This window comes from Clinocottus analis, unplaced genomic scaffold, assembly GCF_023055335.1.
Source record: "Clinocottus analis isolate CAN_PGR_092001 unplaced genomic scaffold, fCliAna1.0.p SCAF_15, whole genome shotgun sequence".
NCBI classification, from domain to species: Eukaryota; Metazoa; Chordata; class Actinopteri; order Perciformes; family Cottidae; genus Clinocottus; species Clinocottus analis.
In genome coordinates this window covers 6478395-6534766 of record NW_027175876.1, presented here as the reverse complement: position 1 = coordinate 6534766, position 56372 = coordinate 6478395, and the positions used below count along the sequence as shown (strand labels likewise).

At 40.0% G+C, this 56372-nt stretch overlaps 2 protein-coding genes across 9 annotated transcripts; both read left to right on the top strand.

Moving 5' to 3' along the window:
• Positions 1-1000: 1000 nt before the first annotated feature.
• On the top strand, positions 1001-14276 carry rab32a (RAB32a, member RAS oncogene family). Its single transcript, XM_068577753.1, has 3 exons — positions 1001-1345; positions 10460-10737; positions 13046-14276. The coding sequence occupies exons 1-3, from the start codon at positions 1132-1134 to the stop codon at positions 13193-13195; spliced, it is 642 nt and encodes a 213-aa protein (XP_068433854.1). The 5' UTR covers positions 1001-1131; the 3' UTR covers positions 13196-14276.
• Positions 14277-15468: 1192 nt separating this feature from the next.
• Positions 15469-54096, top strand: adgb (androglobin). Of its 8 annotated transcripts, none has more exons than XM_068577377.1 (34): positions 15469-15596; positions 16350-16503; positions 16673-16765; positions 18084-18155; positions 18395-18571; positions 21343-21482; positions 22989-23075; positions 24864-25030; positions 26729-26805; positions 28370-28544; positions 28961-29051; positions 29651-29804; positions 32325-32370; positions 33381-33492; positions 33736-33799; positions 35103-35211; positions 35751-35889; positions 37586-37700; positions 38058-38225; positions 39010-39148; positions 39328-39462; positions 41323-41416; positions 42026-42157; positions 42403-42556; positions 42910-43097; positions 43403-43569; positions 44209-44336; positions 45897-46020; positions 48236-48390; positions 49372-49527; positions 49710-49794; positions 49952-50030; positions 53267-53450; positions 53611-54096. In XM_068577377.1, exons 1-34 carry the CDS (start codon positions 15529-15531, stop codon positions 53815-53817), a joined length of 4335 nt encoding a protein of 1444 aa, XP_068433478.1. In that variant the 5' UTR covers positions 15469-15528; the 3' UTR covers positions 53818-54096. The 8 variants fall into 8 exon arrangements, with proteins under 8 accessions (XP_068433478.1, XP_068433477.1, XP_068433480.1 ...); XM_068577376.1 differs by having other exon boundaries at positions 24864-25036; positions 39331-39462; XM_068577379.1 differs by having other exon boundaries at positions 24864-25036; positions 44209-44309; positions 48239-48390.
• The last annotated feature ends 2276 nt before the right edge of the window (positions 54097-56372 follow it).

The following is a 56372-nucleotide window of genomic DNA, read 5'->3' as shown; positions in this document are numbered from 1 at the left end:
ATTTTGCTTAAATTTTGCATTATAAACTTAAGTAGTTTACTTGCGGTTAACTTTCTTAGTTCATTATCTATAAGAATGACAATTATTTCAAAGTACAAGACTATACAGTACATAGTGAAAGTGTATTGTATTTCCAAATGTTTTTAGTCTATTATAGTGTAAGTTGTTAAATGATTTTATCCAGTGTAAAATATACGAGGGTGCCACTTGTTTAACACTGTCAACTCTAGAGTGAAATAGGCCTTTATGTTTTGGGCAAGCTGAACAATGCTGTAAAATAAAACTATTTCTATTAAGAAGACTGATTACTGCCTACAACAGCCTGAAAACTAGGTTGTCATTAGGTTCAACTGCAAACAGACTTAGCTCAATATTAACCAACATATATTTTGGGGGCAATGAGGGATCCTCGAGAGGTTTTCAAAGCATTTCAAGCTAAATTAGAAAGTTCACATGTACTTAAAAATGTGTTTTACTAATTATTACTTCACCTATATGTTTAAGCTTCACTGTGAGCCTTTTACACTAAAAGGCTTTTTTTCATATTCAGCTAAAGAGGAAAACGTTTTTCTGAGTTCATCCTAAACCCTACTTTAAGATGTCGGCATATGAGCATGATTTAGTAACATAACAACTAGTTTTAAGCAAATATTTAACTTACACGTGTACGCTGGAAACTTGAACCCGTGCACATAAAATATATATTACTATCTCCCAAAAATATAAAAGATTGAAGAGAAATATATGAAACATGTATTATTCATTCCACATACACACAAAACAATACAAAACAAATATTTGGTTGTCTACTGGATGGTAAAGACACGTTACTTGACAAAGTTGAGGCTTTTTCTGTGAACATAGAAAGGATACTCAAACTTCCTCCTCGCGCAACTCAAGTTCCTTCCATTTCCGGGTCCTATGACTTATCCGGTGGTTGCTGAGCTGCAGCAGCAGGAGAAGGAGGAGGAGAATAATAATAAGGGGGGAGACACTAATATCCGTTGCATCTGGCCCTCAGCCCTCTCGCCTGCCCTAGTCCCGCTGCACATCACCACGGGAAGCATACATGAGCGAGAAAGCAGCCGCTGCCTGAGTTTCGAGAAAAGTTGTCTGCGTCAGTGTCCCAGCATGGCCGGGGGCTCGGTGTTGGAGTGCAAGGAGTACTTGTTCAAAGTGCTCGTCATCGGGGAATTAGGCGTCGGGAAAACCAGCATCATCAAACGCTACGTGCACCAGCTGTTCTCGCAGCACTACAGGGCGACGATCGGAGTCGACTTTGCACTTAAAGTCATCAACTGGGACAGCAAAACGCTGGTTCGGTTACAGCTGTGGGACATCGCAGGTAAGGAGAGCGCTCGCGCACTTCACTCGCGTTATCGGGTGGTTTCACTTTCAATGTGTGTCACGCTTCACTTTAGTGGGGGAATTGTAACGCGTTGGCCAAGAGATCAGAGAGATGTTTCACGATGAGACGGTGCGTTTTAATCACGGCCTTAGTTGTATTCAATGAACAAGATGTAACCGTGTAAATTCCCACGAACTTCAAAGTAGCACGGTAGGGATTTCCAGCAGAAAAGACCGGTTGATCACGTCTTTTCCACTTCATGATCACAGCAGCCCATAATTGCCAGTGGAATGTAGGTCACGTTGTTATTACCGACTGAGCTCCGCCCCCTCCACGAAACTCCCCACAACAATATACTCTTGTCATATTTTCTCTTGGGGATTACAATGTGCAATACGTGACTTAACTGGCACTTGCGTTTGTTCCTCTGCAGCATTCCACGTTGCAAAGTCATTGTGATGCTCTTCAAACGTCATTGTCCAGTTGTGACCCTGGTGCATTTATGAGAAGGTTTCAGTTCCATAGATTCTGCCTCACTTCCTTCACTTGGCTTCACACAGCAACCTGTGCTTTGCTCCAGCAGCTTGAGCAAGCAAGCGCAGAGAAGTCAGAGCAGTGCAAACACAAGTTTCTTACATGCAGGCAACTACTCAAACTCTCCCTGTTTGTTCATCTCCCCGCACAACATCAAAATTTCACACCGCAAACAGAGGAGTCTGAGAACAGCATGCTTGAGAGGACAGGTGAGGGAGGAAGTGAGAGGCAGACAAACCAGCAAACTCAATGACTGGCTTTTAAATGTCGACCAAGCTGACGAATGATCAGCAGGAATCTGGAGTTGTGGGTGGCTAAAGGCTGTCTGTGATGTGTCCCATTAGCCTTTCTTTCTTCATGCTAGAATGTCTTCAGAGCCCAAAATACATCTTACATTAAGGCCTGGTCATATAAACTGTAACTCATAAGGCAGATTTACACGGGATATTTTTATGTTTGGTGGTATGAGATCACATGGCTTCAGGGCTCTTTTTACTTTATATTGTGTGGGAGGGCTGTGGTTGACGGATTGTCTTTAAATAGTTGTCATGTTCGAATAATCTGCAAATTATGTTATCAATTTATTTATTAATTGTCAGATGGATTGAAATGTCAGAAAATGGTGAAAAGTGGTCTTCACAAAACAAGGTCGACATATTTAATTTCCTGGTTTTGTCTGACCCAGAGTCAAAAACCCCAAAGATTCCAATAAAATATGCAAATCTTCCCATTTGAGAACCTGGAATTAACTACTACTAAAAACTACTTAAAAACCCCAAAACAAAGTAGTAATGGATGATCAAAATGTTCTGGCTATGAAGTAACACTTTCAGAAATGTTGCAACTGTAATGCCAAAATGCCTAATAATGATTATGGCTGCTGTCGTTAAGATTGGACTTTGTGCTCACACGTTATGGTGCGTTTTCTCTTCCAGTAGAAGGATATCACAGCTTCATGTTAATTGGCCCATAGCAACCAAAAGATTTACAAGTAATCCTCTACTGTATCTGACTCCAAGTCATGGGTTTCCAGAGTTGATGCACATGCCAGAGCTGCAGATGCTTGGGTAACCAGTGTAGGGGTATTCCATTTTCCCAACGGTTGAAATTCACCATGTGCAAGTGATTTAGCATCACATGCACTGCAGAGAATAGAGACTGTTTCCTCATACATGCTGCTCAGATTGTCCTGGCCTGAAGTGGCAGGGATAGTGTCTTTCTCAGCTGTTGTGGGTCATATCTATTGTCTACATACTGTATGTACACTCTAATTAAAAGAATAAGTTCACATATTTTCAAGTCTGTCTTCACAAAAGTCGCATGCCCATACTGTATGTTCACGAGGGCGTGCAAGTATTGTGAGGAGTCCGACTTGAAAAATGTCAACATATCCTTTTTTTCCTTTTTTTGTATTTTGTTGAAAGACAAACATGATCAGCCCTGCCTCTAGATATGTTGAGTTCATCCGTATGAATGTCACCATGTTTGCGCAGGTCCTTCCTCTCCCTCAATCAAACCAGCCTCATATGCTGAGACAGATCAGGACAGATGGTCAGAGTACTGCTGTTTTTATATTTCTTACATGGCTTACAGCGGTGATAGAAAGTGGGTGGACAGTTTGTGTTTGTGTGTGTGTGTGTGTGTGTGTGTGTGTGTGTGTGTGTGTGTGTGTGTGTGTGTGTGTGTGTGTGTGTGTGTGTGTGTGTGTGTGTGTGTGGTCAGTCGGCACAGACTGATTGGCGATGTGGGCTACATTCCCCCGCTGTCACTTGGGCAACACAAGCTCTGCGTGCAGATGCGTCTGTGCTCCTCGGTCAGAGGATCTGCAAAGGTAAATAAAACACTGACGCACACACTTGACTAGATCGATATGATGAAGACAAAGGGAACACGCTTGCTTGTATTAGACTAACAGAAAACACACACACACACACTGTGACCAGAAAGAAAGTTTGTGGTTAGATGACACTGATACTAAACCCTTTTATTTACACCTACACTGAGGTCTGGCCTAAGGACACTTCCCGGATAAAATAAGTAATGGAACGTGGGTGTGAAAGAGCAAAAGCTGGAGGTATATTTGCAGAGTCATTAAGACCAGCACTTAAGCCATTTAATCGTGCAGAAAAAGAAGGAAGAAATATCCTCATGGCAACGCTAAGGGCAACTTCTGAGTTGCGTTGACTTTTACCAACCATACTGATGATTACAGTCTGGGAGGAATGACGGTAATCAGAGGCTTCTACGAGATGGTTGCACCATGAACGTCACCATGTGAAGTTTGAAGCTCTTACCACCCCTTTACACCCCAAATTGCTAGTCTCTCCTGGATTCGTCTGTGCCATTGGACAGAATGATTACCACCATGGCAAAGTGTAGAAAAAGCCTGCACCTTGTCGCAGCAACCGTTGCTGAGGGAAAACCCCAATTTCACATTGACCCCTGACACTCGCAGGAAGAACGCCCTCAACTTTCCACGATTTAATTAATTTAATTTATTTTTCGAAATTTTTCCAGTCTTTTGTCCAACATTGGCTTTTGTATATAATACTGGATGCATTTACATTTTTCAGGCTTCTGGAAATCCTGTTTAAACCAAGCCCACAACACCTGTGACAATGTAGGCATGATTTGTTTTAACCCTCTGAGAACCCGGCCAACATCACTGTCATAAGCAGTAGTCTCAGTTTTAATGCATGTTAATGGTTTAAATGGGTCTTGTGTAATACTTACACAACAAAGAGAGTGTAAATCTCGTAAAGAGATTATGTCAGTCTGGTGCACATTGATCACGATAAGCATACATGACAAAAGAACTATTCTTGTCTTTATTTCTTACACACAGATTACCATCTAATATTATAAAGTATATTTATTGCATGAATACGCTGTAATTAAATGGACAGCTTAGCTATTTACTGAATTTGATTGACTCTCATTGGGACTTACGATCACTATAAGCAAATTATTCAAGCTGTGTGTGTGTGGTGTGTGAGAGTGTGTGTGTGTGGTGTGTGAGAGTGTGTGTGTGTGTGATTCTGTCCCAAGATTTTTGATAAGCGGGTTCATTCCACTGTATTCATATTTTGAGCCTAATTCCGGCAACTTTGCGCCAAAGCTTTATGTTGATCAGCCCCCACTAGCCCTTTCGGCTGAAGGGGAAACAAAGGTCACATCATACCCCTTAAAGACAGGAATTTTCCCTCGATGCAGACTCTGTTCAGTGCTAAAAGCCGCTTTAAGCTGGAGTAAGTTCTCACATGCTACTCGGAGGAATTTGAACGTGCCAGTCATGTGTTGTTCACTCTCTCCTTTCCAGCTTGTCCTGAAGACTACCTTAATGAGTGGAGCCAGTGTTGTCTTTTTTGGAGTTGTTGGGAGGGCGTGTGGGGAAGTTTCAAAGCCAGTTGCCTCCTAACAACAGACGGAGGCTGCTGCTGTTGCTACTGCCGTGTCTGGCTTGGACAGTTTCTATGGTAACCCGCCCACAGGATAGCAATATGTACGACCGTATAGAGGAAACTGGGGTTACCACGGCTATGGATAATGATGAGACTCTTATTTCTGTTTCTCCCACACAAATGAAGATGATAAAGTGGCTGCAACTAAACAGATTATTTTTCATCGTGCAGTTCTGTAAGCACAGATTTCTTAAGATTTCACATGTTGATACCGTACGTGAGGTCATCAGTGGGGAAGTCTTTGGAACTCCCTAACAGATCACCGTCTTTCATTACGGGCAGATTCAGGCAATAGACAATAGAGAACTTTGGTTTGCAGGGACGTTGAGCGTTTGAGGCAACAGCACCCGTCTTTGTTCTCTCTGCAGTCTCATGCTCCTCTGTGGCTTTCAGTGAGTAAATACTCTGTTGTTCACACGGCCCATTCCTGTGATTTCTGCTGATTGGGTTAGCAGCATATGAAAGTCATTAATGCTTTTCATACAATTATACTTGTTCTTCAATTAAATGGAGATTGCTTCATTGAATTTCCACATTTGGGTCGCTGGTTCCAGCGACTTCAATGGGAGGATTTTATGTTTTGCTTTGTCAAACATAATAGGGTTGCGCCACTATTCAAATGTATATAAATCACAATTCCTGTTAAAGGTGAAATGTGAATTGAACTGTTAGATGTCCTGGCCAACACTTCTTATTCTACAGAAGAAAACGCAGGCAGCAAATGCGTCTTGTGAAATCTTCTGGTTGTTGTTGTTCTAGGTACATAGCGGTCTCATAGTTTTTATTCTATGTTTTCTGCCAAAAGAATACAAATGTAATTTAGCTCATCTCTGGTACAGCTAAGAAGCTGTGCACTGTCCCTGTCAAATAAATACATAAATAATACTGTTATTAAAAGTGTCACTGTTTTCTAACATAGAAACATCAGGCATTATTTCATTAATAGAGACGATATTCAGTCTATCCATAGTTTGTTTTGTTGTTGTCAACAAAGCCCATGAAATAATCGAAGCCGACAATGAACTGATCCTGCTAACATCTTCTGTGTATCAAAAGCTGGTTAAAGCGTATTCCTTTGTGCCTTAGCAGTCTATTTTTGACCAACACATATTTAAAAACGCATCTATGAGGCACAATATTGCAATGAGTGACCCGTTCAATAGATTTTGATGAACATGTAGCACTCTTGTTTATTTTAAGTAATTTACATTTTTACGGTGACACAGTTATAAATAATCAGCTTTGTTTCGAAAAATGATTTAACCTCTTGTTGACCTGTTTTTGCAGATTCATATCTTCAGTAAGAACTTGTGGGTTTGGGGCCGAGTGCCAGAGACTAAATCTAAGTCAAAGTCAAGTCTTGGAAGACATGCTAACGCAATGCTATTTTCTGTCTTTCCATGGGATTTCTTTGTCAAGCAGAATTGTTTGAATATCACCAGTGCCAACATGATGCACACTGATGCCATTCAACAAAGAGGGCTTTTGTTTCACAAAGCACTCAAGAGTAGTGCAGAATATTGTGTTGCACTTCAGCATCAGGACTGGAAATGTAGTAAATGCAACTGAACGATTATCAGGACTTGACACTTTAAAAGGTCAGGCATCATGGGATTAGCTGTCATTTTATATTAATGAGTTCTGTGTGGAAACCCAGCACCTTTTTTTTTATCAATACCCCAAATAACTCATTACAGCATGTAGCAGCGGTCAGGTGTGTACGTGTTAGCGTGTGTGTACCTACGTGCGAGCTTGTGTGTACGTGCACATGTGCAACTGCAATCACATGGGTGATATTGATTGATATAATCGCCCCATCCCGCCTTTTCTCCCCCAGGAGGAGAGAGGTTGAGTCCCCTGACTGGATGTGCTTGCACATCGACCCAGCTATAAGGACCGGACGTGTCAGAAACTCAAGTGAAGTGTTGAATGTAGACGATGTCAAACCCTAGCCTCAGTTCCTAGTGTAAATGTATGATCACTCTTACTCTCAAGATTCATTACCTTCTTTTTTTTAAATATATATAAAGTCGGAAGATACGAGTGGCATTAAGGATGTACACAACCAGCTTCTTAAGGCAAGGCTGTGTTTGCTGGCTAACTCTGCAAGTCTACACTTAATTTGTTACCTGTTGCTAGTCCAAGGTGACAAAAGCTTTTGTCAAAAGCTATTTCAGCTATTGTCCCATTGTTGGTCCATGTCTTCACCAGAGCATTATGGATGTCATGAAAGTCGGTATGTAGTAACTAGTCTGCTCACTCCTTGTTGCTCTGTTCTTGGTGATGCACCATTGTGCTGAGCGGAATAAAACATTGTAGACCTCTATTCTTTAAATTCTGGTGACTATTCAGTCCCTCCATTCTGGCTAAACATTAAGCTGGGCTGAGTCAAACCCTTCCAATAGAGAAAAATAAAAAAACGCGTACCTTGAAAACAATTAAGACATTATTTCTTTCTATATTCTGCCTTTGTCTCTACTCTGCTGAATGTATGAGTTCTACAAAGCCTGGAAATTAAAGCCTTTTTCAGTCTATCGGCTCTTTATCCCACTGTGTCGCGTCTCTGGTGAATTCACCTGGGGTTATAACAGCTAAAATTAGACTCTCAATTATGAGCAATTACCGTCAGGCCTGTAGGCCCCACAGTGTATTCACTCTCTCGCTCGCACCCGCACTGCGCCACACCATTCCAGTGGTTGGGTAAGAACCCACAGTAAAGGGAAAGTATCCTGGGAGAAGCTGTGCTCACTGTTCCTCAACCCTGTTCTTGGTTCATTTTCTGACTCTAATTCAGCTCCAGTGGTTGCAAACTGCTTAATTCACTGGACGATTAGGTTTCTTATATTGGACCAGTGTAGCGTGAATATGTGCTAAATCTGTAAAAAAGCAACCACAAGTCATTAAGAAACCTGACGTTACTGCAGAGACTGAATCTAAATTGAAGTTACCCCGGAAAAAAAATCACTTGCTTGTAATCTGACAAATTTTAGACTGCAACTGACTCTGAGTTATAAATGCTTTTGGATGCTGCTAAAGGTGTGTTCAGATCCGAAAACTAAAAGAGAGCTATGCTTTGATTAAGAATCTGAATCTTGTGCAATAGAACTGATGATGGCACACAAAAGCTCAAAAAACAGGAATCATATTTGGAACCTTTCGCAAGATCGCGTGTGTGTTTGTGTTGGAAAAACAAGTTTTTATGCAAAGAAAAAACACTGCTGTCATCAAAAAAGAGTAAAATCAACCATGACCCTCTCGCTTCTTGTCTGAAACATAGTAGACATCATTTTAACCATGAACATGAAACATTTTGCATTTCCAACGGTCTTGGTTACAGATTATGATCAAAATTATATCCTGTGCATGCTTGTATTCACTTCCTCTTTCGGTTACTAACGGACCTGTTACATCACAGTGTTTATAACAGGAGGAGTCTGGTAATGCCTTTATCAACAAATCCCATGAAAAGACCAAAACCAAGAAAGAATCAAACCCAATAATAAGTGTTGGCGGTATAGCCAAAGCGTGAGATGCTCTGTGCCGTAGACCAACATAGTTCAAAAGCTATTTAAAAATGTAACCAGTTCTCTTTCTTTGAACCTTTGCCGCGACTGCAAAAAGTCCCCAATGACTCTACTGTTTGTAAAAACTACATTGCTCAGCTGCATCTGGTCTTAGTTTAAAGTGAAAGCAAGTATTTGTGGTCCATCTTCTAAACAGCATGGAGAGAAAAAATGGAGAAGGGCCCAGCTGTTTCTCATGATTACAGATTTACATGAAGCAATCTGGGGCAGAAATCAAGGGATCTTTTTTATTAGAAAGGGATGCTTGAAAGTGAGATGTCGGCCAAGTGTTACCAGATACAGCTTTCACCAGTTGAACTGCTGATTATAGATTATCTATACCCCAATCTGGTTTTGGGCTGCACACCTCAATGCACACTGAATTTTTCATTCTCACCTCGAGCGCCTGTTTCCTCTTAAAGGTTTCGTTTTAAGTGTGCCAATTAAAACTACCCAGCAGAACTCTGACTTTTGTGGATTTTGGCCAATCTCGCTGATGGTCTTGTTTTACTTATAAAGGCTGTTTCATGACCAGTTCAAAGTACCTTGCATAACTTTTAAAGTATCAAAATGACCATAGAAAATTGTATTAATTGTGACTATAGTTATTAAACCCTTGTGTCTGTAGTCATTTCCCATAATGTGATGGCATCTAAAAGAAACTGAATGCATTTCAAATACAACATAACAATGTTAAATGCCTCTAATTGATTTTTAAATACTCGGTGGGATGTGAATACATTCAGTAGATTTAAAAATATATAAAATAAGTAGATGTGGTAGTCCAGAAGAGACTCTGATTGATAGTGACACCACATATCCTGCTGGTAACTCCCCTCTCTTTGCCTTTTGTGAAGTATCATCTCAGATTTTCTCAGAGAACGACGACAGAGAAAGGGCTTATTATTATGGCAGATTACTTCTGCCGTTCTCTGTGCAGATTAGGCCCATGGCAAATTAGGAAAAGTAGGTTGGATTTTTAGAGGAGAAAAATTGTTAAGCTCTCACAGAGTTGAGACAAAATGGAGGAAGAAATGATCAGGGAAATGAAAGATGTAAGTATCCTTTAATTAGGGTTGTGGGTATTGGATCCAGAAGACATGTCCATATGATTTAAGCAGACGTCCTCTGTTCATTTTGTAGCGGGTCTCTGGGTCCCTGTCACCTGCACAGACAGTATTGGTATATTGCAAGCTTTAGCTATTGAAAGAACATTTTAGTAGTTGCGTATATGATCAAAATATATATATAAAAAAATTATGAACGGCAAATCCAGTCTCAGTGCAGAGTCTCTCCAGGTGCCGACCTTAAACCATAAGATGGTGTTGTGTTTCCAGAGGCTAGTGATCACTTATCCATGATCAGGGAGTGATAGGGTGGGAAAATATAATGGCGTTCTAGGCAATTAAACTGATGAGATCGTCTGGTTTTTTTTTTGTGTCTCAGATGTTGCGGTAAGTCATGACATGGTGCACCCTCTTTTACTCATTTAGCTCTTAGCTGCTTTGTAAAAAATGTAAGTATTCCACTAAATTCTCCTCCTATCCACTCAGGTCAGGAACGATTTGGGAACATGACGCGAGTGTACTACAAGGAGGCCGTGGGGGCCTTCGTGGTGTTCGATGTGACGAGAGGCTCCACGTTTGAAGCGGTGTCCAAATGGAAGCATGACCTGGACAGCAAGGTGAAGCTGGCTAATGGCAACCCCATCCCCTCAGTGCTGCTCGCCAATAAATGCGACCAGAAGAAAGAGAACTCCAACAACACGGCCCTCATGGACAATTTCTGCAAAGAGACTGGCTTTCTGGGCTGGTTTGAAACCTCAGCTAAGGTGAACGATCAATACATTCAACGGAGATTCTGTAGATGTTTATTGAGGTTACATTGTGGTTACTCTACATTCAACAACATGGAATTAGCAAAGTGAGAGCTCATGAATGCTGGCTGAAATATCTTGCATACTGAGGATGCGTTTCTCCTTCAGAGCTTCTTGAGTCATGGTCCGTCTGTGACTAGTAATGTCTTCAAATCTTATTTTACTCAACGTGACTTAAGTTTGAGGCAAATCAGATGTGATAAGAGCTTGGAAATGCCCACACAGTTGAGTCAGAATAAAAGGAGCCACTGTCATTTTAATGCAATACATTTCTCCATTTACTGAATGACTTGTTCACTTCTCATGACAGGAAATCCTCAAGGCCCCTTTTGGAATGGTGTAATCATACTGGTTTCTCTGTGGCAATTGTGAAATGGTCACATGAAGTAACTCACCACTGACTTGACGTACAGTGTTAATACTGGCAGTTTGTAGATGTCTAGTATAAATATCAAATTGAGACTATAAATCTCTGAAATGTTTTTTCAGCATTGTATCAATGATACTGTATAAAATTGGTGACAGTACATTTGTAAAGAGCACTTTTTTTTCTCCTGCTGTCTTTGCCATGTATGTATGTATGTATGTATGTATGTATGTATGTATGTATGTATGTATGTATGTATGTATGTATGTATGTATGTGTATTGTTTGGATTCATCACTTGTTCTTGAGTGGTGTTGTATTAGTGGTGGTGGTGGTCTCGAAAAGAGGACATGTCCGGGAAAAAAGAGGACATCTGGTCACACAAGTGTAAACGTACCAGAAATTACATAGTACTTATAGCAAATCTACTGACTTTGTTTCCACAGCTGTTAGTCTGTGTTGTGAGGCATACTCTCACTGCAATAAAATAAAACTCATCCGCAGGTAACCTGATGGAAACACGAAAGGCTGATGCAAAAAAAGGCTGCCAGCTCATGCTCAGTGACACGCCACTTTCTTTGTGAGGTGCAGTTGTGTCTGACAAACGCTCGAATCACAGAAAAGTCAAATGTCCATCCTCTTCACGATAAGACTCCAGTGAAAAGCTTCCTCACGTGCTTCCATCCCCTGCTTTGCCTTCACATTTGTGTCTTTTTCAATGAGCCAAAAGACGCGTGCAAACACAGCCGTCTGCATTTTAAACCAAAACCGTCTTTCATACTTCCATGTTGAGGAATGCTGTGATGGGTTTTGGCAGCAGGAGTAAACTTCGTTAACTCATTCCAAATATCCTTAGGCCCTGCAGCCATGTCACGTGTTGTGTCATGTGAAGTGAGTGAGTGTGTGTGGGTGTGTGTGTGTGTGTGTGTGTGTGTGTGGTGTGTGCAAAGCCTTCCTGGCCTTCTCCTTTCTGTGAGTGCAATGAAGTGTTGTTGTTTTGAGTGCCTGTCACGTCATTTATGAACTCAACCTACATCAAAGTGTCAGTGAGGACCAAACTTTCTTTCAGTTTGAAGTGACAGAACACATTTCCTAAGGTGGCGCAAAAGAATAACTCATCATAGTCATGCTCAAATGTTGAGGTGCTGTTAATTTTCTGTGGTCCTAATCGGTCTTTGCTGTGATGTAATCAACAACTTAAGCTCCCTTATTGAGATGTTCATCTGGTTCTGATGGGCAGACGCACTTTGTTCATTGAAACATCATCAAAATGTAAAAGTGATGGAGACAATTCTCAGAATCTTTTCATTTTCACATGCACTTCCAATCAATTAACAGATTGGGTCAGTACATTTGGGCGAATACTATACCTTTTTTGATTCTTACCAGATATGAAATGATTTTCTAAATTGAAAATAAATTAGATTTGTGTTACTAATTTAATTTATTTTTTAACAAGCATCTACAAATATATTGGCTAAGGAATCTCGTACCCAAGGTTCCTTAGCCTCTTTGTAAACATGATTGTTCCTATAGAGTCTGAAGAAAGACCATTAATAATCATTAGCTCTTCCACCCATGGGATGGCTGCGTGAAGGACAAAAGCAAATGGCGTATTTACCTTGTCTCCGCTGGCCTCAGACCTTTGCTTTAACGTACTATCTTGTTTTCAATAGGTTACGTAGACTTCCGTAGCAATTCTGAAAAGATGCATGAAGGCCTGTGATTCCTCCAGTTAAATGTACTATAGCAAGCTGAGGTGACTAATGTCTGAATAGTCACTAAGGTGTAAAAGTACAACATTTATTGCAGTCACTGTTCTTTTGATATTTAAAACACAATAAATATAATGTTTAAAAAATTGTCTGATCACCACTCTGTTTTGACCTTTTCCTAGGACAACATCAACGTGGACGAGGCAGCACATTTTCTGGTAGAGAGTATCTTGGCTAATGACAAAGGGTTGCCGTATGAGGAGAGCAATGGCGACCGGATCAAACTGGACCAGGAGACTGTGGCTGCCGAGAGCAAGTCAGGCTGCTGTTGACACTCAATCTATTCAAATTAGCCACCCGCCTCCCTTTGGCGGGGTCCAACCCGAGCACCCGGCCTGTGGCTCTCAGCCTTCTACTGCAGCGTCTCTGAGGAACGTTAATTCTTGGGTCTTCAAAGCTCCTGAATCTTCTCCTCTCTCCACTGATGCCCATTCGACTTGCACATCCAAGTGTTTCATTGAAGTTCTCTCAGCTTAATTTTATCTTAAAGTTGTTTCAAATGATATCACTGCCTCCATAAAGCCATTTCCTTTTTTGTCTCACACCCCTAAACCTCAGCATCTTAATTATTGTGTTTTTCTCAGTGCCCATTTCCCTGATTGTGTATTGAACCATCAACTATAAATCCCATCCAGCTCACTACAATTGAACCCTGCGGCTCCATGTTAACCTGACGGCCTCTGCAGCCCCGGACTACACCACGCCTGAGAAGGGGTGGGAACTAAACAGAAATTGGCAAAACGCAATCTAAAATACACGAAGCCTCTTATTTTCTGTTAGTTTGGTCCATTCTCGCTTAGTATCTTTGTCATTTAGCATTAATCTTGTGAAACAAGACACTTTATTGTTCAATGTTGAAAATTTTCTTCTATTCAAATGAATGGACATTATTGACTATCAGTCTTTTACCACACACACATATTTGTGTTTCTGGCTGTTCTTTAGACAACTGTGTAAAACATAAGCAAACCTTGTAGTTAAGTATTGAAAGTCTTATCTTATCTCGTATGGTTGTCATAAATTTTTGTCGTCTTGCCATATTTTCTCTGACATTATGTGCCATAATACAGATTATGTAAATTGGACGGGAACAGTTTTTGTTATTCACTCAAATATTCTAGTAATGGTACTATATCAGACACCAGTATGAAAATGTGGATCTGCTTCACGGTTTGTGTTTTTTTTATGTGTTGGGTCATGAATTATGAAATTGGTGAGATACGGAATCAGACAGAGGACTACACTCTCTTGTACATTAGTGTTCATGTTCAAATTAAATATGAAGGATTTTTTTTTTTAAAACATTGAGTTGAGATTAAGTTTACATGTGAAAATACATTGAATATACAAGACCAAAATAGAATAAACATTTTAACAGATTTTGGTTGTCTCAGTTGAAATGTAATTTATTTGAATGCATTAATCATGTGTGAGTGTGAGAGAAGACATGTAGTAATTGGTATTTTCTTACAAGCATATAGACTTCTTGGATCAAGCTATCTGAGCTGGGATTATACTCCTGTTTACATATTTCTTAAATTATTAGCAGGTTCTTGGGACTGAGATCTCAGATGACAGTGCTTTGGCATTAAATGACTATAGAGTGACAGTATGCATTAGTCTGACTGCATTTGAAGAATGATTGAGTGGTAACATACATTTATATTTGAAAGAAGGCCTAAATATTTATCAAGCTAATGAAAAACACTGATTAATGGCCAATGATTAGGTCAATGGTAATAAGACTTCCATAAAATATAGTAGTAGGCCTAGTAGATATTACATAATCTTGCGGTAAAGGCGCAGTGTCTGATGACTATCACACATGGTTTCCTGAGTAGAATCACATGGTTCTCTCTGTCTCTCTCTCACACACACCTCATACTTTTAACACATACAACGTAATCTATTGTACTCTGTGCCACACATTTTTAAAAGGGAAACTCATCACTACTGTTTTCTCAAACATTATCTAACTCAAATAGAAATAACTGTGCCAGTGCTTGCTTTGCACAATATACAGTACTAATATATGTGCTGCCCTGGCATTGCAATACATTTATGTCATTACAGTTTTCCCAGCATACCATTCTGACAAAGTTAGACATTTGACAGCATTATGATGTATTGCTTTTCATCCTCAGTGTTGTCTCTATTTCCTTTCATGTGCTGCTACAATTTTGCAGCATGAGCACAATTTACAATGTGAGCCTTGATAGACTTGAGGCAGTGCAATGCAATCCAATACGAGAGCCTTCAGGAAAAGGCAGCCTCTGTGATGCTTTGACTGAAACGCTTTCATCAAGACGTTTCCAGAAAGCTATTGATTTCACCCTGCAGCACAATTTTGAGCTATGTTTTGCCATCTATTGCACCATTCTGTCCGTTTATCTATAAGAAAATAAGTCCTGGTGTTTAATGTATTACGTTTCGTTATAAACAATTGTGAAGGAACGAGCGACTCAACAGCTCTAGACCCCGCCCACTTTAAAGCTACATACGTTGCTGAGCAACGAGTCAACTTTTAATCACTGAGAGAATCACAAACAAACAAACGCACCTCCCGGCCGCCTTCTTGAATTAGCTTTCACTTGATATTAGAGCAATGTCCAAGGCACAACCCAAGAAAAAGGAGTCATCAAGTAAAGTCTCTTTACCCGACCGACAGACTGAGTGAGTTTGGTGAATGCCGTTTATTAGCATTTAGTAAGCTCATCACATAAACTAGCATTTAGTTAGCGGCTGATGTTAGCATTCATGTCGCGTACTAATCCTGACAACGTCATCCTCCAACTGTGGCTGGTTTCATTATGTTATGCAATATTACAATATATATATATATATATATATATATATATATATATATATATATATATATATATATATATATATATATATATATATATAATAATTTAGCTGACGCTTTTTTTCAAAACGACTTACAATTCAACCATGAGCACAAACTCAGAACAACAAGAATCAAGAAAGAACAATTTCTTCAAGAAAGCTAAACTACAAAGTGCTATATAAGTAAGTGCCATTTAGCTAGTGCTCCTTTCTTTTTTCAAGGTATAGTCGGAAAATACGTGTTTTTAGTTTGCGGCTGAAGATGTAGAGATAGAAAGACCCCCAACGTTATCCATCACTATGTTGTCGTAAGAACCAGGAGTCACTCAGAGATGTGACGTTCATAACTTTTCATCCCATATGGCATATACGTCTAAATACACAGTTTGTGATCACCATGAAAGAAACAGCTTGCCATTTTGAGTTGATATCACTTCCACTATGAAAGGGTAAACAGGAATGTGGTGGGTTTACCCGAGACTGAATCTCTGGTCCTGAGCTGGCTAATTCTGCTGCTAAATATTGACAAAAGGGAAGCCAAGGACAAAGGAAATGAAGAGATGTGTGTCATAATTTCAGAGCAGCATCCTTAGCCACGTCCTGTGAGAGCCTAGGAGATGTTTGGAAACGCAAATTTCCCATTTGGCCTGAGTGGAACGATGCAGAAGTCAACAAGGAGAAATGGGACTCGAGTAAAGGAGCTGAAGGAAAGGCGAACAAGAGTCATAATATTGTAAGTGTGGAGTATAAAATAATTGAATTTGCCGTCAGCAAGATATACTGTACAGTGTATTGGAAAATAAAAACATTGCCTCAAATCCACTTTACAACTGGCATTATGTTAGTTATTTCTTTATTGTATTTTTAAAATCATATTCACTACTGTTTGCTTTTCAACGCAGACATTTTTTGAAGATCCTGAAGGGGAAATTTTTCTGCCTCCATCCTTGAAAGTGCACTCCTGGAAGCGTCCTACAGAGTTTATTGCCAACAAGGTGACCTTCGTTCTTCTATTTTAATGAGTTATGATATGCTTTCTTAGGTAGTCTCTGTCTTCAACAATTACATTTATCCAATGTCACTTTATAATGATAAAAGGATTTTATACTTGATCTGTGATGTATACCACACTATTTACGGAACAGCAATACACAGTAGCCATTGTATGTTTCATACAGGTATTCACATACAAGTGATTAAATCATTTTATGTCAAAATACATGATAAATTGGCCATACTTATATATGAAGAAATGGTTTATGCAATTTTTCAATAAAAAACACACTTGCTTGTTTAATTACGTCAGAGCTGCTTCTTTCTCTCTCCCATTTTACGGTAATTCAATTCATATGGATTGTTGGTCAGAAAAAAATAATCACTTTTATGACAATATTGTCTTGCCATAACCTTTTGTGGTAATTTGTCTATATTCACCTTTTTTTAAAAATGAAATAACTAATGGACTACATGGACTTACATTGACTAATAGGTGAGGCTCTTGATTAATTAAAAAGTCTTGCAGCAATTAGATGTATTAACAAAGTGTATTTTTTTGCCACGTAGTGTGAAATAAAGTGAAGCCAATCTGCTCTCTGGTTGCCTCCAATGAAGTTTTAATTGCATCGCTACAATTTTCTGTTACCCCCCTCCCTCTCAGTGCAGTATTGAGCAATTACTGTAAACTTCCTGCTTTTTGAATTAGTCCTTGCCAGGTCATAAGCTGCCTTTTCACTTTAGATGTCAAAAGAATTTCATTAATTTCATAGAAGAGGAACTTGAGATAATCACAAAAGCAATCAGCTGTGCAGATGCAGGCAAGGCGTCAGCTCGACTGTGAAACACTCTTCATCAGTCTGTACCGGTCTGTATTTACAAAGCCAGTGTTATTGACAAAAATCATTTAAAGATCTGCTCTTATTAGAGTTGCTGTGATGATGGGTGAAAACACAACCTACCTTGACCCACAGCTGAGCTGTCTCACCATCATCTGACCCATTCATTTAATATTTTATTAGTAACGTAGTAGAGTCTATTAACTTGTTAGGGAAATATTCACCTCAGACATAGTCTTGAGAATATCATGACAAGGAAAGATTCATGCCAGTTTTGAACAGATGATGAATGATGGCAATATTTTAAAGCTGGTTATCCACTGTTATTGTAGTGAATGATTTTGATATGTACGAATGCTGCCACACACAGTATAACAACCTGAGTTTGTCTGTCTGTCGTCTTGATGTGAGGGTGCTAAAATTCTCATGGGAATGTTTCAGACTGTGCCTTCAATGAAAACAATGATGTTTTTTGTTTCAGCATCTCAATGTTGTTGAAAATCAAATGACCTTTGACCTAATCTCCCCCAATGTTCATATTATTTGCAGTGAGGTTAGTGTCAACTTTTTTGCTACTTTTTTGAACAGCACTTGATTACTGTCATTCAGATGTGTGACAGAGTGACGTTTGATTGACAGAAATTAATTAGACCTGAATTAATGTAATGCAATGCCCTATTAATTTTGTGAATGATGGATCAGATAATTCAGCCTATATATTTAAAGCTTGGTTGGTGATTATTAAACTAATGATTACTTTTGTCTCCCTTTTCTCCTCCATCTCTAATGAAGCTGATGAGGTGGCTCATTAGTGAGATTTGTATTGTTTGGAGGCTGCATAACTGCACACCTGCAGAACAAGATTGTTGGAGACCTTGGGAACACATCTACTCACTGTGTAAGGTGGTGAAAGGTCATGTGCCTCTCTACAATCAATATGGGAAATACGTGGTCAGACTCTATTGGATGGTGAGCCTGACACACACACACACGCAAACACACAAACACCCATTCACACACACATAGTCATCTCAAATTTAGTTGTAGTGCAGATGAAGCCACTGCTTCACAATGCTTCTTTGTTAATCAGACATTTTTAAAGAGAACCTTTAAGGCAATGGATGACATGACATTGTATTGTATTGTTCAGAAGATCAGACCACATAGGATGCAAGGAGCGTGGGGACAGACTGAGGGGTGGATGGGGAAGGGTTGAGAAACTCTTATCCACTCAGGGCTTACTATTGTAACAAACGTGTTCAGGCTTCATATATTGCCTGATGAGAGATAGATATGGTTTAACAGAGTAGTAAACTTATTCTCAGAGAGCAAGGCTCAAGTTGGGTATCTATGCCTCGTAAGATCTTGAGGAAAGGCACAACCCTGAGAGTAATTTGTGCAATGCCATGTCAATCATATTGATTGTGTGAAAGGATTTTTTATCCTTTCAAATCCTTTCAAAAAAAGCTCATCATTGCATTGTGATACAGCTTGAAGTTGCAGGCCTTTGAGTTTCAGTATGTGTGTTGCTTGCCACAGATCTCTAAGTAGGGGATACTACATCAATGTGTCATTTCAGACAGGGAACTTCTTCCAGCACAACAATTTGGGTCAGCGAGAGAGTGAACAAAAGCGGAGCTAAAAATGATTGTGTTCTGTAACACTATGACTCTTGCCTTGACAAACAAGCATGACACGGTTGTAGGCAGCAGTCCCCGTGCCAACCATAGCACGCTAACAGATGGTTGTTGAGATTTCATGAAGCACCCAGCCCCCAACCACCGCTCCCATTTCCTCGCCTGTTTTTGCTCATAGGATACTCATTTTCTCCCCTGCTCATATGATTCTGTATTGCTCTGCAGTGATAGTTTCGTTCTCCTTCACAACACTGTGAATAACCATTACATTCTCATTTTCGCACCTTGTTTTTCACCGTCCTACGACTCTGTCTCTCCTTTCCTGCTTTTCTTCCTCTTTCCTCCTTTCACACTGTAGTTCACCCCATCTGCGAACACATCAAGCTCCTCCTCGAGGCGATGGCTTGACAAAAAAGTGGAAGAACAAGCAAGAAAGAAAGTGCGCTCGCCCACACTGTATCTAGTCCTGTTTGTGCACATTGCTCTGATAGAAAAGGAGAGGCACAGCTGTGAACAGTCAGTCAGATTATCACCTGCTTGTGCTGCTTTTTCTTCCAAGCAGTGTGAAACTGCGCAGATGGCCAGTAGACACACCATTCTAAAGACAGCATTTAACAAGCTCTGACACAAACAGGATATGCAAGTATAAGGTAGCTAATGCTAGGAAAGGTGTTGGAATGTGAACCTCAGACCTTAGATCAGTATAGTTGTATCCTTCACTGTCCTCTAACTGTAAATGATTTGGGAGTTTAGACAAGCTTCCTCTCACATGCAAATGATTCTAAAGTTACATTTGAGTGCCTGTTTGCGTGCCTGTTTGCGTGCCTGAATTAGATCCTAGTCGAGAGAATAACACTAAAATCCTAGCACATTTGGAGAGGTTTATGGTATTGGAGGGAGCTGCCTCTGCAAACCGTGTTGGCATTAAGGTATCAGCAAAATAAAAGTTTCAATCATAAGGTTAGACTACAAAGTACACTTATGTGATTGTGATTGGATGTTAATAGTCAGCCGATGGCCAACTTGTAGATGCATCAATGAGATGATGATAGTGAGCGTGGATGAATCAGCTGATAGCTAATCAGCCGATGCCAGTGTTAATTCACTACTCGGCCTGAAGGCAATGCTCCATTCTGGAGTGAGAGGCTTAGAGTTGCAAGAGGGAATATACAGCAGCTAAAATATGAATTAATGCTCGTGGGTATATCACTGATATTATATGCTCTGAGATGCTATGAGATTTTGAAGCTGAACTGAATCTTTGTGGATTCTGAGAGCCTGGTCAACATGTCTTGTTTCTATGTGTAGTCATTTGTATGTTTTATGTGGAAACACAATTTGCCAGCAATAGAGGTTGTCTTTATTTATTTGCCCTCAAGTGGTTAATATGGTGGTGATCTCTTATATTTTCTATTTAAACATAGTCTTAATACAATTCCAAAGTAACGTACAATAGAGTGCTTAAGGGATGACATTTTTTTTGGAGGCCAAAACCATAATCCTTGGCGTTTTTGATTTACTCTCGATGAAATGTTGGTTAAAAGATTTTATTCCAAAATCTTTGAATTATTTTTTGGTGATTATTATTGCACTGGTTTCCTAAATAAAAGGCCAGTGGAATTTGTCCATTAAATATTGCATCATTGCAGAAAATAAGCTCTGTAGCAAACAAAAGTGGATGAGACACCCACGTTTTGTTCCGCTCATTTAGCCACCTGTTAGCAACCACTCTTTTCAAAACTATGGTAAATGGAACCGTACGTGTATAGCGCTTTTCTAGTCTTCCGACCACTCAAAACACTTTAACACTAATGACACCATTCACCCACTGATGAGAGGAGCTACTATGCAAGGTGCCACATCAGGACTATCTAACATTCATACACTGTAGGCGCAGCTACAGGAGAAATTTGAGGTTAAGTGCCTTGCTCAAGGACACGTCGCCATGGGCTAGCGGAGCCGGGGATCGAACAGTCGATCTTCTGATTGAAGGACGACCCTGCTCACCACTGAGCCACATGTTACATTACTTATAACAACTATTTTAGGTGCATTTATAGTTTTACCATTTGTTTACTTGATGCCTTCCTCCCTTGCTTTTAGGGTTGTTGGAGGAAGATAACAGTAGATGATTTGATGCCATTTGATGAAGAAAACAATCTTCTTCTTCCTGCCTCCGCCTGTCAGACGGAGCTGTGGCCGATGCTGTTAGCCAAGGCTCTCATTAAAGTGACCAACACAAAGTAAGTTACTGTACTTTCCAATCATAACATACATACCTATCTTAGTACTGCTACAAAGGGTTGGGAAACTGTAGTACTAGTCATACGTAAGAGAGCTGAAGAACAGAATACAGGGTGAAAGTATTGCCCCATTTACATTGATTTTTAGTGCAGTGCTGTGATTTGCATAAACAAAATTAAAGGAATTTATAAACTGATTTTTAATGATATTTAGACCCAACCAGTTCAAGTCTAGTCAAGATCACAGTATTTCTGAAGTGACTAAATGTTTATTTTCTATGTAAATATATGGAGTAGTAATGTCTCCATAAGCAGAGAATGAAGTGATTCTCCCAGCCAGCCATGCCTGCATGTTAGTGCATGTGAGTGAGCCCCACTGACTAGCGCACGGCGTCTGCTCTACACTGCTCTCATACGGGAGTTACAGCTGATAAAGCTTTCCCAACTGACAGCTCCGTCACAGAAGCGTAGCACCCCCCCCCCCCCCCCCTCCGGTTACCCTTTAGGTAAACCCATTTGCTGTAATATGTGCTTTTAGTTCTGTTAGCACCTTTAGCTGCTGACTCAGGCATCGCCATGTTTAGAGCTGTTGCGAAGCAATCAAAATGTTCCAAATGTCGTATCAACCACCTTTTAAATGTGTGTCATACACATGTGTGTCTCACACATCATGCAGAGAAATCAAGGTTGAGGATGTTCATTTTTTAGCTGACACATACGTACGTGCATGTTGAACCTAACAAAGTTAGCTCACAAGAACACTCACAGAGTGTGTTTTGCTGACTAAGCCAAACCTTCACCTGACCTAGTCTCTGCCTTGGGCAGTCTTGAATTTGGTGACGGACGGGCCCTGTGTGTGTCTGTGACGGGGCAACATGGCGTGTGTAAAGGTGGCTGTATCCACAGAAGTTCGAGACATAAATGTTTTATCCAAGACAGGAAACAAAGGAGCCTTTCTTCTTATGAATTATTTATGAGTCATAGTGTAAATGCTTCATACTCAACTAGTACAAACTTTGCTCAGGTGTCTGCTGGAACTCTGAAAAGCACCTGCCTTATTTTGTTAAAAAAAGATACGTTTGAGGGATCCATTATTTTAGTGCTGAGTACCTTTTTTGTAGTAGGCACGGGATGTAGCATTATTATTCAAGTTGTATTGATTTAACTTGCACGAGTATCAGGACTGTGGGCCAATCAGAGCTGCTGCAGCCGTCTGTTTGAACCGATAATTGTGTGTGAGTTCTGGGTTACCTTAGTTGTCTTCACTGTAGTGTGATTCTTAAACATCATGCTAAAATAAAGACAGAATACAAAAGAGAGTGACATCCATTTTTATTGGGAGTTGCTATGCAACGTCTTATGCATTAAACCACTTGAGCACCAAGCATATTTGCCATTTCACATACAATTTCACAAGTGCCAATGCCACAATGTGTAGTTTGAATGGAGTCTATGTTTTTTTTTGCACAGTTATCTTTTTTAAACGCTTCCTTGTGTGTTTCTCAGTGTAGTGTCTGACGTCTACGGAGAGATAGGCGAATTCACCTTTATCCACACCCTCACTGGCTGGATCCCGGAAATCTGTCCAATAAAGTAAGGTCCTCATTGCTTTACTCCACTCTTGTACCACTGTCTTCCGTATCTCTTGTTCTAAATATATGTGAGTGTCCCCGTAATTGTGCCTTTGTAAATAGAATGCCTGTGAGAATTGAACTGACTCACTGTTTCAGTTTTATCACATTAAAGGCTGTGGCACTAAATGCACTCTCAGAGTCTGACTAACTGTGAATTCTTCATGTACTGAAACAAAAAGGGAGAGAAGTGTATTTGTCTCCAATAATATGGAAAGACACTCTTTGGGAGAAAACAACTAGGGTCTAAAATGGAAACAAGGAAATGTATCATAAGAGAGAGGAGAGACAGTACGGAGTGGGGAATCGTGGCTTGTCATTGATGGAACTTTAATGGTACAACAGGATTTGGGGAGGAACCAGGGAGTGTTTTCTTCTTTTTCTCAGCAGGTCACCTGCTGTCATTAGGTCGCCTTGGGAATCTATCAATACTGAGCATGGCAGTGTTTGTGTTTCACATTGATTTGTGACACATGGGTTTGCAGTCCTATGTGCTTGTACACACACACACACACACACACACACACACACACACACACACACACACACACACACACACACACGCACGCACACACGCACACACGCACACACACATGCATATTGGATTTCATTTACATAATCTAATACTGTTATCATTATTTTGGTTACTCCAAAATAATTTTATTCTGACTGACGCTTGTTTTATTGTAATTCAGTAAATAGTACCCAAAGTATATGTATATATGTGTGTCAAAACTATGGTCTGCTGCATCATTTTCAGCCACTGTCTACCTCCAACAACTACTGAGCTAACAAGTTAACGGTAGACCTATTCCAAAAAGCTACATTTCAACCAGTGAACAACAAAAAGAGCTGGCTGCTGTCAGCTATGGAGACACAAATCGCAGTGTGATTTTTTTTTTTAAATCAGATTTTCACATGACTTCCTCACATTAGAATGACAGGATCAGGCTGACAATCGGTAAAGTGGTCATTTAAACGAACAACAATGTGATGTTCTTTTGAATAAAAGAAAATGCTGCATCACACATAAAAATGACGCTCTCTGATTTTGATATACTAACTTGTTTCACACCATGCTGACAGCCATTGTAATGACACGACTCCTACATCTGTAATAGTAAGGTGGTAAGGCACCAGCTCCACCTTCATTCCACTCTGGTTTCTGCAACATGCTCAGTTGTCCTTGGGAGCTTCAGTCTCCTTTAAAGCAGAATGTTTTTAACGCAGTATGCATAGCACTTTGTATTGCCTTTGTGTATGCAATGCGCAATACAAATAAGTTTACCGGTATATGTTTTCAGTAACAAAAAAAATCCAAATGATGTGTTGAAGAAGGGGGATTATTGTTTTATATACTTTCTTTTAAAAGCAAGAGAGAGATGTAATATCTGTAGCCCACTGCATTGCAAACAGAGGGATGTACAGATTAATGGGAACAGACACTGCATTGTTATCAGGGCTGAGAGAGCGCAGAACAAAAACAGTAGACTTCATCTGGAATATGAGAAGCCATGGTGTTGGAAGCTAAATAATAGATATAGGAGCTTAACATTGGTGCTCCTCTTAAAAGTTTTAATTTTGTGTTTTGTGGGACAAGCAAACATTCAGGAGCAAACACATTCTAGTCAAAACCAGCTCAGAAATGCAGTTGGTTCCAACACAAAATATATTTATTAGAAGGTTTTTTATTTTTATAATAATGCCATCCCTTTTAGCCTGTAACCTACTTTCTTTAACTTTCTCTCAGGTCTGCATTGGTGGGAGAAACGTGGGATTTCTTGCAAGACACCATTCCCACATTTATACACCCAGATGAGTGTGTGCCGGAGACAACATCTCAGATGGCAAATCCAGCTGCAAAGGGGCGTCCCAGCTGTATTGACAGAGAGAGTCAGCTGCCAGAGCCAGAGAAAAGTAAAGGTTTGAATTGTGAACACACACACAACAAGACATACCCACACAGAGAGGCAAACAAATATCCACACATGCATACCCGCAAACATACATTTCAATAATACACTTTGCTTTGACATTTAATTGAGTTAGTCAATTGTCCATTGTCTGTATGTGCAGTACTGTACTACATATGTGTATACATTATGTGTGTGAATGCACAATGTAAATCTCTATTTTCTTCCCTCTGCATCCATAATTCAACTTGTATGATGCAGGACAATTAATATTTTATTGTCCTACAACAACTCAAGCGTATCAATGATTCAATTCTCTTATCACATTAATAATCTCTTAACCTTTTAACATTCATAGTATTGATTGGTAATTCATTTTAGGTCTGGGAAAAACTTCAGGCCATTGGCCACTACCGTGCCATCCTTCAAATTACCTCAGTTTTCCAGTCATTGCCCCTCAGCCTCTTTCCTGCTGTTTCAAGCATCACTTCCTGTTTTCCCAATTCCATGTATTATGTAGCGCAGAGAGGGTTAATGTGTGTATGGTGGACTATAAATAAACCAGCAGAGGGAGCAGTGGCAGGGTGAATTATTTGGTGTTCCCGCAGGGCAGAAGAGCCTCCCAAGTCAAATGTGGTTATGTGATGAAGGCCGGATTGAAACGTGTCCTCAGAAAAGAGTGTGTAGCTTGGAGTTGTTTCAGGTCATGACAGATACAATAAAGCCTGTATGAAGGCTGTACAATTAATTTAAAGAAGAATAACAAATACCACAATACACTTACATTAACATGAGTGGGAAGCACTATAAATTAAATTCCCTCTCTCTTGATCTCGTATTTATCCACCTGCTCTCTCTGTCAGTAATCTGTGACTTGGTTTTCCTTTACAATTTCATATGTTTACAATAACGAAAGTGTTGGGTATTACAAACAGAATGTAATGACATGCATGCATGCACATAGTAGTATTACTTCACAGAGCATTGGTCCTTTAGGGAAATGCAATACATGGTGCGCACACACAAGCATCCAAACACATAAAGAAAACTTTGCATTCTTTCTCTCTTTTTTGGTGCCGTCTGTAACAGCCCTCTGTAGTCTTCTATTGAAATGCATACATTGAAATGCATAAATCACTATACAGCATGAGAACCACTTCTCTGTTCAATTCTTAATGTGTGGCCTTTATATTAGTGTAGCAGTGCTTCAATCTCCTTTTACCATGGTCCTTCAAATTGATTTTCCATGTCTCCGGGCCCATATGCTTCTCATACCGTACTCCGAGATGCATCATGAGAGATGGGGCCATCCATAGATAACCTAGATTGTTGCCTTATTTATGCCTGTGGAGTCCAATAGTGCTTTCATATCTCCAGGATAAAACTTAACTTTGATTTGGAAATGTCGCTTTTTTATTGTCCGTATCTTTCATTGGTAGATGGCAGACATTTTTAACCATATCCATAGGTTTACTCAGTCAATCATTTCAGCCTCTTGGGAAAATCTACTGTGCACTGATGCAGTCCAAAGTATACAATGGCTGTCATTTTGCATGTCTATCAATGTTTGAGTGTGTGTGTGTGTGTGTGTGTGTGTGTGTGTGTGTGTGTGTGTGTGTGTGTGTGTGTGTGTTTGTGTGAGTTAGCATTTGCTGATACTTACCTATTACTTATGTCCTTCTTCTTTGTGTGCGTTCCTCAGGTGCCTCCAAGGTAGTAGTGTGTGCCAGCTACTACCCATTACAGCCACATAGCAATTCCTTTGGGTTTGGACCAATGGTTTGTCTATTCCTCCTCTCTCTCTAGCTATGCATACATGAGCTCATTCAATGCAGGTTTGGTACATCAGCCAAACGTTAACCGCTTGCATCGATGAAAATTAGACTTCAGCTACTGTCGACTGATTTCAGATCTCCATTACAGATTTGGACGCTTACAGTAAAGAGAGTCACATTATGATGCAAATACTACAAATTCTGCTTGCAATCTCGCCAGAATGTCTTCATGAGCGTTGTTGGGTTGGGACTTAACTCTTGATATTAGACGTTCTACCAATGACCTACGCAGTTCAAATGGTACATGGTTCATACAGGAGCAATAAACGACATTCAGAAAATGAATATAGCAGTAAACCACTATTATCTATTTTAAGATATAATGCATTTGTGTCAGAACACACACACACACACACACACACACACACACACACACACACACACACACACACACACACACACACACACACACACACACACATCCACATCCACATGTATGCATTCATTGGATTATATTTACATTATCTACTACTGTTATCAAGAAAGAGCAATTCTACCAATATATTGGTTACCCCAAAACTATTTTTTTTCTAACTGACACTTACAATCACACACAGATGAGCAATTGTTGTAATCCAGTAAACTGTACTTAACGCTTTTATATATACAAACTAACAACAAGGAGATGTCCTTGAATACAATGAAAATGCTTTATCACACATAAAGATGACACTCTCTGATTCTGGTATACTGTACTAACTTGTTTCGCACCATGCTGACATCCATTGTAATGACATGACTCATACATCTGTAATGGTAAGGTGGTGAGGAACCAACTCCACCTTCATTCCACACGTTTCTGCAACATTCAGTTGTCTCTGGAAGCTTCAGACAAAATGTTTCAATGCAGTCTGTAAAGCACTTTGCATTGCCTTTGTGTATACAATGCGCTATACAGATAAGTTGACCTTGCCTTCAGTATAAAAAAATATCAAAAGGATGTGTTGAAGAAGAGAGATGATTGTACTATATACATTTTTTTAGAGCGAGAGAGAGAAAGAGAGAGAGAGATTCAGACTAATGTCAGAATAAGAACAGCATAGTTTCATATGTGGGAATTAAGTTACATTAACTCTTGTGTTAGAATGAAAAAACATATAATTATTTCAGCACTTAAAAAAAATACTGTCTTAATCACCTCTGTTTTATAGCACAGTTATGTGAAAAATGTACTAGATCCCTAAAGTAACAGTGGGTGGTGGAGATGAAACATAACAGTCCTTGTGCCCTGGGGGCATGGTGTGCTCTATTTGGATGCTTCTCCTCAACAGGCTTCACTTGTTTTATTATTTACATCCATGCGAATAATAATAATTTTGTTTTGTTGGTTTTATATCACCTCCAGTCTCAGATCCTTGGTCAGAATCCCTTTTGAGAGTTTTGATTTGATTCATCTGTATATTCTACAGGTGACATTCATTCTCAGTAATACATGTTGTACTGCATTGTCTGTGTTTTTATGAGTGAGTACTGCATGTGTGTTTATTTCTGTGTATTTGTCTACACAGGCTAATTCCTCAGAGTTTCTTCGTCACTGTGGTCTCTCCTTGCTGTACAGCCACATTGTCCTGTTGACAAGAACAAGGGCAGGCAAGCTGAAGGCACCACCCAAACCTCCCCCTGTACCCCGCTGGAAACTCATCCGGCAGCGGAAGGAGTGCTTGATCACCTCTGAACCACAAAGTGTGTGAGAGACAAAGAAGGAGGCAGGAAATAAAAAAATAAGTTTGGAAAGAATTCGAGTGAGGGGTAAACCAGGAAGAGGATGCAGTAGAGGTTATCAAACAAAATAGAAAAGCACAAATTATGTGATAGGGTGTAGGTGAATTTCATAAATAAATATGACTTGAAAAGAGAGTGAGTGCTAATGCAGGAGATTCAGAACCTGCTGAACAGAGGGCATACAGTATTGCATGATGAAATGGAAAAAGGAGGAGGATAGCTACAACATTTCTGTAATGAAAATAGCTGCTGGCTCAGGCATATCTGACATCAGCTGATCTGTGGGTGAAACAAAAAATGCAGTAAAAAGAATCGGAGTGTGAAAAAGCAGTGCTGGCATGATGTGTGAGACTTTTTTCCCTTTTCTCTTTTCGCAGAACCTCCTTTGTCAAAACCAGACCAGTTCATTGAGGTTGCCAGCCCGTTCCTGTTCTATCATATGGAGAGCAGCGTTGGCTTGATACCTAAGTGTGTACACTTAAATGATCTCAAACTAAAAAAATTAAACATAATTAGTTTTTGTTGTCCTGCTCTTCTGCTTATTTAACTGTATTGTTGAAAGAGTATTTAACTTTTCTATATTAGCTAACCTTTGCTGTGACCTCACTGTAGAAAAAGCACAGCAAAAAAACAGACTATGTGGGGATCAAAAAAAGAAAATGATCATGATCTCATAAGTCGTTTCCTCATCCTCTTACTGTACCTCCATTTCTTTCCTCCGTTCTCTCTGCAACAAAGAAATGACATACGGGTATCAGTTGAAAACTTCAAACAATATTGGTGTCGAAGCCCACAATGTTATGAAGATACCCTCCCCCCCCCACCCGCCCTATTTGACTATTCTCACTGAAAGAAATATGTTTTAAACTATTTCTTAAACTAAGCATATCAAAGTGGTCTTACAGTGTTATGTTGTTCTGGTGTCATTTTATGTCTATAATGTGACATGTATGACTCATTTGCAGATGATATGATGCATTGCTTCTTAATGTGTTACCATGAGAGGGGATGTGTGTTTGTTGTGACTATTATATGATGCATGCATGTGCTGTATGTCCACATAACAGAGATGACCTGCAGAGTGCTCAGAAGAAACACCATCACAGACCCTCTCTGGTGTCCATTGCTGAGAGACAGGAGAGCGAATACCAAGCAGGCCTTGAGCCAGATGCAGCTGAATGCACCACTAACTCACCAAACATCACAGAAGACAAAATAGAGGTACATAGAACTACTGACTGCTGGGGCACAGGGATTATTTATATATTCTGTGTGTGTGTGCGCGTGTATAACATTTCAAGGAGCATCTTGTTGAACAAATAGTGGATACCCAAGCCATTTATTTGAAGAGGTGAAAGGCTATCTGAAGCCCACCGTAATGCTTTTTGTCCAACAACCAGGATAGTAATAGCTGTATGTTATTTTCTAGTTTCATTCTTTCCTCTCCCCCCCCCCCCCCTCACTGTCTGCCCTGTAAATATGCAGTTCAGAGCCTCATCAGAGTAGCTCTGTGTGTCAGTGACAACAAGGCTGCCATCCCCCAGTCTCAAAGTCACTTCTGTTGTCTCCCAGCTAGGCCACCACTGACCAGGGGCACTTGTGCGCTAAAGACAGAACCAGGGAGGGAAGGGATATGAGGGCGGGCAGCACCAGAGCGAGACAGACAGACACAAAGATGAGCGTAGAAACAATGATAAAGAGGAATAAAGAAGGGGGGCATCGGCACAGAATAAAAGAATTGGGACTGTGACAGTTGGATGGGGACAGATGAAAAGCAGAGCAGCAAACACAGGGAGATGGAAAAAGAGAACCTCTGTTGTGTGGTGGTGGTGGTGGTGGTGGACGGGGTGCGTGGGCTTCATACAGGGAGAGGTCGTGTACTGCGCTGATGAAAAAAAGCAGTGCAATTAGATGGTGAGCCATCAGTGTCTGCGTCTCCTGGGGGGTTCATTATTACACTTCACTCCTAGCATACAGAGAAAAAATAGAGTTCATGTTAATCGCCCTCTTGTGTAACTGTGACCAGTTATAGAGCGGTTAGGCTAGGGCAGTATGGACATGCTAATTTGATGTGTCATTTGGGTTTGATGTGCATGTGAACGTGCACTCATGTGGATTGGTTTGTGTATGTGTGCCACATTTTTACTCGGTGTGTCAGTTACCGCTTTTCGCAAACATGTGGTAGGTCACGTGCTGAGGGAACTACATCAAGTGAGAAGGGTTTTTGCGGTTTTGACCCCTCCCTCCTTTTCTGTCAACACTGACCAACCGTATTAACCTCTGTGCTTGGCTCCTAAAATATGGGAAGGTCGCGTCAAATGCTGTCCCTAATAACCTCTCTGGCCTATACTCACTCTACATTAGTGTGGGTAAAATAATTAGATCCTGCTTTAACTGTGAATATATGTCTGCCTTTGAACTAACTTTGGGGATTAATAAAGTATCTATCTATCTATCTATCTATCTATCTATCTATCTATCTATCTATCTATCTATCTATCTATCTATCTATCTACATGGCTATGAAGAGATATTTAACTTGATTCTATTGAACATTTTTCATGTATGAACTAAGGTACACTTCAGTGAAAAAAAATTGAAATATAGAGAGAGTTTCTTGGAGAGTAAAGACTTAACTCTGGCTGTGCACTAAAGCCCCTTGAAGTGTTGGATTAAAGCAATGTGCCTTTCTCTATCCATTAACCCTTAACTGTGATTTAATCACAGAAAATATGGCTGCTGCTACAAAAGTAGCAGCTTAAAATCCAAGGAGCTTTGTGTAAGATGTATCAGTCTGAATATACACCTCTTACTGTACACAGGTAAGCAATCTAATGAATAGCATGCTGTGGGTGGGTCGGACACGTTTTAAACACTCTTTTGACAACACACACATTTACATCTTTTGTTGCAGAGGAAGTGTTGCTATAGTGTCGAAGAGGAGGTCAAGTGTACCTCCAAATCACAATCTTTTCGTCTGTCTGGGTCTCCGGGTACTTATTCAAATAAGTGGTGACTCACACACACACACACACACACACACACACACACACACGCTCACTCTGACTCACCCAGAGAGTCTTGGCTGAGATCGCTTTGAAGTTTCACGAAATAACGACATGATTTTTATTCAGAGCTGAGTAAACTGTTGAACATTCACCAGGGATTTTACTCAAAGGAGCATTATCAGAAAAACAACAACTTCAAATGAAGGGGCCTGGTGGAAAGTTAAGTTGGCTACAGGTGCAGCGCTTGAATCTAGTTTTGTTTTCAAAGAAGCAGTAATGTGCTTTTCCTGATCGCATCATCGCGGGCCTTGCTCAGTCAGACGTATGTGGTATTTGAAGGATTTGATAATGACTCATTAGCTGTATTTCTCTATTGTGTTGAGCAGATGAGCATGTCATCTGAGCTGCTGAGTAATCCCCCTCTAAGAGAGGTAACATGCTAAACAACAAATTAACTCCTCATCTGTCACTGACAGTCAAAGTAAATTAGAGCTAGTGTTCCCTGGTGGTGTTTTTTAGCAGGCCATGTCACAATAAACCGTGTCTTGTGTCCTGTGGTGTTCGGTGAGACTGGCGCAACACCACAGCTGGCCTGGAATCACTAGAGGGCGGATGCATATCTCTGACAGTGTTACTCTAGCAGCAACTCACTGTTCATCTCTCTCTCTCTCTCTCTCTCTCTCTCTCTCTCTCTCTCTCTCTCTCTCTCTCTCCCCTCCTATCTGTCCCTAAGGTTACCGCAAAGGACATGAAGAAGGACGATGAGGACATCTCCAATGGTAAAAGCTGTTCCTTTGCAATACTGAGCCCTTCATTCATGTTGAACATATTCTGTACAGTCTGTACACAAGATTGCTTAATCCGAGATCAAATATTAGACTACCAGAATGGGCAGATGCAAATGTACTTGTTTTTTTGGAGATTCTGAATGTAGTGAAGGTCTTCATTATTGGTCAACGTAAACAGCATGTGCAGCATAGGCCATTTAATATGTTTAGAAGTTTTCCCATTCCTCGCCTCTACTCCCTCCATCCTTCTCTCTGTGCTTCTGTGGGTATGCCAAGACACTTTGAAGAAGATGGGCCTGAAATTATGCCTTATGACAAGCCAGTTCCCTGCCTTCTCTCTGCCCCCGTTTAGTTGCTTAGTAACACCTGCAGTTTGAGTTAGCAGACCACCATTGCTCAGCAGCAGAGACACTGGCCCTCGCCGCCTCAGTTTTCTGATCAGACTTCTCACTTTGAGAAGAGCCTGGGGGCAGAGCCGCTGTGTGTATGTGTGCATGTGTGTTTTTGTTTTTGTTTGTTTTTGGTGGAGAGTGTGTCTGTGCGCAGTTGTCTCTGACTTTGCTCTGCATGCATTGAGAAAGTGGGAGTCAGTGAGTGGGAGTATGGATGTGCATGTGCGCTTACACTATGCCATTATGTGGGAGTTTGGCCAATTCGGCTCACTGTGTTTAAGATAATGATTTGTAACTAGGATAACTTGCTATGAGTCACAAGAGGAAAAACATTTTGTTACTTGCAGCATTTTGAAATGAGAGATTTCACAAGCAATTCTATATCTATTTGGTATTAAGTGTGGCATGAAAAGCACCATTTAATTCTTATGCGACTGGCTTGATAATAAAATGTTTTTCCTATAGTAAGCTGCTGCAGAGTTACATGAACAATAATGATGGAAATTAATTAAAGTACTTTATAATCTATATCTCTTCTATCTCTTACTAAATGGCTAACCCACCAAAATAATTCTAATTAACAATATTAATCATGAATCTCCCTTCCAGATCAACCCCAAACTGCATTGGAGGGGACTGTAACTGAAGAACCCTCGGTTCCTGTTAAACCCATGCTGCAGGAGACCTGGATGGACCTGGATGACTTTGCTAAATGCTTTCAGTGAGACACACACACACACACACACACACACACACACACACACACACACACACACACACACACATACACGGGCAGGGCAAATTTGTACTTATATGCTGCAAACATACTGTACCAGTAGATAAACATAGACGGATGCAATAAAAATGATGGTTGAAGGGCCAAAAAAATGATGAGGTAAAGATTATAATTGCTTTTATCAACTATGATAAAAAATAACTTTGTTTATTTGTCATTTTCTTCCAGGGCACTCTTTGTGTTTCATAAACAGCAAATCTACCCACATCATATTCACAAATCACATTTTAAGGTAAAGTTTGTATCATGAATGAACCAGTGACTCCACTGGATCCCTCCTTACTGTTGCAAGCCCAGAAGTACATACATGCAAACACACACATGCTTCAAGAAATGCGAATGAGCATAAACCTTACTGTGTGCAGTAAGGAAATCGATAATTCTGAGTCTGTATTCCCGACTTCCAATCTCAATGCATCCCATTGCGTCTGCTCGGGAAAACATGGACGCCCGCAGATAACGTAACGCAGATGTGTGTCTGGCAAGTCCCTCAGCTTTACGAGCTTCAATTATATACAGAGCACCTACATAATTTACCACAGCACCATTAATGGAGAGAAACTGTATGTAGAAGTGATCATTTCACTAACAACTACGGAGTCCTGTGGGGAGATATTTACAAAAAGAGATATGAACTCATAAGTGGGGACATGACAACATGTGTTTCTGTTCAAGGATGAATAAAAACATCTTTGTCATCTAGTAAAGAGATATGCCTTTCGTTAAAGGTGGTAAACTACTTGTTCCTGAGGCCGAAAAGGAACCATGCATTTAGGACTGAGACAAGGTTTGCTGCCCGAACGTTTAGTGTTTATTTCACAGTCTGAGGCCACAACAGTATGCTCTAAGCACAGGTCATTTATCGGAGAAATAAAAAAGATGCAGCTTCCTGAAGGATCCGCAATTCAGGAATATCTTGAGATTGTAAGCTGTGCAAAGCTTTGTAAGTAATGAGCAAAATCTTATAATAAATTATAAATGTAACCGCTATCTGCTTCACTGGCAACAAGCAACAGCAATTTAGCCTGATTTGGTGTTAAGTAGTCGTGAAAAAATAAATAGTAACAGTGTGAGTTTGTGTGTAGCGCAGGTTTTTGTCTGACTGTGTGTTAGTGTGTGTTTGTGCTAGTGAGTCTGTTTGTCATTCCAGACACGTATACGCTCTCCCTCTTCTCTTGTTCTCTATCTGTCTTTTCTGCACATCTCCCGGTCTCCTGCTTTGTCTTTCTCGCTGGATGCCTTTCCTTACATTACTAAATTGACTGTCTTGGCCTCTCCTATGTCACCGTACAAGCTTATTTAACTCACTCGGCTCTTCTCTTCGTATTGCCTCCACTTACTCCCCTTCTTTCCCTCTCTTCCTTTGTGTTTTCCTCCACCATCTCTTGAACTAAGCCACCCTTCTATCAGTTTATCTATCATCCGTCCCTACAGCTTTCTGCTCTTTCTCTCTTTCACTAGTTCTTTTCCCTGTCTGCTTTCATACTGATAACTGGAACTAGTGTGTATGTGTGTGTCTCTTTATCTTCGAACAGTGTCCAGAAGTCAGAGGCACCCACTACCTGTGTGTAGACAGCCTGCAACCTACCAATATCCTCATCAGCTTTTCTGCTCTGCTTCTCTGGGGAGATGCAGCTGAGGAGAGTAAGGATTGATCTACACAGACACACACACACACACACACACACACACACACACGCATATACCCCAACCTACATACTCAGAAACAAAAGTATTTTCTGATTCATGTAATGTAAGGAGCTTGACTCAAGTCTCCAACAGCCAGAAGGCAATATGAGGGGGGAAGAGGGCGGATGACAGCCCTTGTGTTAGCGAAATCACAAAAATGTATGCCCTTTGTTAACCTGGCTTCTCCTCTCCATCTTCTAGTAGCACTGAGAGTGCAGGGGCATGGGGGTTGTTTAGTTGATTATGTAAATCTAGTCTGCCTAACTCATTGATCCTTTGACTGACAGAATCTATGGCACTAACCATGGCTAAGAAATATCTGTAGGATAACTACTGTACTGTGTATTGATAAATATGTGGCACTGCTGAAGACTGCTAAAACCTATTTAACCTAAAAACACTCATACAATGCATGACCATTCCATGAGTATGGTCTACTATGTTTGTGATATTTCACTGCACACATTTTCTCTCCACTCTCCAACACCTCATAGAAAAGGAAATGTCCGCAGTATGTAGGTCTTCAATTCTTATCGCCCGGGTCCACTCATGGAAAAGCCTGCAATCTCAGCTGCCAGTACTCGCCATCAAGACCACCTCCTCAAAGGCAACCATGCTTAACTTACCCCCCGGGTAGGACAACATCAATGCACACTGAGAACTGTGGGCTGTATTGATCACAATTAATAGATCAATTAATGATTGAGCTCATGATCGGAGCAGGATGTCACAAATCTATGATCCCAGACTTTGTCATCCCCATTAATTACACCACAGTAGTATATCCGTTGGTATACCATGTCATACTTACTTTTTTATCTGTGTAAAAATATTAACATCTTAATATTACAATGCAATGCAAATGAAATATTGTGCTCCATACTATGAAAAGTCTTTACACATGTGTCCAGACTAGTCTTATCATAGGTTTGCTGGCTTAATACTCTGGCAATTTTCTGATGCTATTTAAACTCATTAATTTATGTAAATTTTCACATAAGAATAGGAGCAAAATGTCATCGTTTTCATTTGTCTACTTACGCTTGAATCTCATAACCCTGAATTACCCTTAGCACTCATCAGCGTGGCACTAATGATGCCAAGGTTAGAGCTTTAATTCCCATCTCAGGAACCTATTATGAAAATGTATGCATTTTTTGGACAGCAGTCTTGGGAGCTTTCGATGAAAGAGTTTCACTCTTGTTATGATTTTTACTGCCAGGCAGAGATCTACTTAAAGCTATCATAAAGTGAGCAGAGGATATCTGCCTACCTCAGATGCTCTGAAAAGCAGTAAAAAGCATCTGTCCTAGTCTCTATTAATGGGTGCTACTTGGCCTAGAAGCAGAGGGCCTAGTTTCTGGGGTCAGGTGCAGGTATGCAGCAGTGCAATTACCACTGAGCCATAATCACACACATAGCACTCAACGGATCATGCCCATATGACCCATAGTACACTCTTTCCAAAAGAGAATAGCTGACATGTCCAGGCTTTTGGGCAGCACCTCACCTTTTTTCCTCTTTGAATGTCTCTCATAACCCATGAGGTACACTAGTTTTTCTATTGTCTCTTTACTGACCCTGGATGCTGTTGTCTTCTACATTTTTTTTTAACATAAACTATACATTTTTCAGAGGTTGTTGTTCCTACTTTTTTGTACGTCTCCCTTTCTTTCTCTCTCCATATCCATATCATATTCTTCATGTTCTTCTCTCCCATTCTCTTCACCTTATTTTTTTCTTACATTCATATGCTGCCCTCTGCTTCTTCAGCACTAGCCCAGCTCTGCCTCAGTGCTCATCCATCTAGTTAGGTTGTGATGTCTGAATTATGTAAAGCTAATAGGGCCAAGGAAGTGGGGTTCCACTCTCATGCCTGACCAGGCCCTATGACCTCAGCTTGGCACTTGGTAGACAGGCGACATCACTTTTGACTGTTTGACCTATTCAGTATTACTTGACAAAAATATAGTTCCTTTATTGAGACTAGAAAGGGATTTTTTTTCAGTGGAATGCACTGTTATTTCATGCATTTTTTTTCTATGATTATGCAATTCATATTACCAAATACTGTGAAGCTGAAGATAATTAAGAAGAAAAAAGAAAAATCTTTGATAATCAAAATTTCTGCAAGGCTCTCAATCTTTCCAAAATAAACTCTAAAATAAGGTTACATCATGCAGCACTGAAAAGGAGTCATGAATAGACTTCATCTTTATAATTTATCACAAGCCAAAATGATGTGGAACCCCTGTTTTTGAATAATTGTTCCAGTAAATGAACACGAGTGGATTATTTGTTGAAAAAGTTTCCTTTCTCTCCCTTCCAGGCGCCATGTCCTGTCCTTCCACACAAAGGCACCAGTGGGCTACCACGTTCACCTCTGCAGCAAGACACCGTTCGTGTTTGGGGATGAAGAAACCGTCTTGTCACAATTGACTAAGGTGTCTGAGTCAGACAGTAGACATTTATAGTAATTTAATCAAACAAAGTAATTCTATTTTTTTTGTTGAATAAGGAATGTTCATAATTATTATTTGTTTTATATATCTAGTTGTGATGTGCTTACTGTAAAAACATTTATAAGGCCTACTTCAGCTTTAATCTTGAAAAGTACATTGAGGTAGTAAGATGATGCCTCTGCTTTCTTAATTCTTCAACTTGATGTTCCAATACCAAAGTTCCCATTGGAATATTTTGGTATTGTGGCCGTTGTGCTTCTCTCCTTAACTTGCATTCTGTTTGTGCCAGTCAACAGAATGTGAATGCTACACCGCCGTTTTCTCTTTTTTTTTAAACAGGAAAGTGCTCGTTTCACTGACCAGGCCATGTCCATATGGGGGGCCTTGTCCAGATTGGTGTCTTCCTTTAGCGATGACCAAGATCAGCCGGCAGCCAGAAGAACCCTGGAAGAGGCTCATCGCCCCCAAAACATCAACACCACCCTGGGAAAAGGGGAACACCACAAGGTAGCTTCTTTACCTACACTATAGTCCGACGCAGTTGTGCGGTACACGCTGTACATCTCACTTTGCTTTACACTGTAGTTCCTGCATCTAGATACAGTCAGCTAATTCACATTTTATCGTTCAGATGTGAAGTATGTAATTGAGTTAATGATGAATGAAAAAACATTTACACCATTTATACTTGTACTACTCATGAATTTCTTACCAGCCATGTTGTTTAGCTAATCTTCAAGAATGTGTGACTTAGTCAATGGATGACATTTAACTTTTTTCATTCAGCAATCAAGTTTCTTAAAGAGAATGCAGAAGTATTTTATCACCAATTGCACCGCTTTGCAGTTACTTTATATTTTTTATTTATATTTTCTTCATTAGCCGTGGACAATAGTCAGCTCTGTTCTGCACAACCAGAATGCATACTGATGTAAGCTAACAATGTACTCCGCTAATTCTCATTCTTATTAATGTCTGTAGACAGACAGCGGTAATTGAAAAAAGTGAAGTGGATGTGGAGTGTAACCACTCGACTACTTGAGGAACAGGGGGGTTTGTCTCAAAGAACAAGTCATCATCTCTTATCTAGAGACTGTCATTCTAATACACATACAAGGATGTAAATTACAAAAATCCAAATGCCTGGACAAATAAGCATCTTGACACACTTGGCACACACATGCAGACACACGCAAAGATCACACACTTTTTAATGTGTGTGTGTGTGTGTGTGTGTGTGTGTGTGTGTGTGTGTGTGTGTGTGTGTGTGTGTGTGTGTGTGTGTTTGTAGGTGTTTAATTCTGCAGTTTACAAAATGCTGTGTGAGGCTCTGGGTAGGAAGCTGACATCAGAGGAGCGGTTTGCTGTACTGACCCTCACCGCTGACCCTTCACTCTTGGCCACTGAAGCCAAAGAACACTCCCCTACGTGTAAGTGCCCTTCTTGTGTTTGTTCATCTTGTATGTTGTCCATCTACATATGTGAGTATATGCCAACAGCTAAAGTAAACGGATTTCAATTAATTGAATTTCAAGTAAATGTCCTTTTGAATTTCATGTAGTTCACTTTTCAATATTAACTTGCAATGTTCTGCTGTTACTCTCTAAAGTAGATGCAGAATCAAAGCCTCCAGCAAACTGGAGAAACAGGGCGCCAACAGACAGGGAGTTCAAGGCAGCCACCATTCTGCAGGCTGCATTCAAAGGACACTTGGTGCGAGAGATCTTAAATGCCTCAAAACCAGGTAAAAAACCCTCATACATGTAGAAAATGTATATATTAGCTTTTAATTTGAATAGTTAGAAATATTAACTTAGTATTGTTGATGAGATCCTCTTAAATTACACTTTCTTCTTTAATGCTTTTGGTTTGAAAGACAAACACATATGCATCAATTGGCTGAAGGGTACACATAAGGGGAACTAAAAACACAGAATACCTGTGTTTCTTTTCTAGATTTTTATTTAGTGTCTGAAAGCACACAAAACACCTGTGTCTTACATTTACTGTTTGATTCAGCCTGATGGCATATATTGAGCCTGTGAGCGGAGGCACGAATATGTATTGATGACACTGCCACTCTCACTAATACACCCTGACAGATGAGGGGTGGCCACAGAGGGGACGAACACACACATGTAGGAAACACACACACACGTACATGCACATGCACATGCACAAAACATTCCTGCATCAATAGCTAAACCTCTCAAAAGTGACAGCAAATGAAAAATGGGCAACATAAGTTGGTTTTTTGGAAAGAATGAGATGATTAAATGGATAGACAGAACTGGGCAGCTATTCCTTTGTAAATGGATTCATCAATGATTCTTTGTAATAATGTGTTGCTTTTGTTAAAGGTGCACTGCGGTTTGCAACATTGCAATGCCCAGACATTCGTGATTTACTGCTGGGACTTGATGTTAACTGGCACAACGTTGAACACTGTCCCCACCTGATTAAAGGGCACATATGGGAGCACGCACAACCTGATTAATGCAGTATTTGCATTAAAACAGTACTGTACAATTATGGTGATGAAAATGTATACATATTTCCTATGTCTTGAAAATTACATTTGAGCTTTGCAAACATCCAAAAAATCCACATCATTATCCAACCAATCTGCCAGAAACCTCTAAAGTATTGCTGGTGGTTATGTGGCATTAGCATGAACACACACACACACACACACACACACACACACACACACACACACACACACACACACACACACACACACACACACACACACACACACACACACAGTCTGAACAGCTTGACTTCTATGAAATAGGCCTGTCATGGTTAATTTCTCTCAAATTGTATTCATTTACTTGTCAAAGCACAAAGTGCAGTTTTTGGAGAGGCACTTATGGAATGGCAAAACACAAATCAAGTTTTAAAACCACTACCTTTCTAACTACAATTTGAGAAGTCATTTGTTTGAGAAAAGCAAGAACTGGCCTTTTCTTATTTCTTTTTTGCCAGCACACCTGTTTATGCCGCATCTTTTTTCGTCTTTGCTCTTTCCCACTTTATGTTCCCCTTCTACTCGTCCCTCTCTGCCTCTTTCTGTCTGTCTGAAAGGCAACCTCTTTGGTTCTAAAGATGATAAGACATCTTCATCTCTCAATAGCCAGCCTGTGCCAATGGCCTGCTATAATGGCTCTATCATTTTGGAAAAGTGGCCATTTGAAAAGCGAGAGCTGAACTCTAGGGATGGGAGGGGTGAAGGGAGGCTGTGAGGACACATAACCTTCTATCATGCAGCTGTCTCTTCACAGTGTTTCTCTCACTTGTGTGCATGGAGAAACACCTACTGACACGTGTGTACTCAAACATAAACTGCATCTTTTATCAAGTGTTCTGTTCTGTCAGTGGTTAATCGTCTGGTAAGATGAGTGTTAAAGCTCATGTGAAGGTCCTTGTTTTACCACTCACTGAATTAAGCTTAATGCATTTTGTAATACCTCTTATCTACCTTGAACTAGTTGGTTGACAATATTTTTTTTGGTATATTTTTGAGGGGAACATAGGTTGTTTTTAATCTTTAATGGTGGTTACTTTTCTGTGTGTGTATGTGTGTGTTCATGTCCTTCAGGCACAAAGGAGAAACTCAGAGCTTCTCAGATCCTTCTAGACATGTGGCCGAAGGTTGAATCAGATGCAGAAAAACATGCTGCCTTCTTGTTACGGTAAATGTATTCATTCACATGGATGTCGGTAAATAAGAGGATACGGAGACTCCCACTGCAGTCCTGTGGCAATGCTGTGTACATAGTGTGGCTTGCATTTAGCCTCTCTGTTGCACTGCATGCCCAGAATCTACTCCCTCTCCTGGTTGTAGCGGCCTGTGGCGGCCAGGCAGGGAGCATTTTCCACATTGTGTTCCATCTTTTCCCAGTGGTACCATCTGCTGTTTATCCTCTCGTTGTTCCAATCGGCTAGCAGCGTCTGCCGAATGACCTGCTGCCTGGGGAAGTGTGTGTGCATGAGCATTAAGAGCTTGGTCAGCGTGTGTGTCCTTGTGGGTGTGGGTGTGTGTGTGGGTGTGGGTTGGTTTGGTGTTGTGAACCCTTGATTATGTGTTTTTCCTAACTGACATCCACTTCAGTCAAAGTTCACGCTTCGAGATGAATCTACTTTCCCCCAATTTATTATTGGATCGGACTCAACTATCTGTATCAAAGTTATGTTTTTCCAAGCAGTTTGGATCAATTCTTTTTACAGAATTTGTGTTTTTAATCCTTCATTTATATTTAAAATGTCTAAATGTGCTCTGTACTTCTGTGTTTTCTGCACAGGTATATCATTGACCACTCTGAGAGCACAGCAGAGCTCTACCCCTGTCAGCAGGATGAATGGACCAAAGTCACCTTTGCTGATTACTCCGTTTCTCTTCAAGACACAGGCAACTCCTGGGTCTTGGTCTTCAGGTTAGAGAACATTCTAATTTCATGCTTGTTAGGTTCATCAGTGAACGACAACCTGGCTTGGAAAATCTGGGTGAATCCAGGTGCAACATGCATTTGATCAATGCACATAGCTCTAATTTTGGCTAGTAAAGCTAATACCAGGGAAATGTAGATCAGTCCCTAACATTATATTCTCAAATTTCAATTTCAACATCAACAAAAAAAACGACAATTTGGTCAGATCTGATATCTTGCTGTTTGTTCAGAGAGGTGTTCCTGGTTGATAAGGAGATGCAGCTAGTACCGAAGGTCTACTCCCCAGTCCCTAATTGTTTGCTACACGTCATCAACAATGACACAGGAGAGGAGCTGGACATGGTCTTCAACAAAGTGATAACCTATGTCTATCAACCCAACCAGGTCTGTGGATGCTGTAAATGCACTTGCACTTCAAACCTTCGTGTATTTGTAATATACACGAAGGTATTTGTAATAAGATTTTCATATTATCATAATACATTTGTTTAATTTAGGAAGACTTCCTTTCTGACTAAATCAAAAACTGGGTACAAGCGTGTTGACTGTTTGGCAACCAATCTTTGTAATCATGTTGGGAACATTTCTAGACTAGTATTATTCATGGGAAACAAATCTTAAAAGAGATAACTGTAAAATTGTGCTTTTCTCTTTTTACATCTGTTAAACACATTCTCTTGGGGAAAAAAAAAAATGTTTTGATTTTATGGTTACATCTCTGTGTGTCTTTTTTCCAGTTTGGTTATACCTTCGTAGCAGAGGCTGTCATACCTGAATCACCCCCTGCTAGTGCCATCTGGAAGATGCGCTTGATTGGCGCAAGGGAACTCCTTCCAAAACTGTCCCGCAACACTTCACTCAACACGTTCTCAGTGAAGAAATTCCGGGATTATTACATTCCCAATGACCAAAACCTCATATGTCGGTAAGATAATTAATGTTTTTTATTGGTTTAACATATTTATAATAAGAGTCATATTTATAGTTTTCCATTGAAATACATTGTACCGGATGTGGGTCATAAAAATCTTAGGGATTCCCTCTTACACCACAATATATACATTTGAGAGGTGTAATTATTAGAAACAAGCTTTGGCAATAGTCAGTGCACATATTTTATGAAATATAACAGTCGACCGTTTAAGGAGGTTGCATTTTCTAGCACAAGACAAGATTAAAGACACTCTGAGAGACAAATGGTACCTCCAATCATCTACAACTTTTCCACAGCTACAATGTGAAGGTGACTGCAGAAGTCCTTGGAACAATTCAGCTTCAGACATCCAAGCCAGACGTTTTCATCCGTCTCTCTGTTCTGGACCAGGAGAAGGTGGTGGCCGGCAACACTGGCAAGGGTCACGTGGTAATACCTGTGTTTTGCTTCCAGCCCAACAAAGGTGAGTCATCAGGTCAATCAGGTCAAATAAGTGAATGTAACCCTTGTGGACCATTCTAGAAGATGTATCCAACTGTAATATATATATATATATATATATATATATATATATATATATATATATATATATATATATATATATATATACATATATATATATATATATATATATATATATATATATATATATATATATATATATATATACAGTATGTATGTGTATATGTATGTATATATATATATATATATATATATATATATATATATATATATATATATATATATAGATATAGATATATAGATATATATCTATATATTTTACCACTTTCAAATCACTGAACATTGAACTGGATCTTCAAATGTTTTTTTTCTAGTTATACTGCTGACCTATAGCATTTTTGGAAACCTAAGATACAACACACAGACATCTTTAAAAAAATTCAAGACTCTCCCCATTGATATATACCACTAATGGTTGTGAAAAACATTTTATTTTTTAAAACATTTGTCTACTTCTATTTTGGCTGAACTGAGCCTTTAAGTAGTATTCAAGCAATCTGTGCTTTTTTGCAGAAGCATAGATTGCTGAGTGCTCTTGTCTTCGGTCTGAGTGGAATATCTCTCTGCCCTTATTCCACAGATGAGAAGAACCAGAACCCCAAGGGTTCCCCTGCCCAGAGAAGGGGAGGCAAGGTGGTGGGCACTCCCCGGGGGAGAGATGAGGAGGCCACAGAAACTATGGTATCACTGACAACAACTGCCTGCGTGGTATCTGCTCTTGCTCAAACACTTTACATATCTCACTTGCACACACACGCACACACGCACACATACACACGCGTGCAAATACGCACGCGCGCATGCGCGCACACGCGCACACGCGCACACGCGCACACCTACACACAAGTGTGCATCTCACTTACCCTCCCTGCCTTTGTCACCCACTTGCTTGTTGCCTGTGTTGATATAAATTTTTCACTGCCAGTTACACATAACGCACACTCACATGAAACTTACACACACCCACACGCTCATTCTTGCACAGACAAAATTTGCAAGAGTAGACCAGCAGAAACTGGAGGGGAGGTTTTGTTGTTACTGTCTGACTTATCAGTGCTTGTCAGGGAGAAGAGATTTGTGCATGATTTATGAGTCTGAAGACGACCTATCTAACAAACCTGTTAGATAAACAAGGTTCGGTGATTTGACAAAGTATTTAGAGCGTACTATATGCGTACCACCAGACCACAAACCACTTGTACAGACTCCAAAACACTAAGAAAATAAACTGAGATGTATTTGTTTTGCTGTGGCGACCATCAGTGATCCCAGCGCTATATCTGAGATACAAGCGCTATTTTAATGTTTCCTCGCGGTTTAGACCTCATAAATTCAATCCATTCATTTGTCATTTACAACAGTGAATTGAGTGAACATATTTTCGCAATAGACCTAAGTTTGTCACATGACGCATGTGTTACAAATACTGTTTTCTACAAAGTCTCTTCAACAAAGTAACCTAACAATGGAGCAACATCAATAATAATGAGACATATCATGTCAAATCAGATCAGATCAATTGTAGGCCAGAATAAACGGCTATTGATCAGGATTGAGATCACTGTTTAAGACTTAGGGTCAGTGATTAAAGTGCTGTTTGCGCTGCAGGGACACACACCAGACATATCGATGCCTATTTAATAATGATAGAGTAATGGTCAAGGCTCCTTTAGTGTAACGCGTGTGTGAGACTTAATAAAACAAAGATAAAGTGGCCTTCATTGCAACAATGGTGTTATGGGATTTCACAACACAATCACTTGTGCAAATTATAATTATTAGACTCTATTACAACTACAAACATAACATCAGACATTTTTATACTATTAAGGCCACATTTTCTGGAATATGTCTTGCTCTATTACTCAGATTTTTAACTCAGGATTTTGTTTAAATTCTGTCTTTTCTGTTTAGTGAGATGGCTGTGGGAGTTGCCACCCCCGATATAATCTTGGCTAACACGCCCTCTGCCTCCTCTCTCTCTATCATTGTGCCAAGCATTTGCTTCTGTCTAAAAGCGCAGAAAACAGCGAAAACCAAATGTGCTGTTCTTTAAGATCTCTCTCCGAATCATCAGCATGAGTACATTTTTCAGCTGTATGTTCACAAAATAACATCCATATCATGTTGGCTGTGCGTTTATGGTGTTATCTGCCACATGCGTGATAATGTATGTTTCTTTTTGTAATGCGTGTATCTGTCTATCATGTCGTGTTTAAACTGTGGTATGGATGTTGTACACTGACTTTGCTTGTATTTGTTTCACAGGTTCATAACTATGTGGTGCAGGCAGAGGTGCTTCATAAGAGCTGGGATTTGAATGAATCCCACCTGGCTTTTGTCCATACGCTGAGAGACTTGGAGAAGAATGAAATGAAGAATGAAATGAGAGGTACATACTTAAGACAATCCCAACCCATCATTAAATAGCCCACAACACCCGAGGTCACCCAAGGAAATGACAGGAAAGAAACTTAGGGGTTTTCATTTTCTCCCCTTTAAAACATATACAGTAAATATGTTATGTTAATTTCATTCAAATGAGGGTTTAAATATGCAATATGCAGTCTTCAGATATTACAAATATTCACATATTCGATAATGAATCATTTTTATTTTAGCATTTCATTTTTTTCTGAAATTAAGGCATTGGTTTGCAATAGATTTTTTAATATGGCTTATGGCATATTTGTTTTTGCATGGCTTATCTTGTGTTCAGTGTAATATATACGGCAGATATACAGTAGGCAATGTCAGGGGCCAAGCGGATGCTGTTTGTTCTTTGCGTCTACCAGCCAGGGGCCTGCTAATCACAAGCTTAATGAAAGCCAAACGAATACAGCTGCTTTCACAGATCAGAGTGTGATTTCTTGTGCCCACTGGTCGTTGGCTGAGGCAATAATCCTGTCCTCTGCCACCAACTCTTCCTCTCTTTCTTTAATCATGCTGCACAAATTGCATCGATTGAAATTTCTGGGCTTTGAAATTTGTAGACGCTTCTTAAAAATTCTAAGGGGGTGAATTAATTGCGACATGGGTGGATGTTGATGTGAGAGAGGTGCTGCATGGGTGACAATTTGCATGATTGCCTGAAGAGAAAGGCCAGCCGGCTGTCATTGAATTCTCATTCTGACAACACTCCCTGTATTTACCAGCCTCTGTGTGGGTGGCATTCCTAAACTAAAAATACAGTAATCAGGTGTATTTTAACTAAAGAGGAAGTCAAATCTGTTGACATATGTATTATAGTAATGGTAGTGCAGGATGCACTGTAATGTTTTGTTACAGCTTACTATGCTGTGTGTTCTTCTTGTCCTTTGCGTGTGCTTTCTGTTCATGGATAAATGTGAGCATGTTAAGGATTCTTTTCCCAACATTTGCTTCGGTTTGTCCATATGTGTACGTATGGGCCAATGTCCACACAAACCTCCTGTGGTTCTCCAATGAGCTTGTGAAAGTGGGTCAATAGGAAGTCAAATGAAGTTGGCTCTTGCCCCCTGGTGCCCTGGGAAATATCTCAGCAGGAAGCAGGAAAGTGAATTAATTTCACCCAGTTTAACTCGGTCTCAGTGGTGAGGCTGTGCCCTTGATCATGCTCCCTACATGCCACATGGATACACAACCGCTACATGCCACGCCATGCTTTGAAACCACTAAAACAAGTTGTTTAACCAGCTGCAGTCAAAATAATACACAGTGCATGTTTAATGAATGCACATTTAACCATCTCTGCTTCAACCCCAGTACATACTGTTAGAGCAGTCAGAATAAGCTGCATGTGCAGTTGTGGTAGTAGTTTTCATTCCCTTCTCGACCTCCTTAACATATTCCTAACTGTTCTACATTTTTGGTATTCAAACAATAGTGCTTTTAGGCTCTCAGTCAAAGAAACAAAGATACATTCTATTTAAGTTTAGCCAGCCGAAAATCAGTTTTCCATATGTGTGCGAACCTGAAATTACAACACACAAAGATCCAACTTGAACATTGAATATCTGTATGACTTGAGATAAGATTAACTTAATGAGCATGCACCAAATCTGCTCAGGCAGAATGGCAGGTTGTCAGTTAAATGATGGATTATTATGCCTCTCTGTGTCAAGAGTGAGACTCAAAGTTAATGCTTCGTCTGAGATGGGGTTTGTGCTCCCTTTAGCTATAAAGGGCAACAGTGCCATCTAGCGCACATGTGACCACACAACACATGCATCGCTTGCTCACTATGCCACACTCCCACATCAAATGAGCTTTAACTGTGTTGTTTAGAAAGTGAACAGCTGAGCTTTATTGTGAAGATCAATGTTTTTGCCCTTCACACTATAATTAAATTGATCTAAACATGTCAAAGGTTTAGCAAAGAAATCATAGTTCTTTATGCAAGCAATGTTTTCACACCTAAGTATTTTAAGGTATCTGTAGTGTTGATATTCTATACTTACTCACTTTAATGTAATATAGATATACTGTGTACTTTGTGTTTGTCAAATACATGCTAACTTATGCTTTTGTATGTAATAATTAACAACACGTTGCCAGTGTGGATCATACGGCTGACATGTTGTAGATGTTGATATAAGCCAATCTATCTAATCTCTGTTTGCAAAAAGTAGTACACAAGCATGAGGACCGTTCACCCACCACTGAGACACCGCACCATCAGGGGCACAAAGCTGGCACACACAAAGCCACCCGCAGAGGGGAAGTTGACAAGGAGAAGGGGAAGCCAGCTGCCAACTCGAAATCTGGCTCCAGGCAGGAAACGGTAATACTTAACTACAGCCACAAAACACCACACCACTGTCAACTGCAAATATTATGTTGTTCTCAGTTCATATACAATATATATATATATATATATATATATATATATATATATATATATATATATATATATATATATATATATATATATATATATATATATATATATATATATATATATATACATTGTATATCTCAGTTCATATACAATATATATATATATATATATATATATATATATATATATATATATATATATATATATATATATATATACATTGTATATGAATATATATATATATATATATATATATATATATATATATATATATATATATATATATATATATATATATATATATATATATATACATTGTATATGAACTGAGATTTTAGTTGCGGGAAAATTTTTTCTCTGACTACCAGTGGTCACTATGTAGCCCAGGATATCCCTAACCAGATTTTTATCATACCACGTCTGCTAAATTGCATTTCCAAATAACTGTTCCATTATCGTTTATTGAATTGGGTATTCTCATTTGATTGCAAGAGGCAATTATATTCCAATGCCACATATGAAAACTATTCATTAATTAAGTTTTAGTAATGGCATTAGACAAAATTCACTCAACATAAACGTAAGGCTGCTTTGTGGTCTTTAGATAAGCACTTATTTTTACAGTATCCAATGTTTAAGACAAGGGGCAGTGGAACTGATCTTCCTCTTGTGTTAGCACTGGCAAGTGGAGGAAAGGACAATCTTTGAATAGACTAAAATGATCTATTATTTACAATGAAGACTAGACAGCTGAACAGAACATATAATCCTGACTGACTGTGTACCAGACTGAGTGGCTCATTGAAAGAGACATACTCATAATGTATTGTGGTAAGGTGACCTTCAACTGGGATGTTTGTGTGCTTGAACATGTGCGTCATGTTTTTATCCGTGTGTAATTTGTGTGTGTGCGTCTTTTTGCAGAACCTTGACCTGACTGTGGCCAACTGGACTCTGCATGTGGTCACTGACAAGAATAAAGCGGAGAGCATTGCGCTGACGAAGGACACAGACAGAATGGACAACATTAAATCCATTAAAAAAGCTTGGGAAATGGCTGAACCAGGCCGCTGTGCCAAGGTAACAAAGAAGCTATGGTTGTAACGGTGATGTAATGTAATGACTTACAAGTTAAAGCAGCTACAATGAGGTGTTTCCAATATTATCGGCTTCAGAAATGTGAAAGGTATGACTTATAAATGTGTTTGAATACTATTCTATAGTCCAACATAAACTGCAAAAAACGTTTTGCTGTCCCATAGGCTTTACGGTCTCGTGTCAAGTTTCAGTGCCAACCTCAAGCAGTTGATGAAACTCCTACGGATGACGCAGAAAGCAAAGAGCTAGGTACCATACTTCACATACACAAACACTCACACACACACACACACACACACACACACACACACACACACTGATATATACATATGTATTTGGGCACTTTCTGTTTCTTGTATTTGTCAGATACAGTGTGGTAATGAGACATTTTGCAATTCTTTGACAGCTGCTCCCATATTGGATCCTGCCGGCGCTCTCAGCCCATCTAATAAAAAACTGACCATGGATTACACTCCCTTCATCAGGTGCTTTGTCACTCTTACACTCATTCTCTTTGTATCTGTGTGGCATTTTTATTATTATTTGGCAGCATAAGTATAAAGATAGAACGATGATTAGAGCAGATTGTAGCCGTCACATCATAATGTGATAGTTATAAAATCACATTAACGAAACATTGTAAAATTATCATTGTAGTTGCTGGTGTACATCCCTTTAGCAGACTGCCAGTTCAGCCTGTTCCAAACAGACACATTCAGATCTACAGCAATGGAGAATAATGCAAAAACAACCAAGGCGGACTTGTCATTACACTGTATTTTTCTAACAAGCTTTTTCTTTTTTTTCTGTTGAAATCCTATTTCTACGCACTCCAGTTGCTTATGAATACATTGAATCCCTCTATTTTTCTAGGTTGGTGAGCCTGAATTAAGTCTTGCTGTAGCTGCGAGGCCTGGTTGCACTATGAGTGTATGTTTGTTGTGTATTTTCAGTATGCATTTTGCTATTCTGGTGGAGATACCAGCATCTGTATCTCCAGCAGTTTGGTTGATATATATGGTTCATATATAGTCATTTCCTGTGTTTTTGACCTTTGCTCCCATTGGTGCTGTGAAAAGCAGGGATTAGCACCACAAAGACGGTGCACTTTGGCCAGCCTGAAAGGGCAATGCATTGACTCCAGTGGGCAGTGATGTATATTCAACAATACGGGGAGGCTGAGTAGAGAAAAAGACAAAACATGTAGGACAAATTCTTAATAAATACATTTCAATCAGAAGAGACTTCTTTAGAGTTCAACAACATTGTATTACAATTTCATAACATCTGAATAATGCAAAGTCTTTGGCGATTGGACTGACTTAAGATAATCAAGGGGTTGTGATGCTGATGTCTACTATAAGGCAGAATCCCCCTTGAGTCCAGACACTGGTGGTGGTGAAGAAGGAAGTCGCTGTAATCCGATGATGAATGAGGCGCCTGACTGATGCTGATTGGAGGTGACTGCGGTGGACGAGGGTCGCACCAGTTTTGACCTGAAATGACAACTGACAGCAGCAGAGTGGGGAACCTATTTAAAAGTTTGACAACACCGATGTGATTGGCATACAGAAACTGCGCAGAATCTGATTGGTTTATTTAAAGTGCACGCCCCCCAATCACCCAATGGAGTAATCACTGAGAGAAGTTGTGGCTGAGATTATGAATGAAGAGCAGTGTAAAGAGCGTCTTGCTAACTGAACTTCCTCTTGAGCTTCATTTGCTTTCAGATTAAATGTTCTCCATAAACAACCTCAAGAACAAATCTAACAACAGTACTTCAGTCTTCTGTAGAGATACGGTGGACGACGCGAAATGCAGATGACCCTTATTGAACCTTTTTGTTTGTTTGTTTGTTCTGCGCTACTATGGAAACATGGCAGCTAATTACATACTTATTAATATTATATTCAATTTCTGCCAAGAGACCCCCATAAATGCTACACACTATTCATGTATTATACAATAAAGTATTTGTTAAGGTTTAAGGAAACTAGTCCAGGTTGTGTGAGATTATTAAAATACTCACTGACTTAAAACTAAGGCAATGTCTATTAGATGTTTTTTGCTCTGACAAAAAAAAGAAAGAAAAAAATCAAGTAGCTGTCACAGGACTTTAATAAGCTCATCCAGTCATTTCATTTGAAATGAAATGACTGGACTAACTGCCTATCGACCTGATTGCACTCTGCCTGTGCTCTCATTGCCCGTCACCAGAGTCTTTCACACGCTCCGAGCTTGACAGTTTTGAGTACTGACAATAGCTCTGTTCGACGTTTACGTTGAAGATGATATGTTTACCATCATAATGATGTTGAGGGAGACCTGACGGGACGGGCAGTCAGTGTTGCCAACATGGCAACTTTTCTCCTTAAAATTAGAAGCTTTGGGATTTCGTGCTGCTGGCTTCTTTCTTACTTTCTACTGGGCTGGGGGTCAAATCCAGCCCACTCTAGCTGTTTTTTCCAATGTTAGCAATGCAGCTTTAATATACTCACAATATTTGTTTAATTCAACTTCACGATGGCTTCCCCTCATGCATCTGCTCGATGCCTGACTTAACATCATTTTAAGATGCAATTCAACAGCTCCACAGTATGACATGTTTTTGTAAAGAGTTGGAGAACTGTGCTGACCATTAGCAATAGAATATTCATACATATTTTTACAAATATATATAATCACTTGTGAGTTTCCTGCTTGTCGATGTGCAGAGTGTCAACTAAATTGACAGTGTTCTGAAGGAAAGAGTCTCCCTCCATTGTTGCCCTCAGAGTCTCCCATTGCTCTCCCTCGCATCCCTCCCTCCATCTCTCCCCCGATCCATCCTTCTCCATGATAAATGAGATCATATTTGGGTCTGTTAATTAGATGGCTATTTCCGGACCCCAATGAGCTCGTCGCTCCAGTGAGATGTGCCCCACTCCCATCACCTTTCAACCCTTGCTTGCTGTGGGTCTATTTGTCCATGTGTGTGCAGGTGTGTGTGTGTGTGTCCGCCCCCACGTGTGTCCATGTCCAGCTGCCAATGGCTGCTGACAGTGTGGCCTGCAGTGCGAGCCAAGAGAGAGCTCTCGAGGCGCAGTCTATTAGGGGAGCCTGATTAGTCCGCGATGTACCTTTCTCTCACAGAGGCGCATCACGCGGCACGTCACAGATTCACACTCACGCACACACGTGCACGCTGTTGCATGCCATCTTTATAACAGTGGACACATGTTGTTACATGCCGAACCAAATTAACTCTATCGTCACCTTCACTGGGCTCGCCTCTTGATGAAGGTCATCTTATAGGAATAATATGTAAAGTATATTTAGCCCTCATACTCTCCCTCTGTCTGTGTGCCTCAGAGGGCCACTCCTCATCAAGTATCTCCTCGCTGCCTATCTCTGCATTTATCAGCCACATTTCCATTTTGATTTGTGTCGGTGTCAACATTGTCAGTTATCCAATCTCACAAAATAACTTGTAAAATGTGGTCGAATTTGTGATATCTGCAATATCTGATCCTCAAAATATTCCCTACTGAATTTGTAGGCACATATGCAACTGCACAACACTGTATTTCTCCAAAAAAGTATTGCGTTTTCACTATGAATGTAATCCAGCACTTACATTCTGGTTAACTATATTGAATAGGTGCAAAAGGCATTAGCTCATACTACATTGAATTAAGATGCACACACAAATCGCATTGTTAATCCTTGTGTATGTCCGTAGATGCCAAAAGGATTTTCCAGCGCTGATGGACTCGCAGGTAGAAAAGATCCAGCAGAGGAAGCGCTTAGAAAAGATCCAGACTTACCGGTTGGTCCGAGACAATGTGCTGGAGCATCAGGCACAGCAGGAGCTCAACATAATGGAGCTAATAATGCACCAGCTGGAGATGGATGAGCAAATGGAGGTCAGTAAAGACAGACAACCTAATAGTGAAGATGTAGACTGTAATAATGATTGGTTTTGACGATCAAAGAGAGTGCGAAAGATCGGTTGTCAGCTTCCTTTCCCTCTGGTGAAACATATTGTGTAACTTCATTTTCTTTACCTTACTCTCTTGACTCCAGGAAGCGTTGTGGCAGCACTGTAAGAAATTCCTGGATGCTTGCGAGTCATTTCGTAACCATCAGATGGCAGTCGTGAAAAAGAAACAAGAAGAGAAACAAGCTCTGGAGGATGCTCAGCAGGCAGCCCCTGAGAAAACAACGGCCGCCTCTGCTGCCAACCAGCAGCGAAACAAACAGGCCAAGAGTTCTGCTGGCAAGAAGAAATGATGATCATTGGCACTGCAATCTGGTCTCAATTCTCCTCAGTAGACTGCTCTCAACAGGGCTGTTTGAACACTGAAGAATCTTCATTTACCATAGTAGCCTACATTTGATGATATAATACCTGACCAAAAACATTGTTGTTGCACCTGATTCAGAGCTGACAGTGCTATTGCCTTTGTCTTTAGACTTTGTTGAAATATGAAAAAGTTATGTTTGTTTTTTACCAAATGTAAACATCATTTATACTGTATTCCTTATCATATTAAAAATATATATACTAAAGCCACACATCTATATCATTTCCAACCTGCATTAACAGAACCACTGCTCCCCTGCAAAATCTTTGCATTTATTTGTTAATTTGCTTTGGAAAATATCAAGTATAAAACACTGAGAATGTCAAGCATTCTCACTTGCAGTGTATGGATTTGACTTTTTAACGGCCAGTACGCCTGGTTATATTCCACAAATCCTTTGTTTTCTTAAAGGTCACTGTATTGATTGTCTGACTGCAGGCACGCTGCACCGCCAGCCTCCCACAAACTGAGTGGTACTGATTAATTGGTTAATTGATATTTTCTTGCTGATATAATCTCATAAGAGTCCAATTCCTACAAGACCAAGATGAAGTGTCGCATACAAACAACTGCAACACAGATTGGTGCTAGATATTTTCAGCAACATGGCAACTATCGATTACATGTTTAAGTGAATGTATTTGGCTTCAGGTACGCAAAACTCTTCATCAGTCAGGTGTTTATTTGTCAAATGAATATGATCTCTTAAAGTAAGTGCCCTTTATTTAAGTATTTGGAGTCCCACTGAGTCAGCTGACCAGCTGAGGAATGGGACACTAAATTAGAAATGAAAGGGAAGAGGGTGCCATCTAGTGGCCGTGGACTTGAATAAATTATCATTACCGTGTCTGCACTATGCTGTTTTCATGGTTGACAATAATGAATCGTTCAATTTTGCGCTGGTGCATCAAGGAAATTATTATGATGCTGCGTGTTGGTGTGTGGATGTATGTGTGTGTAGAAGATAGCGGGGTGAGAGGAATTATTTGTTCTTGCTTGTATGTGTGTGCATGTGCAAAGTCATCCTGCAGTAATCCGCTCCTGCTTTAAAGCTTTTGTACCCTGCTGCTGGCAATTCGTTTATTAAAATCTGTCTTTGTAGGAGATGATTCCCTTCATTATGATATTTGACTTAAAATAGGAATATTGTGCAAAGTATAAATCACAGTTTGGCTTATTCAACGATGCTGTAGACACACGCAAACATTAACAGTGAATTGTTTATGTGTTAATACGTGCATAACGTTACGTATAAATACCCTGTCCTGCTTTGCTCCGCACACTGAACACAGTGTGTGCATGTGCTCAGTGCATTGCATATTTTTTGCTCATAAAATTGTGCTGCTGCGTGACGTGTATCGTGCACTGCATCTGTAAGGCCTGATATAGCAAACCACTATTCCTCCCCTTGTAACTGCATGACAGAGCGAATCATGAAAGCCTTGTCCCCTCTCGACCCAATCATTCCCCCCTTTCTAAAAAGAAATTGCTGTTATTTGCTGTTTTCAGTAACTCTAGACCCACCCTCCCTCCCCCTGGTCCTCTGTGCTGAGATCACCCGACACTGTAATTGACAGTGACGTGTGTGTATTAACAGAGAGGCTGTTTGTTAATTGGCAGCTGGTGGTTTGATGCAAATGTGTTGTGAGCGACTGAAGAACTCTGGTTTAACCTTGAGCACACGGCGGTCGGCCATTGTGTGTGTGTGTGTGTGTGTGTGTGTGAGTGTGTGTGCATGTGACTTCCTACAAGTAATAAGAAAATATTTGATTCTTAAATGGACTCACGTAGAGGGATGATGAAATTAAATGAAAGTAGATACACATTCCCTGAGCAGTGGGGAGACTGTGGTGGCTCTTTAATTCACTTTCCATTTCAGAGGTAATAATTCAAGAGTGCCTTAATCAATTTCTTCGCTATTACTTTTGTGAATGACAAAAAGGGGCGACTTGCAGGAACTGCCTGTGTATTCAAAGTTTCTCTCTCTGTTTCTATGGCAACATATGTCAAATGTGCAATATACATAGTCTCCATACTGTTGTTTTTCAGTGAGCCGTGGTGCTGTACTCCTTGTATTTCTTATAATGGCTCTGTATCAAGGGGTCAAAATCTAAATCAAGTCTCGGGCACGCTAACGTAGCATTATGACATCTGGCCCTACACCAGGTGATTGACAGCCTGGCAATGGATCAAAGCAGACTTTTGTTGTGCAGAATAAACAAATGAGATACAATATGTTAATTAATGACTTAAGTGCTGTTGATTATTTTTTTCTGCGAACAGACCCAGCTCGCTGTTTCCCCGAGCTTCCGGTCTTTGTGCTAAGCTACGCTAAGCTAATCGTCTCTGGGCTGTAGCGTCACACAGATATGAGAGTGGTATCGATCACCTCATCTAAGTCAGCAAGAAAGCAAGTAGGCATATTTCCCAAAATGTTGGAGCATTCCTTTAAGTGTACATCTCTGAATAATGCACCAGCCA

What these genes read in the sequence shown, in the direction of transcription:
- rab32a (XM_068577753.1), top strand. Translation starts at nt 1,132, where the DNA reads ATGGCCGGGGGCTCGGTGTTGGAGTGCAAGGAGTACTTGTTCAAAGTG. An exon ending in ACAGCTGTGGGACATCGCAG is followed by an intron (nt 1,346 to 10,459) that starts GTAAGGAGAGCG and finishes CTATCCACTCAG; the next exon opens with GTCAGGAACGATTTGGGAAC. An exon ending in GGTTTGAAACCTCAGCTAAG is followed by an intron (nt 10,738 to 13,045) that starts GTGAACGATCAA and finishes ACCTTTTCCTAG; the next exon opens with GACAACATCAACGTGGACGA.
- adgb (XM_068577373.1), top strand. Translation starts at nt 15,529, where the DNA reads ATGTCCAAGGCACAACCCAAGAAAAAGGAGTCATCAAGTAAAGTCTCT. An exon ending in ATGCTTAACTTACCCCCCGG is followed by an intron (nt 35,890 to 37,585) that starts GTAGGACAACAT and finishes TCTCCCTTCCAG; the next exon opens with GCGCCATGTCCTGTCCTTCC. An exon ending in TCTTGTCACAATTGACTAAG is followed by an intron (nt 37,701 to 38,057) that starts GTGTCTGAGTCA and finishes TTTTTTAAACAG; the next exon opens with GAAAGTGCTCGTTTCACTGA.